At 35.3% G+C, this 72089-nt stretch overlaps 1 long non-coding RNA gene across 1 annotated transcript; it reads left to right on the top strand.

The window, feature by feature from the left end:
- The first annotated feature begins 25191 nt into the window (after positions 1–25191).
- Positions 25192–37282, top strand: LOC116594681. The gene is made up of 3 exons (XR_004287365.1): positions 25192–25287; positions 31591–31599; positions 37272–37282. It is a non-coding gene; the product is annotated as an uncharacterized LOC116594681 (long non-coding RNA).
- The last annotated feature ends 34807 nt before the right edge of the window (positions 37283–72089 follow it).

Here is a 72089-nt window from a genome sequence, read left to right on the forward strand (position 1 = left end):
AATGCTTTTGGAGCTGCACCCTTCTTAGAGTCCTTCACAGGACACTGGAGTAAGTGATGTTGTCTGGCATTTCTAACACCAGGGAACATGACAGTAGAATTTAGCAGGGCATGTCCTGGGCAGCAGGATAAGAAGAAAGAGCCACAGGGATTTTTCAGAGAATCTGTTTTCTGGAAATCTATCCTCAAGGATAGATAAGCAAACTGTGGAGACTAGAAATAACATCAACATATACCAAAACCAAATGGCCCAATGACAAGTCTTATACTGAGTCACAAAGAGAGGTATTCAAGTAAAATAAAAGGAAAAAAAAACACATGTCAAAAATACTTCAAAACTAATCGTTAGCTGTGAGACACCATTTATACAATTAAAAAGACCCACTTGGCTTTCAACATGTAATAAACCTGTTATCATCAAAAGAAAGTAAAATAACTTCCCCAGGAATGATTGCTGCTAGTTTCCCCATTTTGGGTTTTATTAACTATTTTTACTTATGATCATTTAATTAAACAGAAAAAATGACAACTATTAAAATTTCTCCTTACTACATTTAGCTGTGTAGGATTCCTTTGGTTTATCATGATTCCCATCTACTCTTATTAAGTTCTAGACCAAACCTTGGGAATTATGGACACAAGTCACTTTCCCTACATGGCTAGGTTGAAAATGCATTTGATTAACCACGATCTCCATTTCTGTCAGCTCTCAAGGTTTTGATAATTTAGTTAATAGCTTGCCTTCTGAATTGGCAACATTATTATACACTTGAAAATAGGTTGAGTTCCCGAAGGAAAATTAGATCATGTTACAAAATATTACTATATTGTTTTTGGTTGTGGATTGGTAACTGACACATTGCCATAAAAGATAATGAATATTAGCTGTAGCAAAGTTAAAGATAAAGGGTGACACATGGCCTTAGATGATGAATGACAAGGAGGGATACTATTCTTTTCCTTTTCCATTTCTTTCCTTACAATGCTCAAATTCTTTCTTGAAAAACAAGTGTCTTTCAACCCAGTGGTATTTATTAGCATTATACTTACCATAACTTTGTACCAAATACTCTACAGTAGCTTTCTTTTTAAAACCGTAGCTGTGTTCCTGGAAACTTTGGGTGTGATTTTTTAAAAATACAGTATGTCATATCCTTAATCTCAAGGAGTTTATTTAAGTAGTTTGTAATTGATAAATACCTCATGAGAATTTTACAACATAGCAGAAAAATATTTAGAAAAAACAAATGGGACTGTATCTTTATTGTATTTTTTCATTTAATTATTTTTTCCTCTATCTTCAAAGACTTGATGAACTATGAAAATTTTACAATGCTGATAGAAAGCAGAGCTCATGGCTCCCAGGACCTCTTGGTTTAATGGAAGATAAGCAAGTAAAACAAATATAGTTGACAATACACTTGGGATACACATATACATATGTGTGTGGGGGGGTATTATATGGGGAAGTAATCTACATTACCGCCACACTTTGCTCTGGACTCAATTGCTGCAACAGGTTCTTACTAACTTCCCTGCTTTCGTCTCCTGCCCCTACCTCTATCATTTTTCCACTATTGCCAAAGCAATCAAAAACACAAATATCACATCTCACGTGTATTTAAACTAATGGCTCTCCAACTGCTCCAATGTTCACTCTCCTTGACAAGGGTTACAGGACCCTTCATTGCATGGCTCTCCTACACCTATCCCCTCTCGGCAGCTCCCAGCCATTCCTCTTCTTCACTCTGCACCACTTAATTCAATTACTCCCCAAATCCTGAACATCTACAGCCTCCCAATACTCAGCCTCTTCATGAGTCATTGTTTGAGCAAAGCATTATTCTCCCTCTCTTCCTCCTCCACCATTTGCCTGGTTAAATGGGTGTGTTGTTAACATCTCACCTTGTATGAGTAGCTTCCCTTAAATATCACTGTTAAGCATACCCAAGCACACATTGTAAATGTGGAAGTGCTTCTCCCTTACATATCCTCTCATGGTATTCTCTATTACCTACCACAGACCTCATTGCATTGTATTATTATCTCCTATTTACTCATCTAGATATCACTAGATATCACTGGATGTCACTAGACTCTCAGTACAATGAGGCGAGCATAGTTTTGATCCCATTTATCCTTATATATAAGGTATCTAACACAGTACACAGCACATAGGAGAGTACAAAAAATGCTTGTTAAAAGAATAAATGAAGTATTTAGGCAGGTGTTATTTATAAGTCATATAATACAATTATGAAGACAATTGGAGTAATTACAATGCAATGATCCTTTTTCTTAGGAAGAATTTTTTAAGACAGAAGCTTGCAAATGTAGGAGAATGAAGCCATGTAAATAATTTATGAGTCCCAGGGCAAGGTGCAATATAGGCCAACCTCTTCATGTAATTTGCATGGTAAAACTGTCTGCCGGTAACCCCAAATCCAACTCTCCATTTCCTTATACCACAAGATACTCTTCTTTTGTTATTCTGTTTTAGATATTTTGTGAAGAATTGCAGCATTAGTATTTCTAATGGCAAAACTAGATAGAAAACCACTAGTACTATTATCAATTAATGAAACCTACAAATAAGCAAACACTGAAGAGCTTAATAATGAAAGTGTTAATCTACAATTGCCTTGGAAAGTGCCCATAAAATTTTCTCCTTCAAATTTTGCGACCAACAATATTATGAGAGAAATAACATGGTGTTACAATAAGAAAGGTTATAAAATGTTATAGCCCTATATTTTAGAGTGTCCTGGGTTGTAAAAAGATACAAGGAATTCTCAAAACTTTTTACTGCGATATACTGGGAGCTCTGTATGAAATTGGTAAAGTATTGATAGAAGAGAAGATAGTTTCATTCTTTGTATGATGCTTATGTAATTCTACCGGGCATTGATATTTATCTATATAGTTCAGATTTATAAATATAACAAATGAATTGGAAAAAGAACCACATTTCAATTAACAGTTGAAATATTATCCATTTCAATATTTCCAGAAAGTAGACTTGCTTACCAAGACTTTGCAGTAATATATCACATATCCTTCAGACTCGAAGTCTGTCATGTTTACCTCTTCGATCTCACAGTTCTGTGTGTATTTCTTGTACAATGTGGCTGCTCAATAAGGTTGAAATCAAATATGCAGTAAGAATTAGAAATTAAAAATAAATCCTACAATGATTTATATTTTTTAAAAATACATTTATAGAAATATTTAGAAAATGTGACCCCTACAGTTCGTATGACCCAGCAATTAAAACATAGAAAACGCTCATCTGAAACAATGCACAAATCTAGAGGAATTCATAAACCTGATTTAGCAGCTTTCACAAATGAAAAAAGCCAAGTGTATTGAAGCAGTTCAGATCATAGGTACTGGAGTCTGATGGCCAAGTTCTAATCCCAGCTCTACCACTTAATGGGCAACTTTATAGTTTGTAAGTATGAGCTGCTTCATTTGAAATAAGAGTAAGTGTCCATCAGTAGATAAATGGATAAAGAAGATGTGGTATATATACACAATGGAATATTATTCAGCCGTAAAAATAATGAAATATTACCATTTATAACAAGACCTGAAGGATGATATGCTAAGTGAAACAAGTCAGACAGAGAAGGACAAATATCATATGATTTCACTTACACGTGCAATCAAAAACAACAAAACAACCAACAAAAGAAAAGCAGAAACAGACTCGTAAGTACAGAGAACAAACAGATGGTTTCCAAAGGGGAAGAAGGTGGGGGATATGGGCAAATGGGTGAGGGAGAGTGGGAGGTGCAGGCTTCCAGTTACGGAATGATCAAGTCATGGGGATGAAAGGTACAACACAGAGAACAGTCAATGGTATTGTTAAAATAAATAAATAAATAAACAAGAGTGTATGAACACTGACCCTACCCCACAGGTATGTTCTGAGTATACATATAGTTATGAATGCAGCATGTTTAGCACAAGACCTGGCAATTAGAAAATTGTTAGATAAACTCCTTTACCTTGTTCTTTTCTAACCTGCAGAAGGAATATTGTCTATAAACAGCAAAGGTAACAAAGCTACTGTGAAGCATGCAATGTAATTTTGAGAAAACAGGTGTCCTTATTAACACAGGCATTAATATCAGAAAGTTTGAAGCCCAAACAACTAGGAGACCTAAAATAAGTCATTTAAAATTTGTAATTTGTTACTTGGAGCAAAAATAGCTCCATTGCCTAAATTCAGTTGATTGCCATTAGAGAGAATTTTAAAATATAAAGTATTAAAGCAATTAAATGGACATAAAGCCCATTCTCGACGGCGCCCGTTTGTACTCAGTGACTTGCAATGTTAAATTGCTACAAGACATCACAGGATATTGAAAATATGGAAGGTAAGAGTCAGATAAGTGGAAAATTAGTTCTTGAAATAATGTTTGTTCAGGTTGTTAAAGCAAGTTCATTCTTTCCCCTCAGGCAGGTATTTTGAAGGTTGTACTGGCTTCATTTTCTAGAGAGATGGGTAGAGAACAGGAAGTGAATCATATCTCTTCATGTGTCATGTACCTTAGGAGCTGCTCAATAAATATTAATTGAGGGAGATGATATTGCAAGGACTACATTTTGTACAATTGATTCACAGAAGTCAGCCCTAGGCAGCTATACCAAGGTGACTGGATGTTTCCAGCATCTTTTATTTAATTCTCTCTTTGAAAGATCATGTCAGAATGCACATGCTCAACTGGGATCCTAAGCGTCTTCTCCCTTTCTCCTTCTGCCTCATCTTCCTTCCTTCTTTTCCTCGCTCTTCTTCCGGTCTCTCTGTCTCCTCCCATTGCCTGTTTATATAGTATATAGTGAAATCATAGTCCCGTTGGATAGAGAGAACGATTAGATCAGGTCTAAGACCTGTGGTCTCTTTAGAGCTAGCCCTTGAAAATCCTTACCTCACAAACCTAGAAAGTAGACGAAGGGACCTGAGCTAATGTTCTCTCCTTCATATTGCTACTTACCATTCACAGACAGTCAAGGTTCTGTCAGTTTTTCTGAAATCTTATTCTGTCAAAAGTTATATGAATGTCACGACTTACAGACACTAGCACTAGCCACTCAGGATGGAGAGAAACTGTCCCGAAGGCTGGTCAGAATCTTTATTTCTTTAAAACAACAACAATAACAACAACCAAAAACCCAGCCTGACTCCCTGCAACATCATCTCAATCCAAACTATGCCTAAACCAGAACTTGGAATAAATTCCTGCCTTATCTGGCTGCTTCATTATTCCACACCCCTTAGGCTCACACATGAAAGAATACTTTTTATCACATAAAATCAGAATCTCAATAACTTTTTTTAAAACATTTTTGTTTATCCCAAGGTTTCATTTTTCATGAAATGCCATTATTTAGGGAGGCAAGTCACAGAACTCCAGAGGATCATGTCAAAATGTTTACCATGGGTCTGTAGCCTTGGTTAGTGGACAAAATAAACCCTGGCTAGCTAGTGACATTACATTTCTTTTTTATATAATTTAATATTGATTTTTTTCATGTTTTCTTTTTTGTAAAAGCCTAGGTTTTGGCAGGTGTTTTGAATTATCAGCAATTTTTTAGAGCCCCAGATTTCTGCAATCACAAAAATGAATCAATTCAGCAGACACACTTTGGGTCCAATCTGAGTACAAGCAAGAGGGGTCAGCATGAATGAGGTTAATCTGAGAAGGGAGCTCAGGTGTGGAAAAGGAAGTCAAGTTCACAATTAACTTTGATACTTAAACAAAATGCTTTAGAGTATAAGAACAACCTAAGTTTTCCAGAAGACTAGAAAAGAAGGAAATACTGGTTTTTTGGCTTAGACTAGTTTTCTCACAATTTTTTTAGTCATACAAGTGTTTTTTTGTGGAGTATCTAGTTAAACATTTTCTCTATTCACTTTATGGTCAGATTTTCTAGCTCCCCATCGTCCAGCATGGAGTTTTTTTGTGTGTAGATGTTGAGATTCGCCTATTTTTATTTCTTTCTGGATATGCAAGGATCTGTCTCTTTCTCTCTCTGTGTCTATCTGTTTCTCACACAAACACATCTTCAAAATTGTAACAGTTTAACAAGAAACACCTTGAAATGTATCATTCAGTAGCAATTGTTCTGAAGATTTGGTGTATTCCTTCCTTCAAACTTGGATTCAAGTTTTCTCCATTTCTAAACAGTTTTCTCAATTATAAAATTAAAATTTCTGTTTTTGTTTTAACCCTCAAATCTGTGGGGGCCACATCTCTCATTTTATGCATTTTAACTTACTCATTTTCAGTTATTTTGTTGCTTTTGTCCTGCCCTCTCTGGCACCACTTACTCAATTGTGTAATAGTCTCCTTTTTACATCTCAAAGGGACCTTCATTTCTGTGCCATTTTATTTTCCCTGTTTACCTTCTTTTCTGGGCACTGTCAGCTTCTTTTTCATGCCCTTCCTCTCCCTGCCATGTCAGTTTTGCTCTATTTTCTTTGTATGATATGTGTGTGTGTGCGTGTGTGTGTGTGTGTGTGTATGTGTATGAGAGACAGAGATGGGGAAGGGGGAAATGTGAGGAACATGAGTGCGTTGGATTGACTTTTCATCATTCCTACATACGTGGTAATTATTCATTATTCTATCTCTTCTCTAGTTGGCTTCATATCTGGATAAGCCATTCAGTGATGGGATGTCCGTGAATTCTTTTGCCTCTAATCTGTAGTATCTAACAGGGTCCAGAGAACTTCATTCAACACCCCATGTCCTCTGATGTCATAGTTGCTAATAACGGTGTTGTTTCTGTCCTTCAGGGTGAGGCCCATGGTCTGGAACTCTCTGGTTTCTTCTAGTCTTATCTGCACCTGCAGCAGCTGGCATGCCTGGTCTAAGCTTGATCTGACAACTTTCCTCTTAGATTGGGCCTGTGGTTATACTGTGTCCTAGACTGATTTAAGAATTTATGTTTACTTCTTAGCGTCCAAGTTCAGATATGAAAAAGGGGTACATATCCTCATCTTGTCATCTTAAAATGTAAAATCCCAAGAATTTTCCTTGAAGTTCTCCCTATAATTTTAGGACATTTATTGGGATAAAATGGTAAAAACAGATGTCAATCTCTTTAGACAAAAATCTTCCCTGGGATTATTCATTTGTCTTATACATTCTGCACAATGCAAAAACAATGCAAGAAAAAACAGCAGTAGCTATGGTTTCAGTGTGCTTACAATACATCAGATACCGTCCATTAATTTTCACCATCATCCTAGATGTGACTTTAGGTTGAACTATCATTCAAGACTAAGAAAATAGATAGGGTCGTGCAATATGCAATGTAACAGAGGTTGTTCTCTACTTCAAAACATAACTTGGTCAAAATTATGATTTAGTTTTCATTATTGCTAAATGTATTTCTTTGAGCCAGGTAAGTGGTGGGATCCATAAGAAACACACCTCCTCTTAGCAATTTAAAAAAAAAAAATATGCCAGTAAGTACTGGCCAGACTTGAGAATGGAGAGACCAGGGAAGAGCTAGTGCTTTTGTAACTGACAGGAGCTAAGGGGGAGGGGGAGCTGAATGGGTCAGGCAAGTGCCTGTTGAATATGTGTTTTGCTTTATCAGAAAAAGCTCTGATGTACAACTCAGTTGCCCATCTACCCATGATCTCCTTGATGGGAAAAAGCCAGACAACTGACACAGAGGCCTAGATCAGCATATTTCTGGTCTAAATATATGAATAACATTTGATATACAAGTTGTATCCCAATGTTCTCAGTATGAGAATCTTCTACCCTGGGGTGAGGAATGAGCAATGAAGTAAAGAAAAGATTGGGGCCATTATCATGTATTCTTTTTAAATATATTCCACTTATTCACTGCATCTGATAGAGAAGGCTCCCCTTCTTATTTAATTAGATGTCTGGTAATTTTAGGTATTTAATTTGGTTGAAACTTTTAGGTGGTCCAGGAAAAGTTAAAATTGGCTCTCTGTTCATGAAGTGAGCCCAGAAGCTTCTGCAATACTTCTTTTCTGTATTATTTTTAGTATCAAATTTATGCTGATTCATGCTGTGCTTAGTTCAGTGACTCTTACATAGTAGAAAATCAATAAATGTGGGGCTATTTGATTGAAAGTAAATTACAGCATGGGTTAATTTAAAATATTACTCTCTTTGTGGTATTTTGCCTGATCAGAATTTTTGAGCAAGGTAAATATAAGACTTATCATCATTATATGACTAGAGTAATGAAAACCCATTGAGAAAAGACCCACAAATAGCTTCTTAGACTTTTTGCTATAGGATATAATGCAGTGGCTAAGATCTTGGGCTTTAAAATAAAGCTGACCAGGGGTGCCTGGGTGGCTCAGTGGGTTGAGCCTCTGCCTTCGGCTCAGGTCGTGACCTCAGGATCCTGAGATATAGCTGCACAGAGCCCGGCATAGGGAGCCTGCTTCCCCCTCTCTCTCTGCCTGCCTCTCTGTCTACTTGTGAGCTCTCTCTGTCAAATAAAATGAATAAAATATTTTTAAAAATAAAATAAAATAGAAAAATTAAGCTGACCAATGTTTACGTTTGGATATGTTACCCAAATTCTTAGCGTCTTATTTTCTTCATCTCTAAAGTAAGATTAATACTAGTTATCTCCAAGAACTCAGTAAGGAACATCAGAAGCAAAAAATGAATTAGAACACCTTTCACTGACGTCAAACATTTGCAAAGGGAGTTGAGAGAGGAATATTATCTAAAAGAACTTAAGTTCAAAAGTCTGAGCAGTTCAAGCTGAGAACAGAGTCAATGAACTTCTGCTAATGCCATTTTGCTTTTCATTGGGCTAGAAGCACTTTTAATTGGGCACCTCTAATATCTCTAGCTATACCTTAAGTAATATACGATGCCATCCTGATAGGATGACCTATTTCAGCAGTAAAAATAGTTCATTACCCTTTCTAATACCATATCTATTAAACAAATCAAAACGTGCCCTTAAAAAAAAAAAAAAGTGCTCTTATAATAACCAACGTGTTGAGCAGATATTTACTGATGAGTGGGAGAGGAGGGTAATGAAAAATTAGATAAAATACAGCATTCATAGCCCTACATCTTAAGATAAAATATCCTCATAATCTCAGATATGATAGGCAATGCATGTGGTACCCTTACCTTCTCTTGGACCATGAACTGGCATTTCTGGAGCTTCTTCTAGAAGTTTCCAGGCCTTTCATCTCCAAGAAAGCTGAAGAACATCTCCAACATCATTTGAGAAAAGGATGATCAGTATATTGAGAGTTTGAGCTCTAACCTGTAACCAGACCTGGTCCTTTCCATAGCTCAGTTTCCTATTGCTGTCACCAGAAGTGGAGTCTGTCAATTTCTAATCCACCTCACACAAGATTTCTGCAAAGAAAGTACAAATTTATTAGCAATTAGCTTGTTCATTCTTAAGGAAAATTTATAACAAATGATTTATGTTTGCTACAGCTTTATCCTTTATTCTTAAAAGAAGACTTTATAACAAAAAGAAAAAGCTTATGTAATTCCTTGATTCACCAGGGTACATTCCAAATATAAATATTTTTAGTCATCTCAAGAATATCATTTCCTTTTTTTTCTTTTGCTAAAATAATTATCATACATTCCTAAGATAGTTCTTTAATCAAAATCACACTTGATACCTGGCATTTAAGGCACAGTCAGTTAAGTTAATTGTTTTTATTATTATTTGGTGTTTTGGGTGATAGGGCATTAAATAGAAATGGTGCTCCTCTAACTGAATACTAAGGTGATTTATAAGTCTTTCCCTATATCACACTAAGAATAAACAAAGTAAAAGGAAGAAAGAAAAAAAGAAAGAAAAAGAAATCCCTAGACAAGTCACAGACAAGTTCAAAGTCAAGCTTTGTCACTTGTCAGCACTTTGATCTTAAGCAAGTGTTTTAACCAGTTTGAACCCCAATAGCCTCACCAAAGTTCTATATGTCTGGTATATTGTAGTGATTAAATAAGATAATTTATATGAGCATTTATAACAGTGCTTAAGAAACACAGTGCACACAACAAATCTTAATTATTCTTATTTTAGTTTCCCTCTTCTATAGCCATGGTCCACGACACAAGCAAAACTAGAGAAATACACCTATGGAAGCTTGGGATCCTTTTTACCCTAAACCCAAATAACCCATTTTAGATCTTGTTAAGGGGCGGGGGAGAGACACCCAAATGAGATGGGTCTAACTTAAAATTCCATCTAAAACCCTGGTGCCTGAAATGGATAAAATGACTTAATAGCATCAATTCAATGTGGACCAATTCAAGTTCCTTTCTGTTGAGATCACACTTGCACATCAACAGTGTTGAACCTCCAGAAGGGAGTCAAGAAAACAACTTCACTCCTCATGATAAGAAAAGATAATGTTAATGGGTTTCAGGGGCTTTAGGAAAATAATGGTTACCAGTGGCTTTTAAATTTAATTCTACTGCTCTTATTGTACCAAAGTTGAGCTCCCATGGACATCCAGATATTGGTAATAGAATGTCTTAAGAATATTATTTGTATTGGGCTAATCTTGTCTAAAGCTTTAAGTGAACGAGTAGCCACAGGCAAGCGACAGGCCAAGAACCTTGGCCAATAAAAGTACACAAAGATCAACAGTGTTTTTGGTATCTCAGGCAGCTACAGAAAATATTACTCTTAAAAATATTACTCTTAATAGTGCCATCCCTTTGACATCAGGTATCAAATGCTTGGATTTGGGAAAGTAGGATTAACCATGTTATCATATAACATTTGCAGTAGGTTCTGGAAAACCTGACAGCAGGAAGTGATTGGGAAGGAAATCAGCGTCTTCAGGGCAGTAACTAATGTCGGCTCCTCTGTACACTGAACATCAGCAAACTCACAACAGGCTGGGTCATCTGCAAGAAGAGTGACATCCTGAGAAACCGGAAGCCATCATTGCTTTAGATACAGCATCACACAAGTTTGAAGGAAGAAAAGTATAAAAGTAGATTTCACATAGCAGACAAGAAAAGAAATTTCACAAAGCAAAGTGAGGCGATTAAGGAAGGCTTTCAGTACATTTTAGAAAGAGGAATTTGACTGTGGCTGAACTTCTCACTGAGCAGGAAGGGATAGACCTGTGTCAATGCCACTGAGTACTCCTTTTCATGCTTTCTTCTTAGATGTGCATGGGGGAGGAAAACATTTTCTGAGACCTTCTTAGGGTTCTTAGAGTGGAAAAATAAACTTCCAAAGACAGATTAACAGAAGAAAAGCACTCACATTGATTTACTATATATTTCTATGTGATAAGAAAGCCTCTATTAAAAAAAAAAATGAACTGGAGAAACAAGTAGACCTGGGTATTTTTATGCTAGGTTTGATGAAGAGTGAACATCGTAGGAAATTAAGAAATGTTAAGGAGTATGAAGTGTGTAAACTGTGGGAAGCTTAGCAGGACTATTTGTGAACATTCTTCTAGGTGTCGCTTTGCCTTTAGAGGTAAGGGGTCTCCTCTGGGAATAGGTGGGGCAACTTTCCCAGGAGGGGTTTAAGATTTGGCTCAGGGGAGAAGGGCAGGGGAGAAGGTAACAGTGACCTGTCTACATCTACTATCTTCCCAAATTCCTTCAACTTAAAATACTCAATATCCCAAGGAGCCATATTTTGAAATAGTACATCCTGAATGCCATCACCTAAATCTCATCCTTAGAACAACTTAACAACAAACAAACAAACTGAAGTATCTTATAGTCTAAACTAGCCACATGCTCTCTCAAGTCCACATGTAGATGTTCATAACTGGGCATTTCCAGTACTTATTAATTTGCTCTATAAGTATAATGAGAGAACATAGAGGAGAAAGAAAAATTAATGGAAAAGAAATACTTTAAATTGTTGTATTTTTACTGAAATCACACCTTAGGCTTTTTAAATGACTCCCAAACATTTAATTTTCCTTGGAAAAAAGTTAGCTAATCTAAAGCTAGTGGCTGCACTGTCAAAAGCACAACTGTCTTGTTTGGCAAGCAACAAGTATTTCTTTTTAAGTGTTCACCAAACAGCACTATTTAGAGTGAGGAAGTAATTGATACTGCTTTTAAAACGTGTTCTCAAATACATATTTTTAAAACACAAAGTCAATTTTTGTAAACTGGATTGTTTCTGTCCTTCTTTTGTAGAAACTGAAGTACAGAAAATTATGTTTTTAAATTTCAGAGAAATTCAGAGAAAAATTCAGAGAAAATGCCTTGTACTCTTTACAAAAGAAAAGGCAGAGATTTCCCAAACTCAGAATGAGCTATACTGATTGCATTCCATCATTTTGAGGTAATGGCAACAAAACTAAAATAATCAGTTATTTATGATGCACCTTTTTTTTTAAAAGATTTTATTTATTTGACAGACAGAGATCACAAGTAGGCAGAAAGGCAGGCAGAGAGAGAGAGAGAGGAGGAAGCAGGCTCCCTGCTAAGCAGAGAGCCCAATGTGGGGCTCGATCCCAGGACTCTGGGATCATGACCTGAGCAGAAAGAAGAGGCTTTAAACCACTGAGCCACCCAGGCACCCCAATGATGTGCCTTTTGTGGCCAAGTTTTTGCCAGTGACTTGAGTGCAATTAATTGATTCTTTACTGGCATAGTATTTAGTTTGTCTACTACTTTTGATACTTTGCTTGAAAGTAACAAAGTCTGCCCCAGAGAATAAGAGATTATTTTTTTAGTAGGGTAAAATATTATATTCACTATTCTGTTTCTTATTTAAAAACCTATGATTTAGGGCACCTGGGTGGCTCAGTGGTTTAAAAACCTATGATTTAGGGAAAAGTGTGCAGTGGATCATGGAAGCCAATCTGCCAAAATCAAGTCACTAAGATCTTGCAGGAGCCACAAAGGGTGCAGAAACCATGTTATGGCTTAGATACAAGACAGATTCCTAGCAAACTTTGTGAGATCATGCAGCCCTTGACTGGTTTGAATCTGGGGGTGGAGATTTAACTTCATCATTTGAACTTTGTTTTCTTCTTAACTACCACAGTGGTTAAGGGTGTAAGAATTGCAATTAAGCCCAAGCCTGACCTTTATTAGTTGTGAGCCTTCCAACTCATAAAGCATCAGTTTTCTTACCAGTGGAATATAAAAAATGTGAGTATCTCCCAGGGTTGCTATAAGCTTTAAAGGACTTTCACAGTGGAAAATGTTTAACATAGTTGTTTGCACAGTCAACACTCAGGAAGTTTTAGCAATTGTGATACAGTATGGGCAGGAATCATAACACAGAGGTCCTCTGCCCACTGTGAGTTTATCTTAACACCCTTCTAGTCATTCTTCTAGGATGATTGTCCCCTCTACTACCACAAAATAGGCTGCTTATCCCTCTTTTAGATAGCCAGTAATCTCATTAATTATAAAAGGAAATATACTAGGAAGAGATTCAGTGCTTCAAAATTTTTACTCATTCATTCATTCATTCTTATTTATTTATTTATTTATTTATTTATTGGTTTTTGGTGAAGGGGAATAAACTGAATGAAAAATGTTGGTGTTAGTTGTATTATGTTAGCAGTTCTTGCATTGAAAAGAAAGGGAGAGAGACATGGGCTCCTAACTGAATTTTTTTTTTAAATTCATTCAACAGATTTTGAAGATTTTATTTATTTATTTGACACAGAGAGAGAGATCACAAGTAGGCAGAGAGAGAGAAGGAGGGAAGCAGGCTCCCCGCTGAGCAGAGAGCCCTATGCAGGGCTCGATCCCAGGACTCTGAGATCATGACCTGAGCTGAAGGCAGAGGCTTAACCCACTGAGCCACCCAGGCGCTCCCTAACCTGAATGTTTTAAGTGAGCTTTTTTATCACTTGAAAAAACAATTTCCATGGCTGCAATGCATTAAAAATGAATACAAATAGTGAACATCTCTATACATAAGTAGTCTTTCAGTTTGTAAATTAATTTTCCCATCTTTAAATACTCTCCAATTTAGCTATTATTATCATTCTTATTTATCAGACAAGAAAATGTGTGATTCCAAAGATTAAGTAACTGGCTCATTATCCCATAACTAGGGCTTTTAACTTAAAATTCTATACCCTTTTCCATACTTATATTATTCATAATATGCATGTATGTATTATGTATTTCATATCTGTATTCAGTATATGTATACATGCATACATCTATCCATTTATGTATGTGCGCACATTAAGTATGCATATACATCTATATATAAAGAGAGCATATACTATGTATACAAATGTAGTGTATATAAACAGAATATATTTTAGTAAATGTGAACACAGGACTTGGGACTAGCATGATGATATCAGTAGTAAAAATAAATAACTGACACATAAAAATTGTATTGAAATTATTATTTATACTTGTTTTCCTAGCTGTCTTTGTCAAATGATTTATAAAATTTCTTGTATGTGATTCAAGTGATTCTCATATAGAAGCAAATGACTTATTAGGTTCATTTTATTTGTATCCAATTTCCTCAAAGAATATAAGCAATTTTAACAAATTGAATTCATTCCTTACTCTAAATTGAATTAAAGTGATTTCTTGCCTATCTTATGTGGAAGAGGTCACTGGGGTTTTCTTTCCTCTCAAACACAAGTTATGAATCCATTTTCTTAGGCTGATTATATGTGTAATGAAGGACTTTGAAAAGAATTCAGAAACCATCTCAAAAGAAAATTAACATTTAGATATTATTCTAAGTAAAAACACAAAATTTATTGCTACAGTAGGAAATGAAATTACAATTACTGAGTACTAATATGTGAGTAGCTTTCACTTACACTGCCTAATTTAAACCCAACAACAATATGGTAACTGTTGTCCCCACTTGAAAATGAAATTGGTCGCTAAGTTATTCACTGAGCCTAAGACTGCACAACCAATAATGGCAATTCGGCATTCAATTCCTTATTTTCCTGACTCCCAAGACTATGTGTTTTTTTTTACCCACATTTCTAGCTTCCTTTTATTTAAAAGTGTCAACACATAACCATTTTTATAAGCCAAAAAGATGAAGGATTACCATTCTCATATGGCTACTTCTCTATTCTTTCTGGGTTTCCTACTCAAGAGTTCTCAGCTCTTCAAGAATTTCTCAGTGGGTGTTACTCAGTATTACGACGCTATGTGGCAGTTAGAGACATTCAGCCTCTACCACTTACTAGACTGAGGACTTTGGGAAAATTTCTAGATTTCTCTGAACCAGAAAAAAAAATCTTGATTTCTCTGAACCTCAGTATACCCAAATTGTGGTATTTCCCAGAGTCTAGGGTCATTTAACAGTTTTATCCTATACCTACTATGAGTTTTATGTTTCTCACATGGCTTACTTAACCACCCTTTAAAAAGTAGATCCATCCCTCCCAAACTTTTTTTTATTTTTTACCTCAATCCTCATTTATTTCTTGCCATAACTTTAATATTTATTTATTTATTTAGTCTCCACGGGGTTAGAAGGACTTTGTATGATTATTAGCCTATACCCATTGCTTAGTAGTTTTCATGGCACACAAACAATACTCAAAAAATACTGAACGAATGGAGAAATGATTGAAATTGCTCATGTCCAATCTAAGCCAAACTGAAGAGACAACATTAATAGATAATTTCCTTAATCTTATTCTGGTCTGAGTGTGACACGTACTATAACTCATTTGTCTGTAAGTGAGATGAAACATTTATATTGATCTAGAGTGTTAAGGTCTGTGATTTCCCTGATGTAAACTGGTTTCTTAATGTTGTGACCACACACACCAAAAATTATGTATGTTCTATGAAAAAAAAATTCAAAAAGTGGTGTATAATATTACTGATATCTCTTAGAAAAATAGAAGAATAAAAAAAGAGTCTAAATAAAACTAATCTGTTATGCTGAATACAGACTACTGAGAGTTTATTTCTGAGGAAAACTATGTAAACTCTTCAAGATATAGCAACAAGATATTAAAGAGCATAACATTTTAAAGACTAGCAGGCACCACTCTTATTCAATGTAGTACTAGAAGGTCTAGAAAGAAGAGGCAAGACAAAGAAATAAAAGACATCCAAATCAGAAAGGAAGACACAAAATTGTTATTATTTACAAATAGTATGATCATACATATTTTAAAAAATCCTAGATTCAATCCCCTCCCCCCAAAAACCCCCCATATTTGGAACTCATCAGCAAATTCAGTAAAGCTGGAGGATATAAAATCAGCATACAAAAACCAGTTGCGTTTCTATAAGCAGTAAACACAAAATATCAAAAAATAAATAAAGGAAACTATCCAATCCATAATAGCATCAAAAATGGTAAAATATGTAGGAATAAATTTAGCCAAAATAATGTGAGATCTTTACAATAAAAACTACAAGGCTGAGGAAGTGGTGATGCAACATGGGGGCTTAAGTGGGTAGGAGAAGAATCAATGAAACAAGATGGGATTGGGAGGGAGACAAACCATAAGTGACTCTTAATCTCACAAAACAAACTGAGGGTAGCTGGGTAAGGGGGGTTGGGAGAAGGGGGGTGGGGTTATGGACATTGGGGAGGGTATGTACTTTGGTGAGTGCTGTGAAGTGTGTAAACCTGGAGATTCACAGACCTGTACCCCTGGGGATAAAAATATATGTTTATAAAAAATAAAAAATTATAATAAAAAAATAAAATAAAAAATTAAAAAAACCACAAAACTACAAGGCTTTCATGAAAGAAATTGGTGAAGAAACAAATGAAAAGATACCTATGTTCATGGATCAGAAGGATTATCATTAAAATGTCTATACTAGTCAAAGCCATCTATAGATTCAATGTTATCTGTCAAAATTCTGATGACATTCTTTACAGAAATAGGGAAAAAAGCATCCTAAAATTTGTACAGAATCACACACTATGTGTGTGATTACAAAAGTAAATAGCCAAAGCAATCCTGAGAAGGAAAGATAAAGCCAGAAATTCATACTTCATGTGGTCCAACTATATTACAAAGACACAGCAATTAAAACTGTATGGTACTGGCATAAAAACAGACATACAGATCAATATAACAGAGACCTCAGAAATAAATCCTTATATATACAGTTAAGTAATATTTGATAAGAGAACTGAGAACATTCAATGGGGAAAGGATAGAATCTTCAGCATATGGTGCTGAGAAGACTGAACACCTTTTTGAAGAAAAATCAAACTGGACCCCTATCTTATATCACTCACAAAAATTAATACAAAATGGATAAGACTTAGACATAAGACCTGATATGATAAAACTCTTGGAAAATATCACAGGTAGGGAAGAATCTCCTTGACGTTATTGATCTTGGCAAGGATATTTTAGATAGGACACCAAAAGCAAAAGCAACAAAAGTAAAAATTAAAAAAATGGAACTACATCAAACTAAAAGGCTTCTACACAGTAGAAGAATCAAGAAAATAAAAAAGCAACTTACAAAATGAGAAAATTTTTGCAAACCATGTATCAGATAAGGGGTTAATATCTGAAATATAGAAATAATTCATTCAACCCAGTAACAAAGAAAGCAAACAATCCAGCTAAAAAATAGGCAGAAGAATTGAACAGGCTTTTTTCCAAAGAAGAAATCCATGTGGCCAACAGGTACATCATTAGCTACACAGCATCACTAATCAAGAAAATGCAAATCAAGACCACAGTAAGGTATTACCTCATAGAAGTCAGAACAGCTATTATCAAAACACTAATGACAAGTGTTGGTGAGTGTGCAGAGAAAAGGGAAATCCCATGCACTGTTGGTGGAAATGCAAACCGGTTCAGCCACTATAGGAAACAGTATGGAGGTTCCTCAAAAAATTAAAAATATAACTACTATATGATCCAGCATTCCTATTTCTGAGTATATAGCCAAGGAAATGAAAGTAAGATACTGAAAAGATATCTGAACTGTTATGTGCATTGCAGCATCATTCATAATAGCCAATACATGGAAACATCCGAAGCATCCATCAGTGGATGAATGAATAAAGAAAATGTGGTATACATACAATGGAATATTATTTAGCTGTAAGGAAGGAAGGAAATCTTGCCATTTGCAACAACATGAATGGATCTTGAGAGCACTAAGCTAAGTAAGATAAGTCAGAGAGAGAAAGACAATTACTGTACAATATTATTTATATGTGGAATCTAAAAAAGAAGAAGGTATAAAAACAGAAGAAAATGGTGCTTATGGGCACAGGGAGAGGAAGGGGATTTGGAAAGAGAATATTTAAGTGTACAAATTTGCAACTTGTAGGTAAGTCCTAGAGACCTAATACACAGCATAGGGATCATAAGTTACTAAGAGACTGGATCTGATTTGTTTTCACCACAAAAAAAGAAATGATCATTATGTGATCCCAGAATGGTGTTAGCTGTGATGATAACCATACTCAATACATAGATGTATCAAAAGGACATATTATGTACCTTAAACTTAGTGACGTTATAGGTCAAGCACATCTCAATTTAAAAAGATAGTATCACCGAGCGCCTGGGTGGCTCAGTGGGTTAAGCCGCTGCCTTCAGCTCAGGTCATGATCTCAGGGTCCTGGGATAGAGTCCTGCATCGGGCTTTCTGCTCAGCAGGGAGCCTGCTTCCCTCTCTCTCTCTCTCTGCCTGCCTCTCTGTCTACTTGTGATCTCTGTCTGTCAAATAAACAAATAAAATCTTTAAAAAAAAAAAAGATAGTATCACCAAGATCTCTCAAATCATTAGCTATAGCTTTAAAATGCTGAAGCTGTTCCTCAGAAATTTAGCCAATTTGGTCACCAGATATGTGGAATCATTTTTAGAACTATTCGAATAAAAATAAGTTGGAAGGTTTATATAGCAGCAATGTCCACAATAGCCAAACTATGGAAAGAACCTAGATGTCCATCAACAGATGAATGGATAAAGAAGATGTGGTATATATACACAATGAAATACTATGCCGTCATCAAAGAAATGAAATCTTGCCATTTGCAATGATGTGGATGGAACTAGATGGTATTATGCTGAGTGAAATAAGTCAATCAGAGAAAGACAACTATCATATGATCTCCCTGATATGAGGAAGTGGAAATGCAACATGGGGGGCTTGGGGGGTTAGAAAAGAATTAGTGAAACAAGATGGGATCAGGAGGGAGATAAACCATAAGTGACTCAATCTCACAAAACAAACTGAGGGTTTTGGGGGGGGGAGGGTCCAGAGAGAGGGGAAGGGGGTCAGGAGAGGGGGGTGGGATTATGGACATTGGGGAAGGTATGTGCTATCGTGAATGCTGTGAAGTGTGTAAACCTACCGATTCACAGACCTATACTCCTGGGGCTAAAAATACATTATATGGGGATGCCTGCTTCTCCCTCTGACTCTGCCTGCCACTCTCTCTACCTGTGCTTGTGCTCTCTCTCTCTCTCTCTGACAAATAAATAAAATCTTTAAAAAAAATACATTATATGTTTATAAAAAAATAAAAAATATAAAGAAAATAAGTTGGAAGGTTTAAATTATTAACTCAAAGTAGAACCAGAGAAAACTTTGTATTATCAAAGCCTGAAAGTAATAAGATGGTCCCACAGTACAACTTTAAGACATTACTGTCCCAGTAGATAATAAGTTTTTCTGGGCAACATTATATAGTAAGACACCAAACAATGTCAAATACATCCATCTAAAATGATGGGACTAAGTAAAGTACTGTGTTTGAATGAGGCACTTCGGCTAATGAGGGATATAGTTTGTTAATTAAACTTCGAAATCTTGAAGGAAACTGAAACTTTGATGATTTGGTTACAGGTGAAACAAGTATTACAATAAATAATCCAAGGGATGACTAGATTCTTTTTCTACAAAAACAATCATAAGAAGTCTGTGTGTTCATCAAGTTTCAGCTTTATTACTGGGAAAGATTAGGCAATGGTTTAGAAATGTCAGTATGAATTCTAATGGGCTCAGCTTCTATTCTCCAGCATAAGTAGATTCACTTGCCCAAAATTATTTTGGAACTTGCCTCATTCTCAATTTCTTATCAATTATTTCTTGAACAATATTTACTGTAGGAAAACAAATATCAATATACCAGTTATAAAATGATCAGAGGTAGAAAATTTTCCTGGGCATTCTGTACACAGTTTTTCAGTTAAGTATTTTACTGGTCAGTTTTAATTGCAGAGTAAATCTCTATAAAATTTGATAATAAATTTAATAGGCTAGTTTCATAGAAGATAAAGAAGTGTTGTGGTAGTAGTAGTCACAGAAGGACATGTCGTTAGAGGTTGAGACATGGAGAAGAACTTGGAATTATTAGAATTTCCAATGACTCAAGTAGAAGTAGTTCAAGAGATTTGCTCTTCCACAATAGTGGGATTTATGATAGAAATAGTAACCCTTATACCCACAAGAAAAATACATTTGTACTGCTACTTCTTGGTAATTCAAGAGAGAGAATTACTGAGTGCTAAAACCTTTAGAATGGTGGCAGGTTTGGGAAATTAACACTTTTTGAGCATATGCTAATAATGATATTGGCTTTCCCAGTGACCTTTTTGCTTATAGTATCTGAAGTTTCCCTTTTCAACAGGCTCTCGGGTCTGAGGGCTGTTAAATTCTGTTTCTACTAGGAATCCCTGTTTATCTGAAAGGTGATGTTATTTTGGCTGTTTTTGAGTTTTTCTAGGTCCCTTCAAAAATATCCCACTACATGATAGAGATATACCAGATCTATAATTTTTGCATCTTGATTTAGTCTTTCTCATGACATTTTCATTTTAGGCCTTAGATTATTTACAAAAATAGAGGATGGGGTCATTTCATGAGCCACTGTGTCTAAATCAGTACATTTGAAAATATCTTGAAACCAATATTTAAAGTCTCCTACAAATTCTTCCAATCCTTTCTTAAAGCCTTGTATTTTTCCTCTAAAGTTAACTTGACAAAATTCAGAGAAAAAATGTAACATGAAATATACAGTCTTGCTGTGTCTCTCATGAGAATTATATATTTGGAATTACTAAATTCTTTTCAGTTTCCCACCCTGTAGCCTTCAACCATTTTTATCCATCTGAGGGACTCATATATACATGTATTCATTTGTATCAGTCTTTCAGCTCTAGAAAGCAGGTGTCAAATAGCACTTGAACTGGTGTGGCAAATTTCTTGCCTATCCTCGATTGTTTTCTTCTGCTGCTTCTGCTGCTTATGTCAGTATAGTTTTAGCTTTGCTAGTACTATCACGTAAATGGAGTGACACGATATATGGAATTCTGTATCTGGTTTCATTCACTTCGTTTAAATTTGAGGCCCACCCACACTGTCGCATGTATCAATAGTTTGCTCAGCTTTATTTGTGATTAGTATTACATTATAAGGATACTTGCATTTTATTTATCCACTCACCTCTTGATGGGCATTTGAATTGTTTCCAGATTTTGGCTAATAAAAATAAAACTGTAAGAACTATTTGTATGAAAGTCTTCATATGAACATCTCCTTTCATTTGCTTGGGTAAAGATGAAGTATTAGAATAGCTGTTTCATGTGTCAGGTGAATGTTTAGCTTTTAATAAATTGCAGAAGTTGTTTCAAAAGTAACTAACATTTGAACTGGCCATACATGAAGCTTCAGTTTCTCTACATTCTTGCAAAAGTTACCCCATCAGATTTTTGGTTATAGACGTTCTAGTGGGTATGGAATGTTCTTAAATCTTGGTTTTAATGAACAAATTAATTGGTCATTTTCTTATTTGTTAATTAACCATTCATATACATTCTTTGGTGAAATGTCCATTCAAAACTTTTGTCCATTTAAAAAATCATGGGGTATGTTTCCTTACTTAGTTTTAAGTTGTTTAATAAACAGATACAAGTTATTCATTAAATATGTGATTTGCCAGGTTCTTCCAAGCGCCTTATCTCTTCGTTTACTTAATAGAGTTTTTCGAAGAAGTTCTTAATTTTGATAAAGCACAATTTTGCATTTAAAAAGATGGATTGTGTTTTTAATAGCTTATCTAAGAACCTTCAGCCTAACCCAAGATCATGAAAATTTTCTCCAAAAGGTTTTAAAACTTTAGTTAATACATTTAGATCTCTGATCTATTTTGAGTTAATTTCTATGTATGGCATAAAGTAAAGTTCTAAGTTAAGCAAGAGCAAAACAGACAATTAGGCTTGATTAAAAGTAAAAACTTTTGCTCACAAAAGTATACTATTATTAAAAGAATATATAAGCCACAACAGAGAGACAATATTTATAAAACATGTCTCTGGGAAGGACTACTGTTTAGGATATAAAGAAAATTCCTACAGTTCAATATTAAAAAGGCAAATAATAAAAAATGGGCAAGATATTTGAATAGACACTTAAGAATACGTATAAACAATGAACAAGAGGCGCCTGGTTGGCTCAGTGGGTTAAGCCTCTGCCTTCGGCTCAGGTCATGATCTCAGGGTCCTGGGATCTAGCCCCGCATCAGGCTCTCTGCTCAGCAGGGAGCCTGCTTCCCTCTCTTTCTCTGCCTGCCTCTGCCTACTTGTGGTCTCTTTCTCTGTCAAATAAATAAATAAAATATTTTAAAAAATAAATAAACAACGAACAAGCACACGAAAAAATGTTCAAAGTCATTAGTCATTGAATAAATGTAGATTAAAATTATAATGATATATATACCCAACAAAATGGTTAAAATAAAAAATATTAACAACACCAAATGTTGGTGAGCACAGGAATACAAGATGATATAACACTTTGCAAAATGTTCTGAAAATTCATACAAAAATATACATACACCAGCCTTCTTACACAGAAATACTACCCCCAAGTATTTACCCAAAAATTTAAACACCTGTCCTCAAAAATGCTGTACAAGGATATTCATGGTGGCTTTATTTTAATATGCCAAACAGAAAACAGTCTATCCATAGAATTTCATAAATATACTTGATATACTGATATCACACTACTCAGCAATAAAGTGGAACAAATCACGGATACATGTAGCATCATGGGATGAATCTCAAACACATTATACACGTGTAAGAAGCTTTACCCTAAAGAATAGGATTCTATTGATGTGACAAATTGCAACAGGCAAAATAATCTATACTACACAAAATAAAAGCAGTATTTGTTTTAGAGTGTTTGGGACAGGAGTGACTGGCATCCTTGAGGAAAGACTGGGGTGAGGTTAATGGTCTAGAAATTGACAAGGGCTTGAATTGCAGAGGTATATGCATGTGTTAAAACTTGAAGGGGGTGGGATTATGGACATTGGGGAGGGTATGTGCTTTGGTGAGTGCTGTGTGTAAACCTGGTGATCCACAGACCTGTACCCCTGGGGATAAAAATATATGTTTATAAAAAATTAAAAATTAAAAAAAAAAACAAAAAAAAAACAAAAAAAAACTTAGTGAATGTATTCTTAAGATATGTGTTTTTCACTGTATTAGGCATAAATATTATGCACAAAAAGTAACAAAGACTTTAAGTAAATTCTGAATTCTAGTTGATTAAAATCCATGCTGAATGCTCAAGTATTTAGAGATGATTTTTTTTTTCCTGAGCACTACTTGCAATGATTTTATTGACAATGTCCTTCTCAAGGGAGTGCTCTCAACCTGGAGTTCCCAGTTATATGTACATACCTCTAAGGGCATATGACATTGTGCTAGCATGAACACAACAAATCTATCTCTATAATCAATTTCAATCAATACCAAGTAATTTTAAATGTTTATTTTTAGAAAACAGAAACATATTAGAAGAGAATGAAAACTTACCAAGAAGGTTTAAGATAAAACGTGTGACTACAAAGACAGTGTTGCGTTAGGCTCCTTCAAGTTCTGCCCTTGTACTTCCTGAAGGCACATGTACTATGCTTTTTGGGGCATTTTGAAGTTAGAGAAAACCAGCAACTGAAACAAAAGATCAAGAATTGAATTGTGTGAGAATTATGTGGAAATCTTCTAGTACAGAGTTCATCTTAACATGTACAGCTTGGTAGAAAAAGACACTTCTCTCCTCACGTTCAGGGTGTGTTTCTGCAGGTGGCACTTTGATGTTAGAGTTATTTGTGGTAGTTAAGATGATCCAAAAAGATGCTTAATATCTGGTTCCAAATAACACATGGTTCTGTTGTTACTGATTGTAAAGTGTCATTATTACTCTGTGAAGGAATACATATAACTCAGCCAAAGAATCTGAAGTGATTTTAGCATAGTTGTAATAATTACTATTGGGGAAAAAAAAAAAAGAACTATGGCAGAAATATTTAAGTAGGTTGGATGGGATTCACTCTCTGAGACCAGAAAGTATAATTCCTGAACTCCATAAATACATAAGAAAACTGAACTTGGTGACAGTTCCCCAGAATCAAGTTCATTCACCTCTTCCACCTTTTGGTGAAGTACATTCAGTTAAGGGCAGAGGTGGACAAGCAAGATAAGAGAAGGATGATTAAATACATTTTTGACCAAGCTGAGTTCATATTTCTCTCCAGAAAGTGAAATCTAAAGTAGTTAAAATACAGTTTTATTTTTTGGGATGCATGCATACACACACACATGTAGTAGTTAAGTATATACATCAGAACATTACCCCTCACAGGAAAAAATACTGACAGTAAAAAACAAATCCTTATTTTTTTCTGAGATTTAAGAAATAGGCAATATGAATGGAACTAATAAAGAATCAAAGAATGAATTACCTATAAGCCTAGAAGACAATGAATATAATAGAATATCATGGCAAACACATGAAATTAGGGGGAGAAATAAGAGCAGATAAAAAAATTCCAAGAACTACCAAGATACACAAGAGAAAGAAATTTGATAAAAAACCATTGAATTCAGCAAACTCTTTACCTATTGGGCAAGAGAAGGTTTGTTTAAATAATCCTAAATCTTGAATTATCGATTGTCTGTCTACTTCAAAACATTACTTTGCTGATCTTGGAATTGCACATAAAGCTGTCATTCCTATGGCATCTGGCTGCATTGGGCTCCCTGCTGGGTGGGGAGCCTGCTTCTCCCTCTCTCACTCCCCCTGCTTATGTTCACTCTCTTGCTGTGTCTCTCTCTGTCAAATAAATCAATAAAACCTTAAAAAAAAATCATTAGATTTCTTTAGGAATCTCCACACTGGAGATTTTATAAAGTGGCTGTTTTCCAAAGTGGCTGCGCTAACCTGCATTCCCACCAACAGTGTAAGAGGGTTCCCCTTTCTCCACATCCTCTCCAACACTTGTTGTTAACTGTCTTGTTGATTTTGGCCATTCCAACTCGTGTAAGGTCGTATCTCAGTGTGGAGGGGGAGGTGAATCATGAGAGACTGTGAACTCTGAGAAAAAACTGAGGGTTTTGAAGGGGGATGGGTGAGCCTGGTGGTGGGTAATAAGAGGGGCACATACTGCAAGGAGCACTGGGTGTGGTGCATGGACAGTGAATCTTGGAACACTGAAAAATAAAATAAAATAAAATAAAATAAAAAATTACTAGATTATGACAATGCTATTCTTATCCAAGAACTCACTCTGAATTTTGCTCCTAGAGAGAAAGAAAAGAGGTACATACTCTCTTTTGTGTGGTATGTTATCTCTCCATAACTGAATTCAAGTAGGCCATACATCTCTCAAGAAAAGTTAATTCAGGCGGTGACATTCCTTAAAATTTTACCAACCAGTGATCACACCCTAAACATCCATTCCATTAATTTAATAAATTTGAGCCCAAAGCATAGGAAAAACAAAAACAATTCATATTGACAAATATCTATCCATTAGTACTTTATCTGAAACTATGCTATGTAACAAATAAAAAAGAAAATATTTTAAAATGACTAGACATATATCCATTCTCTACTATAATAAAATGGAAGACCATTTACCTATATGGAATTCAACAATTGCCTATCCAAAAAAACAAAAACAAAAACAAAAACAAAACAAAAAAAACCACCATTTATTTCAGTTGTCAGAGTTGATCTTCTCCAGTGTTCCATATGAATGCTCATGCCAAAAATTCCTGTCTGTACTCAATACACTATAAAACAGAATCGTCTGTGTTTAACAGATATTCCCATTCAAAGCAGACTCTATCAATATTAACAACTATAAAACTAATGGCAGAATCAAAACCGTTAGCATTCTAAAAAGGCAGGGGTTGGATTTCTCTACAAGCCTTTTCTACAATGCGAATCATGTGTGCTTATGTTGTCACAACAATAAACAGAATTTAGTAAGGCCTAGAAAGGTATCTATTACAATTATTCTCAGCTTCTTTGTAAAGAACAATTTCTTATTTTCTTGAAGCCTTGTGAAAGTGAACCCTGACCAGGACATTACTGGGTGCTGTGAAAGCTGGGACTTTCTTAATTTATACATTAATAATTTAAACACAAACTCAACTGATTTGTAATCCAGTCATCTAGTTCTTTTCAGTTTTCCTTTTCTTCTTTCTTTCCCTCTTTTATCCTTCCCTTCTCTCCTTTCCTTTTCTTTCAATAAAGTTACTAAGCATCTGATAAATGCTTAGTAGCATTACCTTCATTGTCATGAGCCTATAAGGAAACCAAGAATAATACTTTTAAAAGCCCAAAATAACAGCATTTGGCCAGAATTAATACTGACAAATTATGCAGTATTTTAAAATTCATGAATAAAATTTCCCTAATTTTCTCTACTTATAGTCAGGTTCAGTTGAGTGTATTTAGTCATGTGTATTTGTGCAATGGACCAGGGGTGGGTGATTTTTAGTTTCCTGTATGTCCCCCTTATATATCCACTTTAAGTTCAAATTCAACACCCTTAAAAATAAAACTTATTTTTTCACACAAAATGCTTTTATCAAACAAGACTTGTGACTTTGAATCAATTTTTAATTTCTATACTTTCACTATTTCCTAGTATTTAAATACTATGAAAATTTCTATTTCCTTTTTATCTCCATTTTTTTGCCTCTTTCATAAGGTATGACCTTCATTATTCCATGCTAAGATGACTAAAATTATAAAATGGGTCTAGCCAGAATCTTCCTCATTTTCACCTTCAAGTTAGTTTATGTACCATCTATGGCCTATAGCTGGCAGTGGGGGGAGGGGGAGATACATCATTCCATTGTTAAACATTTTTAGTGATCCTGTTTCTTAAAGAAAACAATTCAAACACTATAATTTTTACAACATCCACCAATAATAAAAGTTCTTGAAAGAGAGGGTTTAGAGGGAAAATACCTCAACATAATCAAGGCCATATTTGAAAAATCCACAGCTAACATCACAGTCAATAATGAAAAATAAAGATTTTTATCTAAGATCAGCAAAAGGACAAGGATGTCCACTCTCACCATTTTTATTCAACATAAAAGTCTGGGCCACAGCAATCAGGCAAGAAAAATAAATACAAGGCTTACCTTGTATTTACCAAATTGCTAAAGAAGTAAGACTGTCAATATTTGCAGATGACGTACTATATACATAAAACCCTGAAGATTCCACCAAAATTAAAAAAAAGAAAGAAAATGATTAGAAATGATAAATGAATTCAATGAAGTTGTAGGATACAAACACACAGAAATCCATTAAATTTCTATACACTAATAACAAAGTGGAAGAAAGAGAAATAAAGAAAACAATCCCATTTACAATTGTACCACAAAGAATAAAATATCTAGGAATAAACTTAACCAAAGAGATGGAAGACCTGTACTTCAAAAATTATAAAACTTTTGTGAAAAAAATTAAAGATAATACAAATAAACAGAAAGATATACCATGCTCATGGATTGGAAGAACTAATGTCATTAAAGTGTCCATACTATCCAAAGGAACTTACAGATTAAGCGCAGCCCCTATCAAGATACCAATAGCATTTTTTTTTTTTTTTTTTTTTTTTAAGATTTTATTTATTTATTTGACAGAGAGAGAGCACAAGTAGACAGAGAGACAGGCAGAGAGAGAGAGAGGAAAGCAGGCTCTCCACTCAGCAGAGAGCCCGATGCGGGACTCGATCCCAGGACCCTGAGATCATGACCTGAGCCGAAGGCAGCGGCTTAACCCACTGAGCCACCCAGGCGCCCCCCAATAGCATTTTTTTATAAAGATTTTATTTATTTGACAGAGAGAGATCACAAGTAGGCAGAGAGTTAGGCAGGCAGAGAGAGGGGGGAAGCAGGCTCCCCGCCGAGCAGACAGCCCGATGCGGGGCTCGATCCAGGACCCTAGGATCATGACCTGAGCTGAAGGCAGAGGCTTAACCCACTGAGCCACCCAGGCACCCCTGCCAATAGCATTTTTGACAAAGCTGGAACAAGTAATCATAAAATTAATATGGAACCAGAGAAGGCCCTGAAGAACCAAAGCAATCTTGAAAAAGAACAAAGCTGGAGGTATCAAAATCCCAGATTTCAAGATGTACTACAAAGCTGTTGTAATCAAAACAATATAGTATTGGCACAAAAATGGACACAATAGATTTATGGAACAGGATAAAGAGCTCATAAATAAACCTACACCTGTACGATCAATTTAACTGAGACATAGGAGGCAAAAATATGTAAGTGGGGAAAGACAATGTTTTCAATAAATGGTGTTGGGAAAACTGGACAGTGTAAAAGAATGAAACTGGACTACTTTTTCCCACCATACACAAAAATAAGTTCAAAATGGATCAAAGGCCTAACTTGAAACGTGAAACCACAAAACTCTTAAAAGCATAAGTGGAGTGCCTGTGTGGCTCAGTAGGTTAAAGCCTCCAACTTTGGCTCAGGTCATGATCCCAGGGTTCTGGAATGGAGCCCTGCATTGGGCTTTCTGCTCTGCAGGAAGCCTGCTCCCCCCGCCCCACCCCTGCCTGTCTCTCTGCCTACTTGTGATCTCTGTCAAATAAATAAATAAAATCTTAAAAAAAAGAAAAAGCATAGTCAAAAACATAGGCAAACATCTTTGGACATGACCCTTAGCCACCTATTTATGGATATGTCTCCTTAAGCAAGAGAAACAAAAGAAAAACAAACAACTGCTATGATTCCAAAATAAAAAATTTTGCCCAGAAAAGGAAGCCATCAATAATACAAAAAAGACAACCTACTGAATGGGAGAAGATACTCACAAATGATTTGTCTAATAAGGGGTTAGTGTTAAAAAAAAATATGAAGAACATCTATAACTCAAGAACAACAACAACAAAAAAAGCCTAATTAAAAAATGGGCAGAGGACCTGAATAGGCACTTTTCCAAAGAAGACATACTGATGGCGAGCAGAAACATGAAAAAGTGCTCAATAGCACTATCATCAAAACCACAATGAGATATCACCTCACAGCTGTTAGAATGGTTATCATCAAGAAGACAAGAGATAACAAATGCTGACAAGGATGTAGAGAAGAAGTACCACCAGTGAATCATTGGTGGGTATGTACATTGGTACAACCACTGTGAAAAACAGTATGGAAGTTCCTCAAAAAATTAAAAATACCATATGATCCAGCAATTCCACCACCGAATATTTTTCCAAAGAAAACAAAAACACTATAGTTTGAAAAGATGCATGCAGCCCTATGTTTATTTCAGGTTTATTTACAACAGACAAATACGGAAGCAACTTTGTACATTGATAGATGAATGGATAAAGATGACAAGGCTTTAGTGGAATATTACTCAGCGATAAAACGTAATAAGATCTTGCCATTCACAACAACATGGATGGATCTAGAGAATATTATGCTAAGTGAAATAAGTCAAACAATGAAAGATAAGTATATGATTTCGATTATAAGTGGAATCTAAAAAACAAAACAAATGAACATGGAAATGAACAGACAAATAATAAGAACTGGTCATTGCCAGAAGGAAGATGGGCGAGAAGATGGGTGAAATAGATGAAAGGGACAAAGAGGTACACACTTTCCATTATAAAATAAGTAGAATATGGTGATGAAGAGTACAGCAAAGGGAATACTGTAATAGCATTGTACGGTGACAAATGTGACTACACTTATGGTGAGCACTGAGTAATGTACACAATTGTCAAATAACCTGAAACTAATATACTATACTTCAATTTAAAAATGTGATACTAAAAACGAAGACACTATAATTTTATATTTATTTACTTATTTATTTAAAATATTTTTATTTATTTATTTGACAGAGAGAGATCACAGTAGACAGAGAGGCAGGCAGAGAGAGAGAGAGGGAAGCAGGTTCCCTGCTGAGCAGAGAGCCCAATGTGGGACTCGATCCCAGGACCCTGAGATCATGACCTGAGCCAAAGGCAGCGGCTTAACCCACTGAGCCACCCAGGCGCCCTATAATTTTATATTTAATACTCTGCTATCTAACTTTCAATGATTTAATATAAAAAAGAACAATTCTACTTCAAGTAACTTAAAAGAAGCATGCTGCCTTCTAGAATAATTTTGTCAACTGGAAATTTTCACACCCAACAAAATGACCCCTAGTTTCAAATATTAAAGTTATAAAAGAATTAGTAGTGATATCCACATTGAGCAGGAGTTTGAATTTGATGATCTGTCAGACATTTTTCTCATCTAAGATTTTTGATTCTATTCCTACACATTTATCTCCTTTTAATGCATATATGATCTTTCTTATCTTTATCAAACTCAAAATTTCATCATTCTCTGAACATTTCCTGTATTTTGTTGCTTTCATGCATTACCAATATTTGACACCCCTATTAAAAAAAAAAAAAAAAGCCTTTTGCCTTTACTCTTCACTCACCTAAGCCCTTGCTATCTTTGAAGATGAGCAAGCTGTTACCTTTCACCCAATTTATTATCGAAGTGGTGTGTTGATATGCTGTCTAGAAGGCTATCCTCCCTTCACATCTCATCTAACTCTGTTGTGGAAGAGACAGGTCTATGTTCAGTGAAGGGCATGGCTGTCCTCAACTTCCCCCAAGAATCTTTTAGTAACATACCTATCTTCCATAATTTTTTCAGAAAGTCCCAACCTTGGATCTTTTTCAGCAAGGTCATGGGGTAAATAATGGATAGGTTAAGAAAGAGAAGCATGGGGGATGACATAGGACTTGTGAGTGCTCTTATGCAGCCACCCACCCGATGTGATACTGACCATGGTTACTCACTCAGCAATATAGCCCCTAACTTAACGTTCTGATATTTTATTCCTCCAATGTAAAGACCTCATTCAGATGGTCCTTAAAGATGGTAGAATGAACACATGCATTAGACTCCATTCCTCTGTGAATTACAGTCTAACCAAAACTATAATGTATCTCTCTTTGGCGGAAGGCAGAATGGAAAACTTAGGTTTCTATAGTAAGTGTTCATAGGTCTGTGTGTATGTGTGAAAGCGTAAAATCTACGAAAGAAAGCAAAATCTCCAGTTCTATAGATAATCACTAAAACTGTAAAGTAAAAAAGTGGCAATGAAACAGAGGCAAATACCAAAATAATTAAAAGATTAAAAGAGGTGGTGACAAGTGTATGTGGGTACAGAAAAATGACTTTTGAACTTTATGTATAAGCTTTATAAAAATAAATAATATAAAATTAATTTTAAAGTATTTTTTGGAAAACAACAATATTTGAAAAGTATACACACACAAACACATACAAAACAGATGTGATTTGTGTTGGGAAATACTGGACAGCTGGCTGTCTTCCAAAAAGCCCACAGTATGGCAACTGTGGTCAGTGTATCATGGTACAAGATCTGGCCCTCAGCACTATGAACTCTGATTCCCCAACATGCCAAGAGTAGATGTCATTCTCAATGGCAGATTAAGGTGAAACAAATTCATGAAACTGATGTATAAAATCCAAATGCTGCTTTTTAAGTATTCCATGCGAATTACAGCCTATAAAGGAACCAAACATTTGAATCCATATAACCATCTTTTTTCTTCTTTTAGTCATATCTACCTGTAAAATTATCTACAGTAAGGATGTCACTAACCTAATGTACAGTAAAAGTACAGAAGAGGTGGAAATAGACATTAATGTTTTGAATTCATACAGACCAGGGGTGTCCAAAGTAACTATAATATGATCCACAGATATGCACACAAAAGCCTCACATGTAATTTGAATATTTTTAGAGGCCATATTAGAAAATAAGAAAGAGGGGTGTCTGGTGGCTCAGTTGGTTAAGCATCTGCCTTTGGCTAGTTTCATCATCCCTGGGTCCTGGGATGGAGCCCAGCTTAGGTTTCCTGCTCAGTGGTTAGCCTGCTTCTTCCCTCTCCCTCTGCTGCTCTCCCTCTCAAAAAAATAAGTAGAATATCTTAAAAAAAAAAGAAAGAAAGAAAAAAATTAGGTGAACTGAATCTTTTTAAAAAATTTTTTATTTTTATTTTTTATTATTTTTTAAAGATTTTATTTATTTATTTGACAGAGAGAGAGATCACAAGCAGGCAGAGAGGCAGGCAGAGACAAAGGAGGAAGCAGGCTCTCTGCTTGGCTTGGTACAGCTCAACTTGGACTAGCCACAATTTCAAGTGGTCAGTAGCAACATATGGCTAGTAACTATCATATTGGACAGGCCTACCACAAGACTCCTCTTATAAGCACACAAGAAGAGAACTGAACAGCAGAAAGCTGCTTTTTAGTGCTGGTCTTAGAACCTCAGGAGTTAGTTTTGAAATATGGATATTTAATTGTCTCAGGCTAAAGTGACAAGCCATATATTAAATCTACAGTTAAGTATACATCTTTCCAGGGGACAGCACAGTTTAGTGCTTGGATGGGGTTGTCTCTTTTCTCTAGATAGTATTTGCTGGGATGCAGTCCATGTTTACCTCAATGATTTCCCTTTTTGTTTTCTAAGAGCCAACTAGTCTGGTGGAAGAAACATTTTTTCTTTAAATATTCTAATCCTTTGAACCAAAATAGAACTAATTTCTCCTTACCTAAAGTTTGCCTCTTTTTTAGTGACCTTACATGTCTTTCCTATTTTCAACTATGGAGAAGAACTTCCTTTCCTCTTATTTTCTTATTTCTGGAAAGCATTTTATTAGATACCGGTAAACAGAATCCATATTCCACATGTTTGATGGGTGCATCATCATACAACTTTCTATAGGTATGAATGTCTAATTTAGCAGCTCAGCAAGCTAAAGATTATACATTCTCACAATTCTTATATTTGAAAACATCAATTATATTTTAAGTCCTGCCATAGCAATTATTTTTATACTTATTAATAAAACATACTCTTTGTATTTTTAAAACATAATTTATTTATGAACTATATAAAATAATAATTGTTCTGTATAAGTGTCCTGAAATCCAATGAGATAATATGCAAGATACATAAGTTATGAGAAGTGTTTTATAAATGGATTTACTTAGTGTCTCTATACATTTGTTTTATGTTTATTAAAAAATGTACAAAATTATAAAGTAAAGGACAGTGCAATAAGCACGTATCAGCAGAATGTTTATAGGTCAGGAATATATATATACCAAAAATGAAAATCGTACTTGGATAATAAGCTCCTTTAAAAGATGGCAAACATTTATAGTGATAAGTAAAATTATAAACACAAATAAAATTTTTCCATTAAATTCCATTCTTAATCTCTTGCCATTGAAAAGCAGCTTTCTGCTGTTCAATTATCTTCTTGTATGCTTATAAGAGGAGTCTTGCAGTAGACCTGTCCAATATGGTAGTTACTAGCCATATGTTGCTATTGACCACTTGAAATTGTGGCTAGTGCAAGTTGAGCTGTACAGTAAGTATAAAATGCATACTGCAGTTTAAAGTCCTAGTACAAAAGCTACATAATCATCTTATTAGTAACTTTTTTATTGATTGTATGATGAAATTTAAATTTGTTGAAATTATTATATTTTTGCACATATCAGGTTAAATATAATAGTAATATTTTGAAAAAAAATTTTAGCAGGACCTATTTTCCACATTGTATTTAATAAATAAAATAGAGGTTTTTTTTTAAATTTTGAGATTAGTGAGTAGGGGATCTGGTTCTAGGGGCTCTTCTAGTATAAATTAGGAAAGATGTTTCTCATCATCTACAAAATCATCAGATAAAATGGTCCTTAGGCTCTTCCAAAGTTCTAACATACATACAGACAGACAGACTTATGAATGGGCTACACAGGTTCCTGGCACTCACTGTAGCTATCCCTTTGAAACTTAGTCAAGATTTCATAGAGCCATTGAGGGAATGCTCCAATTTCTTGGAATAACAATGCAAACTCATAAGCATAACCATGAATCTAGGACTCTCAAGGCCCCAGAAAATCAGAAGTTCTGGGTTTGAGTTCTGCTTTTATTAAGTATCAGTTCCTAGACAAACTGTTTAATATCCTTGTATCTTCAATATCCTTTTGTATAAAATGGAGATGATAGCTCCTGTTCTGCCCTTCTCATGTGGTTATTGAGATATGCATATGTGTATATCCAAGCATGTGGGCATGTAAGTATTAAAGCTAAGTAATAATCAAATGAACAGTATTAGTATATTTTCTCCAAATATAAAAGCATTCCTTCACTTTTACTATCAGCTATGAGCCAGATGTGATGCTAAGAATTTTACTTACATTGCCTCTTTTCATCCCTATGAGGTAGTGCTAGTCTCGTGTTATAGATGGAGAAACGGAAGTTTGAATTGTCAAATAATTACCTAAAATTACAATGACAGTAAATAGTAGAGAAGGGATTTAAAAATGGGAGTATAGTCTAACTTCAAAGCATGTTTTGTAAAGACATTTTCTTACTTCTCTAAGTACACCTGCACTCCTTTCAAAAAGCAACTTCACAAGTCATTGTCGACCATCAGAGAGCAATTTCGAGTGCAATGGGAGGAGAGGCAGAATGAAAATTAAATGTAATGTAATGGAGGTGTGCAGGCATTAACTGCAGAAATGTTTTAGAATGAAATTAGAGATATTATTACTAACAGATTTTTTTTTTTAATTTAAATGTATTTATTTTAGAAAGAGAGGGAGCAGGTGGGAGGGGCAGAGGGAGAGGGAGAGAGAAACTCCAAGAGGACTCCATGCTGAGTGTGAAGCCCAAAGCAGGCCTCAATCTCATGATCCTGAGATCACTACCCGAGCTGAAACCAAGAGTCAGGCATTCAACCACCTGCACCCCTCAGACTCCTCACAGTTAGAGACTAAAAGGTAAAGGCCTTAAGATGTCATTTTTAGATGATGGAGCATGAAGATTCAGTTATTGTTACTGTAGAGGTGAGAAATGAAGATGCTGGGCTGGAATGGAGTTGGAGGGAGAAAGAAAAGGCAAAGGGATATAGAGAGACAAGAAACAGGAAAATAATACTGGAGCCCAAACTCAGAGACTATTTAGTGCTGGAAGACAGTGATAAGAAGACCTAAACCATTCAAGGGAAAAAAAAAATAGATGTTTACATTAGCAAAAATCTTTGGAGGGATTCTAATCATATTAAATAATTCAGCTGATGAGCTAATGGAAGCTCAGAGAATCATAGACACAACAGGCAAAGAAGTTGGAGGATACCCAGGGTAAATTATAAATGGGGTCATAGAATCCTAAGTAATAGAGAGAGTGAGTGAGTGTGTGTGTGTGTATTTTTTACATTATGTAGAGTCAATCCAAATCCTAAATTACTGTGACAATTTCAGAATTAATTTATACAAAACTAGATCATTCCTGAACTGAATAGTTGCTTTTCGAAAGGAGTACAAGTAACAGTAACAATAACTGAATCTTCATGCTCCATCATCTAAAAATGACATCTTAAGGCCTTTACCTTTTAAAATCTCTAACTGTGAGGAGTCTGAGGGGTGCAGTTGGTTGAATGCCTGACTCTTGGTTTCAGCTCGGGTAGTGATCTCAGGATCATGAGATTGAGGCCTGCTTTGGGCTTCACACTCAGCATGGAGTCCTCTTGGAGTTTCTCTCTCCCTCTCCCTCTGCCCCTCCCACCTGCTCCCTCTCTTTCTAAAATAAATACATTTAAATTAAAAAAAAATCTGTTAGTAATAATATCTCTAATTTCATTCTAAAAACATTTCTGCAGTTAATGCCTGCACACCTCCATTACATTACATTTAATTTTCATTCTGCCTCTCCTCCCATTGCACTCGAAATTGCTCTCTGATGGTCAACAATGACTTGTGAAAGGCTAACTCCATCCAGTTTCCTCCTCTTTCAGTTTACTTAGACTTTCTGTAGACATTAGCACTGTTAGTCTCCCTTTCCTTCTCAGAAATCTCTACTCTCAACGACTGCAATTCCTAAATGTCCTTCTAATTTCTCATTATTTTCAATGATCTTCATTGAGTTACCAGTTCCTACTTGCTTCTTTAAAGAAAGAAGAAAGGAAGACTGGGAGATGTGGAAAGAAAGGAACACCACCTAAAGGAGGATCTGCATAAGCTATTCACTCAGAGCCTAGGATAGCAAAGTAATCAACCACTATCACTCTTGTATGATGGAGACTCAAAGGCAGGTAGGCAAGTGGGAAAACTTTATAATAGGGGTTGGGAGGGCAATGCAGATATGCTCTCATTGCCTCACTGGAAGAGACTGAGGCAAGCTAGAGGTGAGCTACTAGAAATCTGACCTCCTATGTAATTAGTGTAGGGAGCGTCACTGGTTTTCTCTGGCTGATCCTGAAGTCAAAGCAGGGATGAAGGAATCGAAGTTTGAGAAACTGACAGTCACTGACCAAATCCTGACTATCTGGGGCCAATTGCTGCAGAGGTTCTTGTTTGGCTGCCCAGAATGGTGGCTATAGGATTGTTGTCAGAGTGTTATTTCATATAGGATACGGCCACTGTTCAATGGTCTATCACTCTAAACTCTGTTAAAAAAACAAAAAACAAAAAACAAAAACTTCTTCTATAAACTAGCTCCTGCTTCTGGCCCCATTTTTCTACCATAGACCATGTGTCTACCAAAGAGGAGCTGAATAGATACTCTCCTTTCTTAAACACCTTCAAACGGGGACATATTAATGGAACGACATGTTTGCTGCCGTCAACACATTTACTGGGTAGTCATGTGAGGAGAGGGCCTCCCAAATTAATAGTAAGGCCATTTTACTTCCACAGTGGTTTTGAAGGTAGATGTTTCATTTGAAGTAATAATTTTCCAAATATTTTTCTCCTGATTGACACACATCAGAAGACTCCTTAGGAAAATTAGATATATTACTTTTCCTTCACCATTTTCACCTTTTTCTCCAGAATAATTTCAGTTTTCTTCTATCCTTTAACATCTGCTTCACACAGAGTGATGCATTTCCATTTTGAAATCTATATTGTGTCACCTGGACCAGGTATACCACAGTGATTCGAATCAAGAAGCAGATAAATCATGTGTGATTGATAACAGAGGTATATGCTAGCAATGGGAAATGAATTATGATAAAGAATAATCGGCCCTGTCGAGCTAGAAGGCAGGTATTGTGGGGCTTAATGTTGTATAAATATAAAGCCCTAAGATTTTAGAATTTTATGCAGTCCTGCCATAAATCATGACACAAAACATTTCTATATTTTACAGATCATGCACACACATTTTTTTCCCGTCATCCGAAAGACATATTTTGAGATTCATTAGGCGAACTTCTACTGTGCCTCCGTGAGCAAACTGTGCCCTGCTCTTATGTAATCCAAGGAGAGGGCAAAATGTTTCAATAAGCCATTGATCAGACCCCTGAAGAACTTGGTTAACCTCAAAATCTGAGGACAGAGCAAGCTGTAATTTTTTCATTCAGTGCTACCAACCCTTTTGTTGAACTAGGACCACAAAATTATTATTTTTACTTTAAGATATAATTTACATGCAGTAAAATGTTTAGGTATGAAGGGCATAGTTTATGGACTTTGGGTTTATGATATTACCACTAAAATTAACATATAGAACATTTCTACACTGTGAGAATTCCTTCATGCAACACATCAATCCTCCCTCAACTCCTTGTCAGAAGTTTAGTACTGTTCTCATTTCAATGACCATAGAATAGCTTTATCTGTTCCTGAACTTCATATAAATTGGATCAGGTGTGTGTACTCTTTTGTGTGTGACTTCTTTCATTCAACATGTTTTTGACATTATTTTGGAATCAGTTCTTTTCTATTACAAAATAAAATTCTGTTGTATTAATATGCCACACTGTATTCTATGGATAAGATTTTGAATTGTTTCCATTTTTTCTTCTTACTGAATAAAACTGCTATAGACATTTCTTTACATCTTTGTGTGCATATAGGCCTACTTATCTCTAAGATATACCAAGGAGTGATATTGCTAGGTCATGGAATATGTGTATTCCTAGGATGGTAAGAAATTGTCTGAGGTTTTCCAAAATGGCTGTACCATTTCACATTCCAACCAGCAATATATAAAAATTTCTACTACTTCACATCATTCCTAACTCTTGGTACTGTCCATCTATATCCATTTGGATGGATGTGACCCATTACCTGGTTGTGGCTTTAACATACATTCCCCCATTGATTAATGATGTTGAGTATCATTTTCATGGGTTTAGTGGCTGTTTGTGTACATTCTAAGTGTGTGTTTATTTCTTTTGCCTATTTTTAGTGTTTTTTGGTCTTTTTTTTATTGAAGATCTTATTTATTTATTTGACAGAGATCACAAGTAGGCAGAGAGGCAGGCAGAGAGAGAGGGGGAAGCAGGCTCCCTGTTGAGCAGAGAGCCCGATGCAGGGCTCGATCCCAGGACCCTGGGATCATGATTTGAGCCGAAGGCAGAGGCTTAACCCACTGAGCCACCCAGGCGCCCTGGTTTTTTGTCTTTTTTTATAATTCATTTATAGGTGTGCTTTATATTTTCTGGATAATTATGTTTTGTCCTCAAAGTTGCTTTTGACCAATGTCTCTATTAGATCTGTGACCACATTACAGAGTTTGTTTTATTATTAAGAAATATTTCCTACAAATACAAATCACTGAGGAATAAAATAAACACTCACAACTGATTTTATGCCTAAATTAAGTCATGAACACTGGATTCATGAGTCTGGAAACTTCTTTAATCTGACTGAAGAAAGGAATTTCTCTGTAGCTGTACAATAAAAATCCCCACATAATTAAGTGCTAGGAAAATAGCATCTGCAATAAAGGAGCAACTTAATTATGCATAAGTGTGTGATTATCAGCCTGTCCTGAGTTCCAGAACCAAATATAATTAGTTGTCAACTCATCACTTACTCTTGATGCCTATAAAAATTAACAAGACTTCTCTTCTGTAATTTTGTCTTTCTGTATTTTCCCCATTTCATTAGATGACACTGCCAGATTCCCACTTGTTTAATTTAAAACCTTGTCATTTATCTGATTTCTTTCATTGTTTCAATCCCTATACCTAATAAATGAACAAATATTAACAATTCTATATCCAAAATATATCCCCAAACTAACTACTTTTCTCCTCTTCACTGTCACTATCTAGTCTCTACTACCTTCATCTCTCTGAGGGGCTATTTTAATATCTTCCTAACTAATCTCCATGTGTCTACTCTACAATTATTTCTACAAACTATGGCAAAAGTAACATATATATTATAGATACTATGTCATATATATATATATGTATATAATGTAATATATATGACATATATTAAGAAATATATATGACATATATATATATATATTACATTAAGAAAATGTTTCTTTCTGTGCTTAAAGCCTTCTAATGTACATACCCAAGCTTTAAGTTCCTGAAAAGTATTATCTTTGCCTACTTCTTATGTTATCTTGTATTCATAACGTCATTGTCCCAAGGCCAAACTAACTTTCTTCTTCTCAAACACCATAAGCTTGTGCCTGCTTCAGAATCTGTGCTCTTGTCCCTCTGTGTAGAGAAAGCTCTTCTTCCAAATTTTCTTACAGATGCCTTCTTTATATCATCCATGTTCCTGGTCATTTGTAACCTCCTCAGAAAAGATGCTCCTTGCATGCTTCCTTAAAGTGACATGTTCTCAACCCCATTTTCTGTCACAACAGCCTCTTTTATCATTAAAATAAAAAACCAATAAAAATCAAGTAAGCACTAATAAAAAATTAAATAATCAATTATATTGGTTAGAATTTGAGTATTAATATTAATTACATACTTATCACTCTTTTTTTACTATTATGTTATGTTAGTCACCATACAGTACCTCATTAGTTTTTGATGCAGTGTTCCATGATTCATTGTTTGCATATAACACCCAGTGCTCCATGCAATATGAGCCCTCCTTAATACCCATCGTCAGGCTAATGCATCCCCCAATGCTGCTCCCTCAAACCCTCAGTTTGTTTCCCGGAGTCCATACTCTCTCATGGTTTGTCTCTCCGTCCGATTTCCCCCCTTCATTTTTACCTTCCTTCTTCTAATGTCCTCTATGCTAGTCCTCATGTTCTACAAATAAGTGAAACAATATGATAACTGTCTCTCTCTGCTTGCCTTGTGTCATTTATCATAATCTCCTCAAGTTCCATCCATGTCAATGCAAATGGTAGGTATTAATGGTTTCTGATGGCTGAGTAATATATATGGACCACATACTCTTTAACCATTTGTCTGTTGAAGAGCATCATGGCTTCTTCCACAGCCTGTACTTTCAATGCCATCCCAATCAAAATACCAATGGCATTTTTCAAAGTGCTGGAACAAACAACCCTAAAATTTGTATAGAACCAGAAAGACCCTGAATCACAAGGAAAATTTGAAAAAGAAAACAAAGCTGGGGGCACATCAACATTGCCTAATTTCAAGCTATTTTACAAAGCTGTGATCACCAAGACAGCATGGTACTGGCACAAAAAAATCAGACACATAGATCAATGAAACAGAATAAAGAGCCCAGATATGGACCCTTAACTCTATGGTCAACTAATTTTTGACAAAGCAGGAAAAGATACCCAATGGAAAAAATGCAGTCTCTTCAATAAATGGTGCTGGGAAAATTGGACAGCTATATACAGAGGAATGAAACTTGACCACTCTCTTATACCATACACAAAGATAAACTCAAAATGGATGAAAGACCTCAATGTGAGACAGGAATCCATCAAAATCCTAGAGGAGAACAAATATAGGCAGTAACCTCTTTGACATCTGCCACAGCAATTCCTTTCAAGACACATCTCCAAAGGCAAGGGAAACAAAAGTGAAAATGAACCTTTGGGACTTGACATCAAGATAAAAAACTTCTGCATAGCAAAGAAACAGTCAACAAAAGAAAGAGGCAACCCATGGAATGGGAGAAGATATTTGCAAATGACACTATAGATAAAGGGCTGGTATCCAAGATCTATAAAGAGCCTCTCAAACTCAACACCCAAGAAGCAAATAATCAAGTCAAAAAATGGTCAGAAAGACACGAACAGATACTTTTTAAAAGAAGACATACAAATGGCTAACAGGCAGATGAAAAAATGTTTATCATTAGCCATAAGGGAAATTCAAATCAAAACCACATTGAGATATCACCTCACACCAGTGAGAATGGCAAAAAATTGACAAAGCAAGAAACAACAAATGTTGGAGAGGTTGTAGAGAAAGGGAAACCCTCTTACACTGTTGGTGGGAATGCAAGTTGGTAGATCTACTTTGGAAAACAGTGTGGAGGTTCCTCAGAAGGTTAAAAATGAATCTACTCTATGACCTAACAATTGCACTATGGGATATTTGACCCAAAAATACAGATGCAGTGAAAAGAAGGGCCACATGCAATCCAATGTTCATATTTCTCACTCTTCTTTGATGATTCTTATGTGACTGAATCTACAATTTTTTTGAGTGACATCTTTGAAACATACTGGGTCCTAAGTAAGGTGGCTCATTACTTTCTGCCTACATGAAACAGACTTGGATTAAGCTTGTTGTGTGTCAGAGTAACCATAAATAGTATCTCTTTTCACTCTTGAAATTCTATGATCTCCATAACTATAGGTTATATGTAAATTTAAATAACTATTTCCAGAATATTTTTCAGAATGGCTGTATCAGTCTACACTTTCCAGCACTGTGAGAATTTCTATATGCCGACATCATTGCTAGCAACAAGGCAATATCCATATATAAAATTTTCTAGCCAAATAAAGTGATAACTCACTGTGTTTTAATTTATTTCTGTGATTACTATTAAGTTTGGGAACATCTTGCTATGTTGCTAGCTTTACAGATTTCTCATTTTATAAACTACATGTTTATATTATCTATAAATTTTTTACATGTGTTCTTCAATATTCCTAGTTGATTTTCATAATTGAGGAAAACAAAATATTAGTTTCTAAGAAGCAACTAAATATTAGAACCATAAAAGCACTTAAGTCAAAACAAATATTGATTTGATAACAGAATTCCTAACTTTTTTAGTATATTTAATAATTGATTATTGGCTATCAAGTGTGACCTATATTCACTTCCTAGACGTAATAATTTTACCATTTTTTCAGATATGTGTATGTGTGTGTATATATATATATATATATATATATATATATATATATATATGGGGTTTTTTTTTTAGGTTTTATTTATTTGACAGAGATCACAAGTAGGCAGAGAGGCAGGCAGAGAGAGAAAGGGGTGCAGCAGGCTCCTCGCTGAGCAGAGAGCCCAATGGGGGGCTTGATCCCAGGACCCTGAGATCATGACCTGAGGCAAAGGCAGAGGCTTTAACCCACTGAGCAACCCAGGCACCCCATTTTTTTCAGATATGAATGTATTTTTAAACTTATTTTTATTAATGTACAATGTATTGTTTGCCTTACAAGTACAGGTCTGTGAATCATTAGGCTTATACATTTCATAGCACTCACCATAGCACATACCCGCCCCAATGTCCATAACCCAACAACCCTCTCTCTATCCCCTAACCCTCCAGCAATCCTCAGTTTGTTTTATGAGATTAAGAGTCTTTTATGGTTTGTCTTCCTCCCAAACCCATCTTGCTTCATTTTTTTCTTCCCTACCCTCCAACCACCCCCACCTTGCCTCTCAAATTCCTCATATCAGAGAGAACATATGATAATTGTCTTTCTCTGACTGACTTGTTTTGCTCAGCATAATACCCTCTGGTTCCATCCACATCATTGCAAGTGGCAAGATTTCATTATATTTTATTTTAGTGGACAAGAAATGTTTCTTTTTACCTGGTTCCATTATCCTTCTGACATTTCACTTGAAGTTAGGAAGAACAACAAATAGGGAAATGGAGAAGAGAGCTACAGCTTTATCTTAGAATAGAAAGGCTAATTCTGGGTATGGCAGAAGTTACAGAATGATCTGTATGTAACTGGGTTTGATCATCTGTTAGATGTCCTTGTTAAAGTCAGCTCCCCTCAAGAGATTTGAGTTAACATTTAAGAAATAAAATGTAATTTCAATCTATCTTATTCAGACTCCAAGGCAGTAGTTTTAAAAATAAGGTTCCATAAATTTTATATAGTTATGAAGAAAAAGAATATTTTTTGCCCTTACATTCCTTTAAAAATTAATTTAAAAATCACCAAATAAATTAATTTTAATCTCTCAGGTCAGACAACCAGAACCTTTCAGTTTCCTAAGTCTTTCTCAAGTGTTATTTTTTCAGAAGATGCATTCACTTCTTCAGGGGTTGGCTTAAAATTAGTACACAATAAAATTAAATATCTTTCATACTGGAAGCCATCCTATACTTGAAATTCAAAAAGGCACTTTGAAATGAATGGTTTTATTAGCATTGCTGACCATTAAGATTGTACTCAAGAGATGTAAGAAACTGGCATAAATAATTATATGTAACTTTTCTTTATTTGAGCATCAACTGGGGAACTATCTATTTATTCTATTTTTCATTATGTCACATCTTGATAATGACTTTCCCTTTACATTAAAAAAAAATCTTAACAGACTGTTGCATGGTCAGTTTTATAAGTTTAGCTATCTTAATGACTTATTAATATTACTTCCCTATTGGCTAGATTTATTGCTGAGCAATCAGTCTTTACTATGACCCCAAATTCCAAATCAAGCATGTTACGCTCGATTTGGTAAGGCAATTTCGACACTGCTGATATGGACACTAAATTTTTGTCAGTCTCACTGTGTCCTTGGTCAGTTCATTAAATTTTCGGGTGGATGAGTATCTTCCTCTATTAAGTTGATACTCTACTTGCCAAGAATGGAGGAATAAAGAGCTAATTAATATTATGAAAGGCATTTTAATACTAACAAGTATAAAATAAATGGTAAGGTGAACAGTTAAACCTTATTACTTGCACTATATGACTATGCAATATAATTAGTTACAATGTTTATTTTACTTTTTACCCCCCAAATATTTGCAATTTGATTATGCAAGACAAATAACATAGATGAAATTTTGATCCAGGCTACAAACCATGTTGTTCTCAGATTTAGCCAGGAATAATCCACAGAAGAAAGATGGCTGATGAAAAATCTTGGAAGAACAAGCTCAAGATAAAAGATATTATTCATTATTCATTAAGCAATAAATATGACTACATGAACTATGAGTTTTTGACATTTTTTTAAATATCAAGGTGTAATTCATATAGTTGGTTGCTTAACCAATCCCTACTTCCCAAATAGTCTAATTTTTGCTCCTATTGCAATCTTTCCTTCATTCATCACATACCCCCTACTTCCAATTTCCACCTCCATGCTTAGCGCCGACTGGTGTAAGAGTAAATGTCAACATTAGTAAAAGAAATGAATTCAGGAACTCTAATTAAACCAATAAACTAATGGCATTTCCCTGGTCATTTTAGAAATGAGCATGCAACACAACCCAGACAAATTTAAAAAGGAGATCTGCTAGAATTTCTGTGAAATAAATTTCCTTTAAGAAATACAGCTTAAGCCATCACAAGAAAAAAAAATGTTTTAATTTTCAGCTATCTCAGGATGTCATGGTGTATGGCTGTGAATCTTGAAACAGTTACAGACATTTGCCGTGATGAGAGATGCTAGCCAGAAGCTGAAAACAACGGATGGTTTGGAGGATGCAGCTCAGGCAAAGACCTGGAAGCACAGTTAGAGGAAGGAAACCAAGCTTGACTTCACTCTATGTCTGGACTTCCAGTTAAATGAATCAGTACCAGGCTTACTGTTCAAGATCTAGACCCTTTGCATGCATATCATACAGTTGTTTTCTACAAAACCCCACTGGGTGCTATTCACATAAATCTCAATTGCTACTGGGTTGTTTCCAATGAAGGTCCTGAGGCAATTATGTTTCCTCAAGGAAAAGTAACCTAAAGCATGCAATGATTTATAACAAACTTACAGATAAGGCTCTCTGCAATCTTGAACACTGTTCAATGGTTTATTGCTATGTTTTAACTGCTAAAAAGGTTAAAACTATTTGGATAATGGAAATATTAACAAAGTTTAAGTAATAACCATACTATCTTATATTCATCATGACTCAATAAACATTTTTGCTGAGTATCTGCTATGTGAAAAGCAATATATAGATGGTATAAAGGATATAAAACTCAGGAAATAGAGTTCTTGCCTTCAGGGTTGTTTTTTTTTTGTTTTTTGTTTTTTGTTTTTTTTTTTTTTTTTTACATAGTACGTAAAAACATACCACAACAAAAATATCCAAGGGCTTGGTAGGAAATCCCAAAAAGTGATATATTATATCCAATTTAGCTTACGGACTGATTCACTAAAGAATTGGGACTTAGTTGTATCTTAAAAGACAGAGCTTGGAAGGTTTTGATAGATTTCAATTCAGTACGGGCATTTTGCAAGCAGAGATAAAAACTGAAGGAAAAAACTGGGAAATTCTGAAGTTGGAAAGTATAATAGTTGATGTGGAAAAGTCGTCACAAGATCTCAACAGATCTGAGATGGCAGGAGAAAAAAATCCAGTAAATCTCAATACAGATCAACAGAAAATATGAAAATATACATTCTGAAGAGCAAGAAAAGAGATTAAGCAAATATAAACAGATATTTAGATACCCTGTGACAATATAAGCATTCTAAAAGACATATAATGGGAGTCTGAGAACAAGAGAACAATGGGCAGAAAAATTCTTGAAAAATGCCCCCAACTTCCTAAATAAAAAAAGCATTAATCCCACAGATCCAAATAAGATAGACACAAAGTAATCCATACCTAAACAAATTGACAACACTAAAGCAAAGGAAAAATCTTGAAAGTTCACTTAGTGGGGAACAGTATTACAAGTAAAGGCTGACCACTCATAATACTAATGATGGAGATCAAATGTCAGAAGGATGACAAGTTCAAATTGTGCATGTCAGGGTAGGGAGTAGGGAGGAAATACTGTTCACCAAAGCTTCTGTATCTAGAAAAACAGTATTTTAAAAGTAAAGGTGGAAAGAAAAGGCAGGGGCGCCTGGGTGGCTCAGTGGGTTAAAGCCTCTGTCTTCGACTCGGGTCATGATCCCCAGGGTCCTGGAATCGAGCCCCACATCGGGCTTTCTGCTCAGCGGGGAGCCTGCTTCCTCCTCTCTCTGGGCCTGCTTCTCTGCCTGCTTGTGATCTCCGTCTGTCAAATAAATAAATAAAATCTTAAAAAAAAAAAAAAAAAAAGAAAAGGCAATCTCTGATTAAGAAAACCTGAGAAAATAAATTTTAGTCAGCTTACTTTAATGGAAATACTAAAATTTATTCAGCTCCAAACAAAATGAAAGGAGATATAAATTAAATCCACGGAAATATAAAGAAATAGTAGCACGGTATTCTTGGGTTTATAAGATAGAACTATAGGACACTAATAGCAAAATGGAGGAGAAAAGAAATTATTCAAGTAAGAGTTCTCTATTGCACTAAAATTAAGTTAGTATTAATTGGAAGTAGACTGTGATAATTCAGCAGCACATTATCTGAGAACAATCACTAAGAACATACAAAAAATATAGTTGAGGGGCATCTGGGTGGCTCAGTCAGTTAAGCTTCTGCGTTCAGATCAAGTCATGGTCCCAGGGTCCTGAGATGGAGCCCTGCCTGAGGCTCCCAGCTCCGTGGGGGAGCCTGCTTTTCCCTTTCCCTTTCCTCACTTGTGCTCTCTCACAAATAAATAAATAAAATCTTAAAATATACATAGTTTAAAAATCCATGGAGGAATTTAAAAGTTCAGGTAAAGTATTTATTTAGCACAATAGTAGAGAGAAAGGAGGAACGGAGAAACAGAACCAACATGAAACATGGAGAATAAAAGCTATGAGGATTTACTTTGCCTTTGGGTAAGGCTAATTAGCAAACACCAAAAGCCTACAATCTTTTTGACAGTTGTTTTACAACTTGGAGCAAGATGCCCACCTACCTTAGGCTCCTAATCTCCACTGAGACCGAGATTACATTTCAAAGGGATAGTTCTCAGGTCCTTGAAAAGGCAATTCCTGGGTTGTAAAGCTGGCAGGAGACTTTTAAAACAGATTTACATCTCAAAGGGACAGATAAAGAATTTACAAGTACAAGTTTTTTTTAAAGGAAATGCTCCCAAGAAAGTGAGATGGGGGAATATCCGGATGGGAGAAAGGCAGTTTCAATTTGGTCCTGCTGAGGGAAATGTTAAGGCCTCCTCCCTCAACAGCTAAGTATTAAGAAGAAAAGGGGCGCCTGGGTGGCTCAGTGGGTTAAGCGTCTGCCTTTGGCTGGGGTCATGATCTTGGGTCCTGGGATTGAGCCCCGCATCAGGTTTCCTGCTCAGTGGGAAGCCTCCTTTCCCCCCTCTCTGTCTGCCTGCTTGTGATCTCTGTCTGTCAAATAAATAAATAAATAATCTTAAAAAAGAAAAAGAAAAAGATCATGCAATATTACTAAGAGGGATTTATGCCAGGTATTCAAGGAGGTTTTAATATCTGAAATTCAGTTAAGGTAATATACCATGTTAACAGGATAAAGAAAAAAAAAAGTTACAGGATCATCACAATAGACACAAAGAAAGCATTTGACAAAATCCAACGTCCATAAAAACTGTTACTAAGCTAGGAATAAAAGTAAGTTTTCTCAACCTGATAAATGGTATCTGTGAAAAACATATACTTAAGGAAGAAAGACCAAATATTTTCTTTCAAAGACTGGGAAGAGCCAACATTTGTTTCTGTCACCTTTACTCATCACTGAAAGGCAGGCTCCAGTCAAGTGAAATAAGGCAACAAATAAATGTAAATACATACATATACATAAAATGGTACCGTCACTGTGAAAGACAGGCAAGCAATCTCTTTAGAAATTTAAATTTCACTCTCAGGTATGTATCAGGAAGTAATAAAAACATAAGTTAAAAGGGGCGCCTGGGTGGCTCAGTGGGTTAAAGCCTCTGCCTTCAGCTCAGGTCATGATCCCAGGGTCCTGGGATTGAGCCAGGCATCGGGCTCTCTGCTCAGTAGGGAGCCTGCTTCCTCCTCTCTCTGCCTGCCTCTCTGCCTACTTGTGATCTGTCAAATAAATAAATAAAATCTTTTAAAAAATCTTTATAAAAGAAAACATATGTTAACAGAAAGACTTTAATATGAATATTCACAGTAGCCTTATTCATAATAGCTCAACGCTGGAATCAATCCTAATTTCATCAGCTGGTGAATGGGCAAATAAAATATGGTCTATCTGTACAATGCAGTACTATGCAGAAACACAAATAAATGAATTACTGAAATATGCTGAAACACAGATTACTTCAAATATGTTATACTGATCAAGAGAACCCAGGCAAAGAGACTACATATTGTATGGTTCTATTTACATCAAAGGCCCAGAACAGACAAAATCATAGATAAAAATGAGGCTTGAGAGAGAGAGAGCAGGAGAGATTGAAAATGGGTATGTAGGACTTTTTGGGAATGATAGAAATGTTTAAAACCTGGATTGGGGTGTGACTGGCAAAACACTATGAATTTACGAAAAATCTTGGAATTTTACATTTATCTTCAGTGAATTTTGTGGTATGGACATTATATACCAACGGAAGTGTTTACAAAAAGAACTAATGAGAATGTGATCTAAGGTTTCCTTTGGTACATGGATGAATCACTTATGGAGTTGGAATGTCATGTTCAGCATTTTATAAAGGATTGCACAGTTTGTACAAAAATGAGGAAAACCTGGAGGAAGCTGCTTTCTAAAAAATGGGAACTCAATAATGTTCTTAACAATGTCCAATCGCCTGAGTAGATGGCACTGACGCATTAGGCAGTTAATGAATATGAAGGTACTTGGTGGTAGGTGGAAATACTGCATTACAGACCAAAACATGGATCAGGACTAGAGATCTAGATTTTGGAGTCATATTCATACATACGTACATGTGTGTGTGCATGTGCGTGCAGCTATATATACATACACACCGAATACTAAAGTTGCCTAACACATAAATTAACTACTTAATGTTATTAATAACCAGTCATCCAAGAACAAAACTAATCTTGTATTGATGTTTTTTTCTCCTCTAACTTCTGATCAAATGAATACCATAAAATATTGTTCTGCTTGCTCAGAGTAAATAAGGGTCTGTCCATAAGCATTGCTGATGCCAAGCTCTTTTTGATCTCAGCATTCACATTTCAGAGTTTATGCAAGACTTCTATAGTGTACGTGGTTATATATCTGTATTTGTGAAAGTTGAACATATTCACAATCTACAGTTAGAGTTAGCAACCTATGGCCTGTCAGCCAAATATGGACCACTGCCAATTTCTTAAAAATGAAGTTTTATTAGAATACAGTCACATCCATTTATTTATATACTGTCTAAGGATTTTCTCAGGTTTCAACAGCAAAGTTGAGTAGTTCTGATGGAGGCTGTATGGCCAACCCATGCTATGCAGCCTTTAGTATCTCTCAGTGGTCTTTAATTAAATTAGCATATTAGATTACAAAGAGTACACTAAACTCCTCTCTTACATTTTAGTTATTTGATGTTAAGTACATGAGTTTCTGTCCTTTCAGATTTTGAAAAGTATAATGGAAACTTGGCACGATTATGTTTAGATAGTATTTCTTATCGTTCACATGATTTGAGTTTGTTTACTCATTTTGTTTTCCACTCATTTCGGATGTTGTTTTTAAATACCTGAAAGCAATGATGATTTTTCTATGAGAACAACCATATGTTGTATGGTAAATTAATTTTATAATTAATTTATTAAGTCTAAAATGGTTTTAAAAAAGGAGACTGTTAAAAATCTTTCTAAAAATTTGAAATCATAGAAACAAGAATGAAGTAAACTGGAGGTAACACTTATTTTAACTAGAGGGAACTAACATAAGATAAAAGTACATAGATGAAAAAATTCAATTAATTTAGGAAAGTATATATATTTAGTTTTGGGGTACCCTAACATGTTTTGCCTCAGTTAATCTGTGTGAAAACTGTCCCAGAAGTCAGGAGGAGCACTTTAATACCTTGGAGGCAAATTGGAGGGACCAAAGAAAATGCTCTCATTAACAGGATGTCTAACAGTTTACTCTAGAGCTCTGTACTTGTTATAGGGTTATGCCAGTATGGTCCACAGGACTAGGCATGTATTTCCTGTTGAAATTTAACTGTATGAGAATTTAGTAATGCTATCTGAACATCGGTGTGTTATTTTAATATGTGCTACCAGGGACCAAACTAACTGATATTTGGTTGTGACTGAATCCTCAAACTTATGTAGAGTCTCATAACAAAATGATTGATGGAGATTCTTCCATGGGATTCAGTTTTTGACAAGTCATCAACGGAACACTTTGATCTGTAAAAGTAGAGATTATATAATATTCCATTCTACTCTATAATACTCTATAATGAGAAATACTCTCATTTTATGATGTTGTTACTTATGTGCATGTAGAAACTTGATATTGTATATATGAAGTCAATAGCATCAGGCCAGTTCACTTAAATGTTTAGTAAATTCTGGCTATCTCGTCACCCTATTAATTAACTATGACATATTTCAATGGAACTTTAACAGTTTGCCAAGAGCATACAAACATCTAAGCCTAGATATGTAATTTTCCTTTTATGAAAAATATGTGAAATGGGCAAAAAAGGTAATAGTATAGCCACCTGATACTAGGGAGAAATAAGGGGCAGGGTAAGTCCAAGGACACTGATTCCATGTGGAAGTTAGGGAGCTGCAAGTAAACGGAGACAAGCTGATGTCTCTTACTGTGCTCAGTCTGTGCCCCATCTCTTCACATTTCCCTCTTTTCCACACCCTTACTCAGTCTCAACACTTTGCACTTTGTTTCACATTTGATCTTACATTTTCATCTCTATCTTCATCCACAAAAAGCACACTGCAACAAGGTTCTAATGGGCTTAATTATCTTAAGTGTTTCCTTCAAATAATTCTTCTTCTTCAAATAATTAACAAATTTTAGAGTATTTATTACAAATCTATACTATCTTTAATGTACTTGGTAAAATAAAAGACATACTTCTTTGATCAATCTTCATAAAACTATTGCTTTAAGCCTGTCCTTCAGCTGTTTAAAGATTTCACATGGAATTTTAATTGAAGAATAAAAAATCATGATTGTTAGACTATCATTTTTGTTTTTTTTCCTGATTTCTCCCTTTTTGAGGCCATGGTAATTCCTTTTAACCTCCTCCCCTCTTACAGGGTTAACTGAATAATAACCAAACTTGAAAGCCCAGTTCAAAAACTATCCAACAGCTCTGTAAAGATATTCTTGGTAATAAAAAACCAAAGTATGTTCTGGAATTGAGTTCTTGGACTATTTATACCTATACATGCATGTCACATATATAAGGTTTAATAATGCTATTGCTTCAGTCAGCATGGTTAAGAACAGGTTAGCAAAAATAATCTATTGTCTTATAGGGATTTTAACTTGCTGCTCAGGTATGTGCACATAATGAGCACAGAAAATACTGAAATGATTAAGAGATTCTTGGTGTTTCTAAGACATAGAGTAGCCCTGGTATAATGCTTAAAATCAGGTTTTGACATAATCAAGAATCTTAAAAGCAACTAGGCCAAAACATCATGGTTATAACAAAAATCATCTCAGATTCAAAGATTCCTCAATAAAACTAGGCTCAAAGACAATCTCTGGTTTTCTGAGCTTTTATGCACATCAGTTGGCTTCACCCTGCCTTAATACCAAACTCTCATAAATGGAAGAAAAGTTGGTTTATTTTGAATGCCTTTGGGCATAAAGATTATTTATGTCATTCTACATGTTTCTAGTCCCATGTCTGAAAGATGAATTCTCATTAAAACACAGAGAATTTTGAGAAAACTTCTATCTTCAGAGTAATCATAACATTTCAAAAGATACCAGAATTAGTGAAGATTATAGATCATTCTCCATAGCAGTAAATATTCTGGTCTCGGTAGAAGCAAAGTATTTGTCCTGGTAATTAGTGAGCATATAACACACACACACACACACACACACTATACTGTGTATTTTCCTGGTTTTTTAAAATTAACTTTTGCCCAGGGTCACCTGTGTGGCTCAGCTGGTTAAGCATGTGCCTTCAGCTTAGTTCACAATTGCAGGGTCCTATGATCAAGCCCTGCATCAGGCTCTGCACTCACTGGGGCGTTTTCTTCTCCCTCTCCCTGTGTGATCCCTCTTGCTCTCTCTCAATAAAAAAAAAAAAAAAAATCTTAAAAAAAAAATGTAACTAGTTAAAAGAAGGCAAACCACGGAATGGGAGAAGATACTTGCAAACAGGCAAAAGGCTGATATCCAGGATCTATAAAGAACTTCTCAAACTCAACACACACATAACAAATAATCAATGTCGAAAAATGGGCAGAAGACATGAACAGACACTTCTCCAATGAAGACATACAAATGGCTATCAGACACATGAAAAAATGTTCATTATCACTAGCCATCAGGGAGATTGAAATTAAAACCACATTGAGATACCACTTTATATCAGTTAGAATGGCCAAAATTAACAAGACAGGAAACAATGTGTGTTAGAGAGGATGTGGAGAAAGGGGAACCCTCTTACGCTGTTGGTGGGAATGCAAGTTGGTGCAGCCACTTTGGAGAACAGTGTGGAGATTCCTCAAGAAATTAAAAATTGACCTTCCCTATGAGCTTGCAATTACACTACTGGGTATTTACCCCCAAGATACAGATGCAGTGAAAAGTAGGGCCATCTCTACCCCAATGTTTATAGCAGCAATGGTCATAGTCGCCAAACTGTGGAAGAACCAAGAAGCCCTTCAACGGACAAATGGGTAAGGAAGATGTGGTCCATATACACTATGGAGTATTATGCCTCCATCAGAAAGGATGAATACCCAACTTTTGTATCAACATGGACGGGACTGGAAGAGATTATGCTGAGTGAAATAAGTCAAGCAGAGAGAGTCAATTATCATATGGTTTCACTTATTTGTGGACTACAAGAAATAACATGGAGGACATGCGGAGATGGAGAGGAGAAGGGAGTTGAGGGAAATTGGAGGGGGAGATAAACCATGGGAGACTGTGGACTATGAAAAACAGTCTGAGGGTTTTGAAGGGACGGGGGTTAGGTAGTTGGGCCAGCCTGGTGGTGGGTATTGTGGAGGGCACGTATTGCATGGAGCACTGTGTGTGGTGCATAAACAATGAATTCTAGTACACTGAAAAGTAATTAAAAATTTTAAAATTAAAAAAAATAGATAAAATAAGCTTGTGTCCAAATATCTAAACTGGGGAATCACTGATGAATTTTAAAAATCATTGGTAGCTACTCTCAGTTTTTACATTGAACACTACTTCCTTATGTTCTTAAAAGACTAGTTCTAACAAAAGAGTTTGACTTCTATCTCAATAGACAGGAGTTACTTTCTGGGGCATCATAAACTGCTTGAGAAACTATTTCTGAATTCATAACTCTTTATTGGTAGACATGGTAAGAAGCATATATTCATTTATTTGCTCTGTATTGAGATGAGGATCTCTCTGTGCTCTAAAAAACAGAATTGAATTTTTTCCCCCAAATGATATAAAATTAAATTTAATGATAATCTTTCTCTTTTAAGAGATCCAACTAATACTGAATGAAGTTTAAAATAACATTTTATAAAAGGAATCGTCAAAGCAGACAGTACACTATTTGTAGTTTTCTTTAGAGTGAAGACACGTTTTCTGCGCATTTGTTGCTTCTAATGAAACAACGAGCTTACAAGTACAACTACATAGAACAGATGGCAAAACCTTTGCACATTAGACTTTATATCTGAAAAAGAGACACTTTATTTTAAAATTGCCACTTGGGAACATAAAGTGCTCTCATGAGAAAAACACATTTTACACTTTAAAGGCAGTCCATAAAATAAAGGCAGATGTTTAAATGACTTCTTAATTAACACAAAACAAACATTTACCTACACTGTGGGGATGAAGCAGGGCAATTAAGATGAACCCTTTAAAACAGCCTGGGACATATTTTATGTGAATCAGTAACATTTTATCTTTTAGGATTTTTTTTTTTTTGTCTTTTGGTAAGAAGAGAGTAATTACTATTTATCTTTAATTCATTTAAAACTGTTATAAAAATAATAGCTGTTGCTTTCAAGTTTGATTAAAATGTTTTTAAAAATGTGCTTGAGTTTGAAGCATATTATAGTTACAAATATTATTTTCAACTAATTATACAATTATGTTACCCCTTTAGCACCGAACATGTCTATTATCCAAGGAAACATCCATTAAGGGATTAAAGAAATGGGGATATTTTTCAAAATGTTCTCACACAAAAAGTATGCAGAATATACTGCTTAAAAAATATAATCACAGATAACATTAATGCCTCAATAATCATACAGAACAGAGAGAAGAATAAAAATAAATCATTTTTGTTCACAAAAAATAAATTTTGGGGAAAAAGCATGTTGACATAATTTTGGAGGCTTAAGGTGACAGGATACAAGAAACACCATACAAGGTGACAGTAGTCAGTTGTATTTCTCACATGCATATGCCTAATCTTTTAATATCTCAAAAGTTTAGAAGTAGTGTAAGAAATAATAAACCCAGAATGCATAGGCTCCTTCCCAAATTCTATTAATGTTGGCAAATTTTCTCTGCTTTGTTAAAGGCAGGAAGAACAAGGAAATGACAGTGCCCTATTTGAGACAGCTGAAATTAATATAAAGAGATCATACAGAGACAGAAGTCTTTTTGTACATTCAGAGGGCTTTTCTTCTACAATAAAGAATGACCTGATGATTGGGTAAGAATAAATATTATAGCGGCACCTGGGTGGCTCCGTCATTGGGCCTCTGCCTTCAGCTCAGGTCATGATCCAGGGTCCTGGGATTGAGGCCTGCATCAGGCTCCCTGCTCGGGTGAGAGTCTGCTTCACCCCCTCTCTGCCTGACTCTCTGCCTACTTGTGATCTCTGTCTGTCAAATAAATAAGTAAAATCTTTTTTAAAAAAAAAAAGATCATGGATCATGACCTGAGCTAAAGGCAGATGCCCAATGACTGAACCACCCAGGCACCCTTAAATAAAATCTTTTTAAAAAAGAATAAATATTATAAAAGAGAATTAATGTCAAAGGTACATGCTCAGGGAAAAAAAATTAATATCTAATATCAGAAAGAGTGGTTAAGAAATTGAATTGGTTACTGGAGAGAAAGAGGATAATATATAAAGTAAAATAAAATGACTAAAATAAAATTATATAACACCTTACTGGATTGACAGAGATAGAAAATAATTCACTAAGGATTATGATCAATACAAGTTTTTTGTTTATGTGACAAAATGTGATTTCCAAAACCACAAACCAGGTTTTGTGATCACAAAAAGATCCTAGAATATTCATCTTACCAAAACCAAACATTATGCCTTATAGAATGGTTTATATAATGTTTATTATAAACATTAAACATTTATTGTTTACTATCTATTAGCTACCATGCTAAGAGCATGAACAAAATAATGAACCAAAAAAATCATCCTTCCATTTGGGAGAGTACAATCAGATGGGGAGATGAGACATAAATTGTCAAGTGCTATATTAAACATATTTAATGAAAATCCACAGGAAATATTATAAAATTTTTCAGTGGTTGAAATAGCAAGCTTATTTGCAGGAATCAGTAATGACAACAGAATTTATCTAATTCTTGTCTTGAAAAATCAGAGGGCATAAATTTTAAATCAATTGTTTATGTGTGTTTTAAAAACATAGTTAATTCTGCTTATTTTTTAAAAGAATCATTTGGCAAAATTGAGTATCTTGTGTACATTTTATGAATGTATTCAGAAAAATATTTCACAATTTACTTATGGCCTCAGTATAAAAATGCAGGCTGGAACACATTACATGTAGATCTTGTCATTGGTTTTACAGTTATAACTAAAATGTTAGTTGATTCTTTGTTAAAACTATAGTTATGGTCTTTGGTTTAAAACCCAGTTTGTCTGATGTAAGTATTGCTATTCTGGCTTTTTTTTTTTTTTTTTAATGTCCATTTGTATGACAAATGTTTCTCCATCCCCTGACATTCAATCTGCAGGTGTCTTTAGATCTAAAATGAGACTCTTGTAGGCAACAGTAGATGGGTCTTATATTTTTATTCATTCTGATAACTTATGTCTTTTGATTGGAGCATTTGGTCCATTTACATCCAAAATGATTATTAATAAGTATGAATTTAGTGCCATTTTATTATTTGTTTTGTCATTGTTTCTGGAGATTTTCTCTGTTCCTTTCTAGTCTTTGTTACTTTTGGTCTTTCTTTCCCACTCCAAGAGTCCTATTCAATATTTCTTGCAGGGTTGTGTCATGAACTCCTTTAATTTGTCTAGAAAACTCTTTATCTCTTCTTCATCAAGATAAAAAGCCTCTGTTCAAGGAAGGAAATAATTAAAAAAAAACTATTAAGGCAACCCCCACCTCACATGTCAGAATGGCTAAAATTAACAAGTCAGGAAAGGACAGATGTTGGTGAGGATGTATGTGGAGAGAAAGGGGAATCCTACACTGTTGGTGGGAATGCAAGCTGGTACAGCTACTCTGGAAAACAGTATGGAGGTTCCTCAAAAAGTTGAAAATAGAGCTACCGTACAACTCAGCAATTGCTCTACTGGATATTTACCCCAAAGATACAAATGTAGTAACCTGAAGGGGCACCTCCAACCCAATGTTTATAGCAACAATGGCCACAATAGCTAAATTATGGAAAGAGCCTAGATGTCCATCAACACATGAATGGATAAAGAATATATGCTGCACACACACACACACACACACACAATGGAGTATCATGGAGCCACCCAAAAAATAAAATATTGCCATTTGCAACAACAAGGATGTAAGTAGATGGTATTATGCTAAGTGAAATAAGTCAATTAGAGAAAGATAATTATCATAAGATCTTACTGATATGTGGAATTTGAGAAACAAGGCCAAGGATCATAGAATAAGAGAGGAAAAAATGAAACAAGAATAAACCAGAGAGGGAGAAAAGCCATAAGAGACTCTTAACTATAGGAAATAAACTGAGGGTTGCTGGAGGGGTGGGGAGTGAGAGGGATGAGGTTGCTGGGAGATGGACATGGGGAAGGTGTGTGTTGTGGTGTGAATTATGTATTGTGTAAGACTGATGAATCACAGACCTGTATCCTCGAAACAAAGAATACATTATATGTTAACAATAAATAAAATTTTAAAATTAAAAGGCAACTTACAGAATGGGGAAGATATTTGAAAATGACATTTGCATTTGATAAAGGGTTCATTTCCAAAATACATAAAGGGCTTATCAAACTCAACACCCAAAAAACAAATAATCCAGTTTTAAAAAATGGGCAGAAGATATGAACAGAAATCTTTACAAAGAAGACATGTAGATGGCAAACAGACACTTGAAAAGATGCTCACCATCACTCATCATTAGGGAAATACAAATTTAAACTAGAGTGAGATATCACCTCACACCTCTCACAGTGGCTGAAATCAAAACTACAGAAAATAACAGGTATTGGCAAGGATACAGAGAAAGGGGAGCCCTCTTACACAGTTGGTGGGAATGCAAACTGGTACAGCCATTCTGGCAAACAGTATGGAGGTTCTTCAAAAAGTTAAAAATAGAACTACCTTATGATCCAGCAATGGCACTACTAGGTATTTAACCCAACAGATATAAAGATACTGATTGGAAGAGATACATGCACCCTGATGTTTATAGTAGCATTATCTACAAAGGAAACAGGCATTGACTGGTGAATGGATAAAGAGGTGGTGTATATATACAATGGAATATGAGTCATCAAAAAAAAATGAATTCTTGGCAGTTGCAATGACTTTGATGGAGCTAGAGAGTATTATGCTAAGCAAAATAAGTTAGATAAAGATAAACACCATATAATTACACTCATATGTGGAACTGAAGAAACAAAACAGATAAACATGGGGGGGGGGTTGGGGGGAGGAGAGCCAAACCAGAAACTATTAACTGTGGAGACAAAACTGAGAGTTGCTGGAGGGCCTAGATGGGTGATGGATATTAAGAAAAGCACTTGTGATGAGCACTGGGTGTTGTATGTAAGTGATGAATGACTCAATTCTATACCTTAAACTAATATTATACTGTATGCCAACTAACTGAATTTAAATGAAAACTTGGAAACACACACACACACACACACACACAAACACACACCACAGTTCTGAAAAAGTGCAGGACTAACTTCACAATGTATACTTTTTAACTTGTGTGTACATATTGTGAGTAGAGACCCAGAAAACATAGACGGTTCAAAACAAACGGCAGGGGTTTGCTTATATGTTGGTTGGGAAAATGATTCTAAGTGTCTTGCATTGTAATAGTCTGATATAGGGGTAAAATTTCCAAATACAAAATAAAATTTCAAGGAGTTAATATAAAATGATGCCTTTGAAGTAAAAATAATTATAGGGTGGTTGGGTTATGGCCATTGGGTATGTGCTAGAGTGAGTGCTGTGAAATGTGTAAGCCTGATAATTCATAGACCTGTACCCCTGGGGCAAATAATACTTATATGTTAAAAATAATTTTAAAAACGAAGAAATAAAAAATAAAAATAAAAATAAATAAATAAATAAATAAAAATAATTTGAGCAGTTTGGTTTCCAAATTAAAATTAAAATTTTGAATATAGGGGCGCCTGAGTGGCTCAGTGGGTAAAAGCCTCTGCCTTCAGCTCAGGTCATGATCCCAGGGTCCTGTGATCGAGCCCCACGTTGGGCTCTTTGCTCAGCAGAAAGTCTGCTTCCTCCTCTCTCTGCCTCCTCTCTGCCTACTTGTGATCTCTGTCTGTCAGATAAATAAATAAAATCTTTAAAAAAATTTTTTGAATATAAACTTTATATCAGTTAACATATTTTAGGTGGTAAAAATATTCTAAGCAATGTAGCTGCTTTCAAAACTAGTAAAATCTTAAAGACATTGTTACTTTTACATAATTAAATCTTACATTAAGCTAACACAAATGTAGAACCAAAATCTAGAAATATATTTGTTCCATCGCATTTCACAGAATCCTTACTGATTCTAGAGTACTGATTTTGGTTCTGGATATCACAGTACAAGTGGAGCAATATGTTGTCATTCAGCAGATGGATACAGAAATAATTCAAAATATACAGGGCTTTTAAACTTAAAAAGAAAAAAAAAAATTAAGTGGAAAAATTAATGGTGTCTCCAAAGGTTTCAAAATGTTGAGAAAATGTTTATATTATGCTGCTTTAGATGACAGAAGCAGAATCTGAGTATGGAATTAAGATGAAAATATGAGCTTCAGAGAAGACATAAAAACCTAGTTAGATCCTTAAAATGTTCTGTTTTTTGAAGTTTAAATTTCCCATTTTTAAAATTGCTCAAGAAAAGACTGAATGACACATACATGGTAGAAATCTTACACCATGCATGTGTGAGATCAGAAACTTAAACTATCATCAAGAATAAGATATATGAAGCTAAAAAAATCAGCCTAAAATCTTATATGGGACCAATAAAAAAAGCTTGAAGTATCAAAGATAAACACAGTATTTTTTGCTTTTTTTTTTCCCTGTATAAGCAAATGAGAAAATATCTGGCATAATTAATCATTAGGGAAATGCATTTAAAGCCCTCATGAGATAACATTACATACCAGTAGAATTTTTGGAATTAAAAATACAACTCATACTCAGTGTTGATAAAGATCAGCTGGAATTTTAAAACACGGCTGATTGGAATATAAAATGGTAAAACAGTTTGACAGTTTCTTATAAAGTTTACTGTATACCTCTCACATGACACAACCATTCCATTCTTAGGCATTTGCCTAAGAGAAATAAAAGCAAATGGGTATACAAAGATTTGTACATGAATATTTGTAGATTTATGTCTAATAGCTCAAAGCTGGGAAACAACCCAAAAGTCCATCAACAGATGAATGGTTAAACAAATTAAGATATAGACATACAATGGGATATTACTTAGAAATATAAATAAATTACTATGTACAATACTATTAATGATCCTCAAAACACCCTGAAAAACAAATAATCCAGTCAATAAATGGGCAGAAGATATGAACAGATATGTCTCCAAAGAAGATATACAAATGGCTAGCAGGCACATGAAAAAATGTTCAACATCACTGGTCATCAGGGAAATACAAATCAAAAACACAATGAGGTACCACCTTGCACCAGTTAGAATGGCCAAAATTAACAAGAGAGAAAACAAAACATACTGGTGAGAATGTGGAGAAAAGGGAACCCTCTTACACTGTTGGTGGGAATGCAAACTGGTACAGCCACTCTAGAAAACAGTATGGAGGCTCCTCAAGACATTTAAAATAGAGCTACCCTACAACCCAGCAATTATACCACTAGGTATAATGTACCCCGAAGATACAGAAATAGTGAAAAGAAGGAGCACATGCACCCCAATGTTCATAACAGCAATGTCCAAAATGGACAAACTGTGGAAGGAGTTGAGATGCCCTTCAACAGATGAATGGATAAATATGTGGTTCATATCTACAATGGAATATTACTCAGCCATCAGAAAGGATGGATATCCACCATTTGCACTGATATGGTTGGAACTGGAGGGGATTATGCTAGTGAATTAAGTCAAGCCGAGAAAAACAATTATCATATGGTTTCACTCATACATAGTACATAAGGACTAGAACGGAAGACACAGGAGAAGGGAGGGAAAACCGAATGAGAATAATCAGAGAAGGAGCCAAACAGGAGAGACACTAGACTCTGGGAACCAAACTGAGGGTTACAGAAGAGAGGGGGTGGGGGAAGGAGGGACTGGGTGATGGGTATTAAGGAGGGTATGTGTAGTGATGAGCACTGGATGTTATATGCAACTAATCAATCATTGAACACTACATCACAAACTAATGATGTACTATATGCTGTCTAATTGAACATAATAAAAAATAATTTTAAAAATAATAAACTGGGAAAAAAAAATGATCCTCAAGACAGCCTAAATGAAACTCTACTGATGTCACTGTAAAACAGATTACATACTAGATGGCTCAGTTTATATAACAAGAAGTACAAATTAATCTATGTTATATAAAATTAATCAGCTGTCTGGGGAAACAGAGAAGGGAAGGGTAAGAGGCACAGATTAACAAAAGCATATAAGAAAATTTTAGGTTATGATATTGATTGTGGTAATTGGCCCTCATCAGACCATATGCTTCCAGTATTCAGAGATTATGTCAATTATCCCAAAATAAAACTATTTTAAAAGGTCATAATTCATCTAAGGTGTGCATGAATGGATGTGTGTTGCGTGTGTGGTATATGTTTTATGTGACTATATATGCAGAACAGAGGACTTAAGAATTCACCAATGCAGTCAATCCACTTAAGCCACTGTTAATTTCTATAGTTAGGAGGCTTTCTGTCAGTGTAGAGGAGGTATTTTTTTAAAACTAGAAACCCTCTGGACCTTTAAGAGTTTGAGTCTGGGATCCTTAGAGTGGTCTCTGAAAAGTTCTCTCTTGTTCACGTTTCTCCTTTCTTCAGGTGAAGAGAAGGAAACAGCAACCTAGAGCTCCTCTCTTACCTTTCACATGGGTTGATTTGTTTGTTTGACTGAACAATCATTTACTGAGTCACTACGACATGTCATTGTATTGGCAAAACAGGGGTCCGACTGAAGAATACAATCTCAAACATTGTAATATGGGCAATTAAATAAAAAATAGAAACATCTTAAACACCGAGTACTTTGTGTGTTTGGCCTGAGAATGGTCCCAGGAGTAAAGGGAAGGAATGTTCTCCTTCTTGGACTTCTTATTCCTCCTCCCCTCTATCCCTTAACCCTCTTACAGGATGGCTACCCTGCCCTTCTTCTATGCAGCAATAGTAGCTTTCACAGTATGAGACATTTCAAGGTGCCAGAGGATGGAGTTAGCTCCTCCCCTGGCCCTAGCATTTGCTTCTAAGCCATTAACTGGCAGACTCTACTCTTTGAAACTGTATTTCTGGCTCCTTTGCCACCAAAGCCATTGGCTCTGGACATGTTTTAGAATGTAATATTGAACAAGATAATAAATTATCTTGGATGTTTGGTTGTCATCTGTTTCTTAATAGCTATGAGGACATTGTTGCTGTTTCTTATTAATTACTTCCTGCTTACTAGAATGAGCTTGACCTAATAAAATACTCTTATTCCTAACTCATCCAAATTACTTTGGAGTGAAGATGGCCTTTTGAAGGGCAGGTTTCTTGGGTAAGTAAGATTGATTAGCCATTTCTGAAGCAGGAAACCATGATCATTAGATTCTATTTTTGCTTATATCTTGAATTAAAAAATAACAAATTAAACTAATTATTCAGCAAATGCGGTACATAAAATTATGTAAACAAACAGCTAGAATAAACTCAGCTAAGAAAATGTAGGAGGCCTCTGCTTAGAAAGGAAATTATCTTTAATACAATATACTGTAAAATAACTCCTCTCCCACTGTAGTTTATTTAAAGCAAGCTGCTGAGAATGTCCTTCTGATAAGTTAAATTGTTTTTCCTTTTTAAGTTTTTAAAGACTCTACTTACTCTTTTTTTTTTTTTTAAATAGCATATTGTTCAATTGATGCAGCACTTTCATTTAGTTGCCATGGTAACAAAAAAATCAGGCCTGAATTAAGCCCCTAGGCAGTCAAATTAGTCAAAGTTTTGCAAAACGCAACTCTCCTTTTTCTATTTTGATTAGGTCTCTTAGTAAACTGAGGTGAATTTAGCACATCAGTGAGTCTTCAAACCCAGTTCTGAAGTTTAATGAAGAATATTTATAAATAAGGAAAAAACTTATTCTGAGAAGAAAGATTTTACAATTTATGATTTATTAAAACACTAAAATTGAGAGAAACAATGATGTTTTCATTATATGCTGTCAATGTAGATTTTATTTGTATATATTCTTTGCAGTAGATTTTTCTGATGTCTTACTTATTTTCTGATTATTCCTCTTAGAATTCAGTAGTAAATTTAATAGTATCTTGTTAAGGATAATTCTGGTTATATCTATAACCTGTAGAATGGAAGACATGGAAGCATTCTGGGCACCTATTTCTAGGTATCTAGACAATAAGTGAGAATTTCACCTATATCTTGCAACCATGTTTTTCTGCACTTAATGTGGCTCCTGTGACCTGAGCATGTCAGGAAGGTGTTTGAATGAACTCACTACCTCTGGATTCCAGATATTACCTTTATATGTCATTTTAATATTAAGTCTCTTTATGTTTTTATTTATTTCCAGTTTAGTTAGCATACTGTGTAGTATTACTTTCTGGTGTACAATTTAGTAATCCAACACTCCCATAAAGCAACCAATGCATATCACAGTAAGTGCACCCCTTAATCTCCATCACCTATTTCACCCATCCCCCTGCCCAACACCCTTCTGGAAAAGATCAGTTAGTTCTCTATCGTTAAGAATCTTTTTCTTGGTTTGTCTCCTTTTACCCCTTATGATCATTTGTTTTGTTTCTTAAGTTCCACATATGAGTGAAATCAAATCATATGGCATTTGTCTTTCTCTGACTTATTTTGCCTAGCATAATATTTTCTAGTTCCATCAACATCACTGTAAATGGCAAGATTTCATTCTTTTGATGGCTGAATAGTATTCCATCGTGTGTGTGTGTGTGTGTGTGTGTGTGTGTGTGTACACGTGTACCACCTCTTCTTTATCCATTCATCAGTGAATGAATATTTCGGCTGTTTCCATAAAGTGGCTGTTGTAAATAATGCTGCTGTAAACCACAGGGTGCATGTATCCCTTTGAATTAGTATTTTTTGTTTCTTTGGGTAAATACCTAGTAGTGTCATTGCTGGATCATAAGGTAGCTCTATTTTTAACTTTTTGAAGAAACTTCATACTGTTTTCCAGAGTGGGTACACCAGTTTGTATTCCCACCAACTGTGTAAGAGGGATCCCCTTTGTCTGTATCCTTGCCAACATCTGTTATTTCCTATATTTTTTATTTTAGCCACTCTGATAGGTGTGAGATGATATCTCACTGTAGTTTAGATTTGTATTTCTCTGATGATGAGTGATGTTGAGCATCTTTTCAAGTGTCTGTTGGCCATCTGTACGTCTTCTTTGTAAAGATTTCATATCTTCTGCCCATTTTTAAAAACTGGATTATTTGTTTTTTGGGGTGATGAGTTTAGTAAGTTATTTATATATTTTGGGGACTAACCATTTATCCTTCTGTGCATTGCCTTTTAGTTTTTTTCACTGTATACTTCACTGTACAGAAGCTTTTAATCTTGATGAAGTCCCCATAGTTTATTTTTACTTTTGTTTCCCTTGGATCAGGAGACATACCTAAGAAGTTAGTATGGTTGATGTCAAAGAGGTTACTGCCTGTGTTCTCCTCTAGGATTTTAATGGTTTCATGTCTCCCATTTAGGTCTTTCATCCATTTTGAATTTATTTTTGTGTGCAGCATAAGAAATTGGTGCAATTTCATTCCTTTGCATGTTCTTGTCCAGTTCTGCCTACACCATTTGTTGAAGGGACATTTTTCCATTGGATATTCTTTCCTGCTTTGTCAAAGATCAGTTGACCACATAGTTGTGGATTCCTTTGTGGGTTTTCTATTCTGTTCCACTGATCTATGTCTATTTCATGCCAATACCATACTGTTTTGATCAGCTTTTTTTTTTTTTTAAAGATTTTATTTTTTTTATTTGACAGACAGAGATCTGTCAAGTAGGCAGAGAAGCAGGTGGGGGGCAGGGAGGCAGGCCCGCTGCTGAGCAGAGAGCCTGCAGAGGACCCTGGGATCATGACCTGAGCCAAAGTCAGAGGCCTTAACCCACTGAGTCCCATTAAAAGCTGCACAACAGCTTTTAATATAACTTGAAGTTGGAATTGTGATGCCTCCAAGCTTTAAGACTGTAGGTACCTTAAATTTCATGGAAGTGCTTCTGAACAGAAAAAGGAAAAGAAGCATTGTACTTTAGCTTCTGGACATTAATATGCTTAATAAAGATTGACTAAGGTGCTAATGGTAGCAAAATTAAGTCTATGTCATGGATTAATAAGCAAGAAAACACTGACCACTCTAATTGTGTCCATTACAACACTTTCTAAACCACCCTTGTTATCTGGAAAACTTATTAATATATGTGTCTTATAATGTTTCTGCATTTGGTGGGAGCTGGTAACCAAATCTGAATTCAATCTATTTTGAATTCAGATTTTTAGATTCCACATATATGTGAGATCATGCAGTATTTGTTCTTCTCTGACTTATGTCACTTAGCATAATGACTTTAAGTTCCATATACATGTTGTAAATGGCAGGATTTCATCCTTCTTTTTATTAATATTCTACCGTGTGTGTGTGTGTGTGTATTTGTGTTTCTTAGGTTCATCTGGCTATACAGTTATTCAAATCTACTAGTTCTTCCTTTATTCTCTGTCTGGATTATCTATCCATTATTAAGAGTGGGTTTTAAGGTCTCTAGCTATTACTGTCCTATTTCTCCTTTTAGTTCCATTTGTAATTTGCTTACTTGTATATGAGTAATGAAATGTTGGGTGCATAATTATTTATGAGTATTACATCACCTTGATGAATTGATCCCTTTATCATTATATAATGCTCTTTTTTGTCCCTTCTGACCATTTTTAGCTTAAAGTCTATTTTATCTGATACTAGTATAGTTACCCTGTTTTCTTTTGGTTATCATTTGTTTGAAATATCTTCTTATCCTTTCTCTCTCAGATTAAATCTGTCTTTGAAGCTAAAGTGCCTGTAGGCAGCATATAGTTGAATCTTTGTTGCTACTGCTATTGTTGATATTACTTCATTCAGCCGTTCTGTGTCTTCTGACTGGAGAATTTAATTCATTCATGTTTAAAAGTAATTATTGATAGTTAAGGAGTTAAAATTGTTAATGATTTTCTGTTTTGCAGATATTTTGTTCCTTGCATCTTTTCTTGCCATCTCTTACGATTTAATGACTTCTTGCATAGTTTGTTTTGACACCTTTATCATAATCCTTCATATGACTATTATAGGTATTTTCCTTTTGTGGTTACCATGAAGCTTACATAAACTATTTGTAATAACATATTTTAAGCAGATAACTTCAAATAGCATACATAAGCTACATACCTTAAGTTCATTGAAAACAACAACAACAAAATCAAAGTCTTAAAACTTATGGACATAGGCAGTCTTATCTTTATGGATGTGAAGTGCTCTGGCCACAAGATGTGCTTCATGGTAACTGGTCATATAACCCTGAGTGGTAAGTGTGGCTACATCTACAGCCTCCATTCCTCATTTATTTTAATCAAAGGACAAAGATGATGACTTCAGCAGATAAAGAATAATCATTCCTTGGCTAAAGGTCCATAACTCAATTATACTTTAAGTAGCACCAAAACAGAAGGAAATTTGATAATTATTTAAAAATTAAAAAAAAATTAACTGGGAATATTATTTCCACATTACAGTACTAAAAGCAGATGAAGAAAAGACTGCCATTTACATCTTAGTTTAATAAGTGCATTTAATCTCAGATCTAAGTTTAAATGAAGTTAAAATTATTTACTTGTTTGCTAGTATTATTATGGAGTCACTGAATTCTCTATATTCTGTGAATATAATGGCAAGTCCCATTTCAGCACTGAAGAATAAATATGTGAACTACAAAAAATTTATACTTTAAAATGTTCTACTTTCAGAGTAAGTTATGACCAGTCAAGCAAAATGAAGATAAATGTAAAAAAGAATACACAATCTATCTCAAACAAGTATTTACCTTAAGTTTAATGAGTTAGTTGCTATATATTTAATGAGTTAACTGGTGCATATTAATTAAATCTCGATTGTTTGTTTAAAATCTTTTTTGTCGGATTTCATGCCATCTGGTTAACTTACTTTAAATGACAAAAGCAATAAGTACTTAATTGCATTCCTATTAATGCACTGTTGTTTCTAAACATGTGAGACTTTTAATGAGCATTTTACAAGGTTTACTGAATGAATATTGTATAGTTAAGAATAAATGTTTTTGTTAACTCCTTTGCTACTAAAAGTAGTTGTAAAGTAGTACAAAAATGTCATTAAATAAGGTTTAAATTATTTTAAAACAATTTATCACACTTTAGAAGTGAATTTCTAAAAATGTCTTCCTACAGTGGTTTTTAAATCTCCTGCAGTGTGTCCCCAGATGTTAGATTTCACTTTCTCTGTTCTTATGCCCCAGAAAAGAAATGTTGTGAACAGAAACATACACAATTGTTTAATCTTAGTGTGACACTGAATACAGAAGCTTAGAGGTTCTGTTTTAAATTACTCTCCAAGTCTGAGTGTTGCGGAAATGTAGAAAACTGTGGATATACATCAGTCAAAAAATGGGCATTTTGAAGAAAATATATTTACAATTTACAAATATACTGAACTGTGAAAGCTGTTTACACAGTAATTATTTAAAACGTGGAAAACATTTTAATTTGCCCTCAAAATCATAATCATCAGATTTCTTTCCTTGACCAGTCTGAAAATAGATTTTACCTGTACTATATAACAGAACCAAGATTCTGTTATATAGATTGCAGAACATGACTTCACTAGTGGCTTTGGAATTAAAATAGGTAATAGCCATCTTTTTCCTAAGTGAAAACGATAGAATATATCAAATAAATTCTACTTTTTGAGGGTAAGGGACCATTTGTGACACTTTTGTTTTATTTTTATAAATGTGTCTATAATATGTGTCTATGTGCTTAACATTTTGCCTATCGGGAGTTGTGAAATCAAATGTGTTATACTGTGAATCACTGCCAAAAAATCTGAAAATCACTGGTTTAGGCATTCGGTAAAAGCCATTAACTATCTCTGTCTAAATTCTGTCCCTGGCACAGTTAAAGAAAAATTGGTATCCATCAAACTATTTTTAAATATTTAAACATCTATGGCTCTGCTAGATAAACAGCATGGACTGCATATGGAGTTGCATTCCAACAAAAACTTGAAAGTTGATTCTATATACGTATTTCTACAAATAGTTGTCATTTTGCTCTGTAATAATTAGGCATCAAAGGCAAGTAGTAAGCAAATGGACATCAAAAACTTTTATTATTTTGGGGGGTTTATCAACTTTAACCAAGAATTTCTGGGTTTAGGTGATGTTTATGGGAATTAATCTTTTTTATGTCATTCTTTGTCACTTCAGGGCCTCAAATGTATAAACCCTCTATTTCTCCATAAGTGGTGAATAGATCACTAGCCATCATGGCTAATGGTCACACCAGTATATTTCTTCAGGGACTTGGGAGTTAGGATGATTCTCTGGTTCCATTTTGCCTAAGGACAACATGTTTCCTAGTTTGGCTAAACATTACATTAAAAAGTCTACACCTTAGGAAAGGACCTTCTAAGCACACATTTAAGGGACTACTAGCTGAGTGGTGTCATGTCTCTTTTTTCCACCCCAGAAAAGGAGACCTGGGTCACTTTGTGTGTACAGAAGAGAAAGCAACTCTTACGGATCTTTATTCTGTCCACTTAAGATGGAAATATAGCTAATAGTTAGAACCTAAGACAACATGAGGCTGAGAGAGGCCAATACAGAAAAAAGTACAGTTTTTGTACTAGATTAGTAATGAGGTATGGTGGGGAATGTACAAACATGAAAGATATTTTATAGGAAAGTCTCTTACATTTTGTTTAGAAACTGAGAATCTTCAAGGAATTAGGGGGCAAGGAAAGTTGGAAAGGTAAAGTCAGATCTAAAACAGTTACAGAAAGAGACAGAACCAGGTAGGATACTCTGGCTAGAGATGAAACAGGAACCATATTGTTATTTATTAAAAATATGTTATTTATTAACAGTAATTATCATAATTCATTATAGTAATTTATATTATATAATATAAAATATTGTTATGACTTATTAATAAAAATTTATTAATAAAAACATTGCTATTGTTAACTATTTTGTTCCTTAATCAGACCCAATCTTTACCATTGAGGATTTTTAATAATAAGCAATGGAATTTGACTCTGGTCAATTAAAAATGATACGGGCTTACTGATTGTTAGAATGTACACACAGAATTAAACCTAAACTTTGAAAAAGAATCCTAGAGACTATGCCTGAAAAGTGACATAATGGGGAGACCACAGTGATGTGACCATTGACACTGCTCCCCAAAACTGAACTGCATTCAAGTTGCTCCTTTGGCAAGCACTAGTAACACTTTACAGCAGGGACTCCACCTATCAATGAACGCTGTCTCCAAACTGTGTCATTAAATGAAGACCCTACGTATAGCCTGTTTCCTTGACTTGAGCACTTCTGCACCAAAGCCTCCCACGCATGTGCCTGTGGTTGGGTTTGTGAGGTTCAATCACTTGGCTTGTGTTTGGATGTAAAGGAAGTTGGAAAGGAGTTTCCTGGATTACTATTTAAGGCTGAGCTCATTAATCTGAAATTCCCCATCAGAGCAAGAATCTTCAAAATATGCTAATAAGCCTGAAAATATTACTCAGTCTAATGGTCTTTTGCATCAGTGACTTCTTCCTTTTGGAAAACTTTCAAGATCTTTAGATGGCTCTCTTTGAAAATTAAGGCCAGAGTTCAATTTCACTTCTTCACAAAGGCCTTCTTCAACTACGCTGTCAGTCTTCCAATCCTTCCTTATTCTTATCACCGGAATGTCTATCATCTATAAAAATTCACCAGTATTTGAGGGGTACCTGGGTGGCTCAGTGGGTTAAGCCTCTCCCTTGGGCTCAGGTCATGGTCTCAGGGTCCTGGGATCAAGCCCTGCATCAGAATCTCTGCTCAGCAGGGAAACTGCTTATCCTCTCTCTCTCTCTCTCTCTGCCTGCCCCTGAGTTGTGATCTCTGTTAAATAAATAAATAAAATCTTTAAAAAAATAGTCACCAGTATTTGAAACATTTAATCTATTCTTTCCTTTCCTCCCCCTCCATCTCCCTTCTTTTCTCCCCTGCCACCCCATTGTCTTTTTCTCTTCAGTAGAATAAACAGGGCAAGAGCAGGATTCTGTCTTGTTCACAAACTGTCATCCCCCAGAGCAGAGTTTGGCACATGGCCGTGGCACAGCAGATATTTGCTGACAGAATTTTTGAATACTGGAGTAATATAAAGTACTGGGCATCTAAAGATTCCACATAAATACCCAGAGAGTTGGGGGGTCTGGCGTAGAGGAGGAATAGTAATGATGTAAATGGAGAAGATTACTGGAAGCACCCTCTGTCCTACCCTACACCTGCTTTGGACTGCAGACATGAATGTAGGTATGTGATTCTTTGAGGATCTGCTACTCAGGATTGGTTCACATGGAGTGACAATTCCATAGTTAGGGAGTGACAATCTTGTAGAAAATAAAAGAAAAAGCTGTGACCTCATTTTAAGAACCTGCATGGATGAGGCAGTAGCTAAGCTGGAGAAAGCCATGGATGACAAAATGGAATTGATTAGGGCAGAACTGAAAGCCACCAGGGATGATGCTCCGTGTTAGGGCAGAACTGAAAGCCACCAGGGATGATGTTCACAATGTTCTCAATGAGTTCCAATCTAATCTAAATTCTCTAGAAGCTAGGGTAATTGAAACAGAAGATAGAATTAGTGATCTGGAGGACAAATAGAGAAAAAGGATCAGGAAGAAGCCTGGAACAAACAGCTTAGAAGCCATGAAAACAGAATTAGGTAAATAAATGATGCCATGAGGGCGCCTGGGTGGCTCAGTGGGTTAAGCCGCTGCCTTCGGCTCAGGTCATGATCTCAGGGTCCTGGGATCGAGTCCCACATCGGGCTCTCTGCTTAGCAGGAGCCTGCTTCCTCCTCTCTCTCTCTGCCTGCCTCTCTGCCTACTCGTGATCTCTCTTTGTCAAATAAATAAATAAAATCTTTAAAAAAAAAAAAAAAAAAAAAAAAAAAAATAAATGATGCCATGAAACGTTCCAACATTAGGATTATTGGAATCCCTGAGGGGGAGGAGAAAGAAAGAAGACTAGAAGATATAGTGGAATAAATTCTCCAAGAAAATTTTCCCAATCTAGCAAATGGAACCAGCGTTCATGTACTGGAGTCAGAACAGTCTCCCCCCCAAGATTATAGAATCTAAAAAATACATCCAGGCATATGATAGTAAAATTGAGAAATCATAATTGTAGGCACAATCTCTTGAAAGCAGCTAGGACAAAGAAGCTCCTTACATACAGAGGAAAGTCCATCAGAATAACATCAGACCTGTCCACAGAAACCTGGCAAGCCAGAAAGGGCTGACAAGACTTATTCAGGGCATTAAATGAGAAGAACATGCAGCCAAGAATACTTTATCCAGCAAGACTGACATTCAAAATGGATGGAGAGATGAAGAGTTTCCAAGACCGGCAAGGCTTAAAAGAGTATGCAACCACCAAGCTGATACTGCAGGAAGTATTAAGGGGGGTTATATAAAAGATGAAAAATCCCAAGAATATCATTGAACAGAAATATATGGAGACAATCTATAGAAAGAAAAGCTTCAAAGGTAACACGGTATCAATAAAAATGTATCTCTCAATAATCACTGTTAATGTGAATGGCCTAAATGCACCCATAAAATGACACAGGGTTGCAGATTGGGTAAAACGACAGGACCCATCCATATGCTGTCTATAAGAGACCTATT

The sequence above is a fragment of the Mustela erminea genome, chromosome 7 (assembly GCF_009829155.1).
Source record: "Mustela erminea isolate mMusErm1 chromosome 7, mMusErm1.Pri, whole genome shotgun sequence".
NCBI classification, from domain to species: domain Eukaryota; kingdom Metazoa; phylum Chordata; class Mammalia; order Carnivora; family Mustelidae; genus Mustela; species Mustela erminea.